Source organism: Cornus florida, unplaced genomic scaffold (genome assembly GCF_030987335.1).
Source record: "Cornus florida cultivar Cherokee Brave unplaced genomic scaffold, ASM3098733v1 CherokeeBrave_3.0.0_Hap2_Chr07, whole genome shotgun sequence".
Classification (NCBI taxonomy): Eukaryota; Viridiplantae; Streptophyta; class Magnoliopsida; order Cornales; family Cornaceae; genus Cornus; species Cornus florida.
The window spans coordinates 33,487,863-33,559,951 of record NW_026775577.1 but is presented as its reverse complement, the minus strand read 5'-3'; the positions used below and the strand labels follow the sequence as shown (position 1 = coordinate 33,559,951).

Here is a 72,089-nt window from a genome sequence, read left to right as displayed (position 1 = left end):
AACTTCACTAGAATCTGTGGTAAGTGAGATGATCTTCTTGCAGTTGTTCCTTGAGGCCATTGATTTGTGGAAGAATGAAGAGTTACAATCACCCAATTTGAGCCAGGTCATTCTAGACTTTTGTCTAAGCATGTCCTACTGTATTTTCCCTAGCCTTAGGGTCTCATGAACAAGTGATTTTTCTAGCTGTCTTAATTGGATATCTGCTAGGTTGTGGTCTAGGTCCAATTGGCAAGTTTCTAGCTCTACAGTCACTGCATGCAGCTTTGAGTCTACCTTAGTGAACTCTTTTTTACAGTTAGTTCTGAGTGAGTGTTTGAGGAGTTTGAGCTTTAGGACTACTTGGAACATTGAAGTTCCTTTGATGAAGGTGCACCAAACATCATGAACTGTTGGCAAGAAGTTAGGGTGTGTGGTCCATGCATTAAAGAATCTAAATGGAATACACCTTTTAGGAGAATTGAGATCTATGTTGACAAGGATAGGGCTATGATCCGAGATGCTAGGTGCTAAGAATGTGCAATCTGAGAGTGGAAAAACTGATGTCCAAGTGGGGTTAACTAAAGCTCTATCCAATTTCTTTGCAATGCAAGCATACCCTGAACTCTTAGTGCACCAAGAGTAGAGAATGCCACTAAATTTCAGGTCTTCAAGCTTAGCTTGATGAAGACATTCCTTGAAATCAGAGATAGCTGGACATAATCTCATTGAGCCACCAACGGTTTCAGCAACATTATGAATCACATTGAAATCCCCCATAAGTAACCATGGAGAGAGTGAGAAAAAGTCTGCCTGCAGTAAGAGATCTTCCCAAAGGTCTTGCCTTTCAAGTACATTGTTAGCAGCATATATAAAAGAAGAAAAGAAATTGATATTTAGGCCTATGATAGAAATCCTACTATGGATGGCCTGCCTGGTATAAGCTAAAACTGATAAGTTAATGGTAGATGGATTCCAAAAAACCCAAATTCTACCCAAATCTGAATAACTATAGTTGTGGACTAAAGACCAAGAAGGAGCCAAAGCCTTATGGATTGAAGCAACATTGGGGAGAGACACCTTTGTTTCAACCAAAGAGACAAGATCAAGTTTTTTTTTAGAAATTAGTCTCTTAATCTCTGCTTGCTTAGAGGGTTGATTTAATCCTCTAATGTTCCATGTGATAAATGAGATCATTTAAAAGGAGGATTGAAAGAACCTCTAGGATGTGCTTGGTCTGATGGAGCACCAACGTACATCAAATCTTTGCTGCTATGATTCTTCCTTGTTGCCTGCTTTTTCAAACTTCTGATTATTCTTCTGTAATTGTGCACTATGGTTGGATAATCAGAGGTGTCAGGATCACTTAAAGATGATTGAATATGGCTGGAGCTTGCTGCCTGAATGATGCTTTTGCCACGGTATGTTCCTTGTTTTTTGTTTTTTTTGGGGGGGGGGGGGGGGGGAAGGTGGTAGGGCTGGGCATGGTAACTGGTTTGTTGGATTGAGGAGAGGAAGGGCTGGTATTGGAGAAGTTGAGTTTCTTGATGCAAAAGGGGGAGTGTATAGGTGTATGAGAGTATGTGGGAGAGCTTTGTTTATCAGCATGAGGAGATGATGAAGGGATTGATACTGAAGGTTTGGATGTGGAGGAGGAAGGGGTAGTGGGTTGTGAATTCTCTTCAGGGTCTAGGTTTGATAATAGAGAGAACTGGTTTGTGTTGACAACAGGAGCTGAGTTTGACGTAGAAGCCAGTGAAACCTTCTTCTTCTTCTTCCTAACTATAATCCAATCAGTAGTGGGGGCATTTGTAGTGACAGGTGTAGGGGCAGATTTCCTCTGGGGGGTGATAATACTCCTTCTCTTGTGTGGTGGATTTATGAAGCTGAGAGGGCAGCTTAATTCTGTGTGGTTTAAGTGGTTGCATTTGGTGTAGAATTTGGGTAGCCACTGATATTCCACCCTAATTTGCACAAAGCTTCTGTCTTCCATTCTCAGCTGAACTTCATGTTGGAGAGGTTTTGTCAGGTCTAGATTGATACAGATTCTTGCAAACCTAAGCTTTGTCCTATTTTCTGTAGCTTGGTCAGCATATAGAGGTTCACCCACTGAGCTTGCTATGTGACTTAATCCTTTGGCTGTCTAGTAGTTCAATGGAATGTTGTAGAATTTAGTCCATGTAGGAATGTAGGTTAGATGAGTGGCTTGTGAGGTAGATTGTTGGTCCCATTTCATGAGTGAAAATGGGTGACCTACAATTGATCAAGGGCCAAGTGAGAGAACCTTTTCAGCCTTGGCAACTGAGCTGAATCTGAAGATGAAACGATTATTTTCTCTAACGATGGTATCTGTGAGCCCCTTCGATTTCCAAAGCTTTGATGCTGCTTCTTGTATTACTTTGAAATGGATCATTTTGTGAATAGAAAATCCAACAAGGTGAGTAGATGCCCAAAACTGTTTACCTTCTTCAACAACCTCCTTGGGGGGGGGGGGGGGTCAATGAATGAGGATGAAGAGGGTGGTAAGAATTCGAAAATCATTTTACCAGAGTTTTGTTTGACCACCTCACTCCATGCTTTAGTCTGATGGTTATTTAGTGGTTGGTTGAGGTTAACTGTTGAGTTGTCATGCATGTGTTGCACAAGGCTTGAGAGAGGGGTAGGTAGGGCCTGGGTGGTCTGTGGTGAGTTTGGTTAGAAGCACAGTAGAGGTAAGGTTGAGCCATCTGTAATGTCAAAATTGGAAAAGTAAACACCCCGATTACCATTATGGGAGGGCTGAGATGAGGGGTCTAAAGTAGCCTGCAGAGGTAACTTGACTGGGGAATTCGGAGTTGAATTTGAATTCAATGGGTTTGAATTTGAATTCAAACCAGTTCCCTCTTTGATTGGGGGAGGCACACAGGTGGTGGTGGTGGTGGTGATTGTGGGAGGTGGTGGCGGATCATTGTGTGGAGGTGTAGCCTGTTGCTTATTCTTCTCCTTGATCTCTGCAAGCTCATTCCTAAGCTCTGAAACGATGACTTTGAGCTTGTTGTACATCTCCATTGCCTTATCAAGATTTTCATCTTTCCACTTAAGTTGCTCTTAAAGTCTGTCAATTTGATTTGCTGGGGAAGAGTATAGGACATGATTGAAGTTCCTTAGTAGATGGGAGTTAATAAGAGACTCAATGCGAGGTGGAGAAAGGTTTGGGGCTGGGTGTTTGTTAGGGGGAATTCTTATAGGGTTGATTGTGGATGGAGGGAAATGTAAATGTGGCTGTCCTGAGATAGAGGATGGGATTGGTGGATGATAGATTTATGTAAGCAGTGTGGAAGATGATGGTTTCTTAAGGATGATTTTCTGGTTTGAGGGGTAGTTTTTTTATGGTGAGAATGGGTTGAGGTATGTTTTGATGGTGTTTTGAGATGGTGGAAATGGCCTGATCTGAGGCAGGGAGAGGGAAGAGGAATATTGTTTGGAAAGGTTACAATCTGCGGTTGGATGGTGGAGGATTGTTTCAGAGGAATGAATGGTGGTTTGAGATGATTAGCAGTGGCATTGGCCTTCAATGGAGGTTTGGGTTTGTAGAGAGGTTTCTTCATGGTTTTTTATATTGATATACTTGACATTTATTATGTTATGGAGGCACGACTGATCCCAAGTGTGAACTAGGACAGCAGAGTAGCAAAGTTTGTTTGTTGTTGGACCAATTAATATATTTTGGCATCATCATACCTAGGTAGATATGAGACCATCCTTTGTAGCCACATAGTTATTGTTGTATAAGCGATATAAAATTGTTTTATAAATGACGTAAACTTGTTGCATAAGTAAATTTGAGTTGTTGTATAAATGATCTAAATGACACACGAGGGGATCTAAGTTTTAGGTGTATGGTTCGAAATGTCAACTATGAGAATCTTGATCAATAAGATTTGTTGTCATCGAGATCAAATAGTGTGTTAGGTTCATTAGTTGTTTTTTTTTTTTTTGGAAAAAAAAAAAAAAAATGGTTCAGGAACCATGGAAAGATAGGAGCCAACTCAGTAAGAGAGTGATAAAAAAAATTTGTTGTTTCAAAATTCTAGGATGTTGGTAGAAATATTACAAATATGCTCAAGGGTACTTGGGAAAATGTCAAAACAATACAAATATTAAAAAAGACTCTAGAGTTGTAATAAGAATTTAACGGAAAAAATCAATAGGCCTGTTATCTAGCGGTATTAGGTTATTACTTTTTAAGAGATTTAAATCTCGGTAGAGGAATGTGTGTCCGTACCAATTAAAAAAAAAAAAAATTCAATAGAAATAATTTCATCCCAGTTGCAAAAAAATTTCCATGACTTCAAATAATTTCATTGTAATAATACAAAATATATAATCATTCAACGTCCTTGTCATACAGTTTTGGGTTGGCAGTCATGATCAAACATGTTTTGACATGACCGAACCCTAACTATATAGTAATTTCACATCAATAATGTCAATTAGTCGTTATAATTACTTTAGCTTTGCAGCACCAATAATAAATGGGGATCGTTTAAAATTCAAGTTGTCAAATCCAAATGTTAGACTATATGTTCTCTCAAAATTTAATATTTTGATCTTTTGTTTTTTACATTTTATTTTAATTCGGAATAAAACAAATATTTTGTTGTAAAGTAATTTCAATAGTAATTAAAAATATGTTTGGTAATGTCAATTTGTTGTAAAATTTTTTGAAACAAAAATATGAAAATATGTTTGATAAAAAAATGTTGCAATTTAAAAAAAAAATATAACAGTTTGATTAAATATGTCATTTAAGTTTTTTTTTTAAATATATTTTTTACTGTTGATCATTACGGTACCCATTGTTACAATGCTAAAACATGTAAAAATATCAAATTGGTGTTTTGATTGCCTATTCACGAAACATTTTAATACTGTGCAAAACAACACATATTTTACCAAACATCTTTTTTCTACTGTCACTGCTACAGTACCCCATAAAAACAAAAATACTAAAAGACAAAATGGTGCGGATCCTTCCTTAGTCTATTTGTTTATTTAATTATGAATTTTGTTATTTTATTACCTTTGTACATGTGTATTTATGAGTGATGTTAAATATTATTATTGTCTTTATTAATCAATCAGGTAAGATAATAAGTTTATTAAAGTAATTTATATGATTACTTATTTATTTATTCTCTATTAAATAATCAAAAACAATAAGTTATTAATACTATCTTTCAAATTTTTTCTTCTCTTAGTAATTAATATTTTATTTCTGACCAATATTTTAACTATTTCTCCTCGTCTGAGTAGGTTTAGATATTTGGTATGTTCGGTGCACCGGACACATCAAAATTCCCGTGCACAATTCACCAAAGTGTCCACACCAATGACCTGGTGCACTGGTACACTCAATATATTCTTCTCCTTGTCCCTCTAAACCCTTCTCTTCCTCTCAATTGTTATGAAGCAAGCACAACTTATACATTCCGTTTGTTTTTTTTTTTTCCCCTTGTAATTAATATTTTCTTTCTAGCCAATGACTGAAAAGGGTTAAACTATTTCTCCTCGTTGAGCAGGTTCAGGTATTTGATGTGTCCGGTGCACTAACACATCAAAATCGTCCATACACAACACGCCAACTTGTCCACACCAATGACCTAGTGCACTGGTATACTCAATATATTCTTCTCCTTGTCCCTCTAAACTCTTCCTCTCAATTCTTATGAAGCAAGCACAAGTTACACATTCCTTTTCTATTTTCCTTCCTACTTTTCCTTTCCATTTCCCTGAATCCAAACGGCCCTGTCCACTCCGTTATTGACCTACCTCACGTGTTACTTGCGAGACTGACCAGTCAAGATAGCAAAAGAGGAGCACACAAAGAAAGAAACGAACAAAAGCGGGAAACTTCGAACTAGGAAAAAAATCAGTGGTCCGCAAAATCCTACCACGACTCCTTTCTCTGTGCTTCGGTAGCCCACACACATCTATATTTTTATATCTATATATCTATATATATATACACAAATCTCACATTCACATTTACTTTCTCTTTGAAACATTCAGAAAAGGCGGTTTCGAAATTGCTTGTTTGCGCCGCCATGGAAGAAGTTAGGGCAAGCTCTGCTTGGGTCGCCAGTCGCTCTGCTCATGTATTCGTCGACTCCTCAGGTCCTCCTGTCTAATTCTTCATTTTTCTCCAATCAATAAATGTGTATTTGTGTGAGTTTTGAAGTTACATTGATTTGAGCAATGTTGTGCAGATTATTCTCATTTCTTTGGGCTTTGAGAACAAAAAATATTATATTTGCACTTAAAATGGTGTATGTGTGTAGGAATTGAGAAAGTTGTGGAAACCATTAAAGACTCAATTCCGAAAGTCGAATGGGATTTCGAAGGGATTCACTATTTCGATAATGGTCCGCTCACTGTTCAGTACTTGTTTGTCTTGGATGCACTCAATTTTTGTTTTTGGCCTGGTAAGCTTCACTCAATTTTTGTTTTTGGTCTGGTAAGCTTCTATACTTGTGTTGTTGTCGTCGTCGTTGTTGTTTGACAGTAGTTTTGGATGACAAGCTAACACTTTTAACTACTTTGCTAATATCACATTGGTAATGATAGCAACGAGTCAAATTTTATGGCATGAAGACATTCTTGTATGTGGGTGTTTTCATGAGAACATAGTCAATAGTGCATTAGAGATGAGTTACATTATGCTATGTGGTGTTTTCATGAGAACCTAGTCAATAGTGCGGTAGAGATATTTTAATGCATAACAAAATGCATACGTTGCCTTCAATAGCATTGACCCATCCATTTAGTGGATGAAGATTGAGTACTAGGCACAGACATTTGTGAAATCGAATCAGAGTTGGAGTTTTTGTTGTTTGAATTGGTGGATACACCTCTTCTTTATTGTTGAGTGATTGCACTTTCCTCTATGCGACATTCTTGTATGTGGGTGTTTTCATAGGAACCTAGTCAATAGTGTGGTAGCTATGTTTAAGTCAATGCCACAGTTACAAAAGTTTTTATGCATAAAGGATTGCATACCTCGCCTTCAATACCATTGACCCATCCATATAGTGGATGAAGATTGAGTACTGGGAACAGACATATAAGGTTGTCCATATGCCATCCCATCAAATTCAGATGCTGAATTAGAGTTGGACTTTATGATTGGACTAACTTGTGTTTTGATTCACTTCCTTGTCGTGGAGGTGCCCAAATTAGTCTATGTTTGATTTATTGAGGAATTTTTCTATGATCAGTTTGCTTGCCAATATGGTTAAATGCTGGTTAGAAAAGGAACTCCAGGCATAAAAAGGAGCTGACAAGACTTCTCAGTTTGCTTGCTTGTAGTCTTGTCTCAATCTTTCTATACATACTCTTCAAGCTGACAAAACCTTAGTTGATATTGTTGCTATTAATTCCCTGAACCAAGGAACCATATGTAGACTCTTCTTCACTATGGTGCACACAAGGACTTGTTTTAGGGCACAATTGTTGCCTTGATAATACCCTTGATTACCATGCCAAGTATGTGTTTTTTTTTTTTGTTTTTTTTTTATAAAAAAAAACAACATTTGTGCTAAATTATGCTTTGTTCCATTCACTTTTGGTTTTGTTTTTTGTTCTGATAGAGAAAAAATTCTGTTAGTATCTATTATATTGGATGAAATTTTATTCATTATTTTGGTTTTTCGGTCAAGATCAAGCTGTTAGTTGCATTTTGTTCCGCTAAATACATTTCAAGTTTGCTATTTCGTCCACCACATTTTGAGCTTTTGGCCATTTAATTTTTTTGGGGATAAAGTATAGCAAATGATTTTTTTTTTCCTTTGAAGAGAATGAAATAAAATTTGGGCATATACATATGTATGTACATCTTAATTTCCAATATTGATTATTGTAAATGAAACATTGAATTGTATTGGTGACACTGTGTCCATTTGATAAAAAATTGGAATGGTGGCCCGTGATCCAAATGTAATTGAAAACAATGTTCATTACTTGTTGATAGTCAAATTGAGAAGTCTGTGGTCTTAACCTGTTTTTTTATGAGCAATCCTACATAAACTAACGAAATAGGGCCAACTTCTCAAGCCGACTCAACTGCTATAGTTGGACGCATTTATATGACCATTGGATGCATTCATGTGGGCCCCCATATAAATGCATCCAATGGTGTTGAGTTGTTTTGCTATATTTGAATGTCATTTGTACAAAGTGGCTGATCCTTCGCCTTACATTTATAGTTTTTGGAAGCAATATCTTTATATTTGGTAGAAAGACTTATTCTCCAATTGGACTTTTAATAAGATTATATCCTAGAAAAGCTAATTTTATGAGTCAAGATTGTTAATCTGAAAATGGAGAAATTCTTATGAATGTTACTTAGGTATGTGGTTTTCCATGCAAGAAGAGTTAACAGGCAATGACCCTCATTTGGACGCTGTAAAAGAAACTTTCATGTGAAATTGGTGAGTGAATATCTAATGGCCTTTGCCACATAATCTAGGAGCATTTTGTTATTTCAAAGCACGAGGTGTTTTTATTTATTTATTTTACTAATGATGGTCCAAATAATGTTCATTGTGTTTTTCAATAGAGGCTAGTAGTGGATCTTGCTTTAACAAATAGGTCATTGTTTCAATTAAGTGGGATATATGTTTGAAGTCCAAGACTTATAAAGTGAGTCATTTGCAGCAGTCTGATGTTTATGTTATGATTACTTTGAAATAAACACTGCAGAGCGAAATTATGAAAAATGAATCCCAAATTGCAAGGTGTAGAGGATATAATCGTGGAGTAAAGTGTGAACTTATCTTCCTTGAGGTTTAAATGAGAGCATTGAAGTTTTTTCCTTCAAAAATATGAGAATTGTTGGAAAGAAAGATATTATTTGGGGGATACGTGGAAAATACATACGTGAGACATGTCAATGCACAAACAAGATTTTGAGTTGCGATCTCGGCCTTAGACGTGAAGGTGGTTGCAATGTAATGGTGGGTTAGTAGTGGTATCAACTGTCTTGATAATGAAGTTTGTTTCTGATAGTAAGGACCGGAACCTGAGGCTTTCACAAGAAGTTGCGCAAGGCCCGTGATCTAGACCTAGAGGGGGTGAATAGGTCTTGTAGTTTTGACTACCGATTTTAACTACTTTTGGAATTAAAAACTATATTACCAGATTTTAAGTTCATAGCAGAAAAAAAAAAAAAAAAAAAATCAATCAATCCATAGTAGCAACTAGCAATCAATAAATACTTATCAAAAAGAAAAAAATTGTAGCAATTAATAAATAAAGAAGTACAGCAATGGACACAAAGACTTTTACGTGGAAACCCCAATTGAAAAACCACGAGACTTAAGTTCAGGCAAACCAAATCCACTATGAGAAAGGAAGTTTACAACTTTGGTTAAAAGTTTCCCAAAACCCTACCTAGTTACCTCCTAGACACAGATGACGCCAAACTTTCCCCTGAATGCTCTAAACTGTCCATCCACTTGTCAACAACATCAGTTCCTCACGAATCTGTTTCTTCATCAATGAATTGGTCTCGGCCACTAGTCATGTAGCATATAATTTAATATTAATAATAGCACAAAAATACCACTGCAACCTAGAGACATGGAGGAAGAAGTCATCAGAGGAAAAAAGTTCCACATTTATCAAATAAAGTTTCTCCATATTTCAAAATAGAAGTAAATGCTAATATTGAAAGTGACTTCTGTTGGATTTAGGGTATGTAAAGAAGTACTGATAAAAAATGTCCTAATCCAAAATCAATTACAACATATAAGTAAAATTTCATCTTTTAGTTATCTCAGCTTCCACGCTCATGAAAATGAGACGCTCGGTGGTGCTCTGCTTGAAATCATTGAGAGGCTGCTACATCTCGTCAAGAATGTGTTCTAGTCTGTACTCTGGATAAATTGGAAGGCTGCTTTGGATGTGAAAAAGAAACAGCACTGTCATCCCTACGCTGGGTTCATAATGGGTGGGCTTTGGGTTGTTGGGTTTTTGGTAATTTTTGTATCTAACATATTGATTCCCTAAAATCCCTTAGTTAATGTATATGGATGCAGCTGGATTAATGCTCTTAACATGCTGGTCTTTCCTGATTTGAGACGGTTGATTTTTAGTTCATGAGAAGTCAAGAAGTAATTTTCTGAATGGTTTTGTTGGAAACAAGTTTTGGAACAACACTATATGTCTATACTTCTGTCGAAATTGATGGATACACTTCTGCTTTTATTGTTTGAATTGATTGCCATAAACAGCTTGCTTTCTGTAGGTGGTTGTTTGTGCATGTCAAAGTTACTAGTTTCAATTTCTCCATAAATTTGTCATTCATGCTTGAGTTGATTTCCCTGCAGTTTGTGATATCATTTGACCAACTTTTGATTTGCTGGAGTGTAAATCAAAATTAAACCTCTTGATGCATATTATGTATTTCATGTTCATCGGCATGCTGATTTTCCATGATTAATGATTTTTGTTCTCTATTGCTTATTCATAATAGACAAGGATTTGAGTTATGATCATTTGGCCTCTGGATTAAAGGCTGCTCTTCAAAATGATAAATCTGTGTTTGATGCTGATCGTCTGCAGAAGTACACTGGTATTATGGCTTCTTCTTGAACCTTCTGCCTGTTAATGTATCTTGCATCATATACTGTATAAAGAGCTCTCTCTCAATATATGTATAGGCTGGAAAAATGGAAGTTCGTTACAGAGATTGGGTTGAAAATTGAGTTCTCAGTTTTTTTAACCATCCTAGAGCCTATGGTACCGCAGTAAAGATAGCTGCACAATTTGCTTTGTATCTGGCCTGCCCCGTACTCTGATTATTATCTGAGAATATACCAAAGTCAACCCCAGGCAATCCAGGCATGAGAATGAAATATAATAAGTAACAACCCTCAAACTATTAAATCATCCAATCGATCATTTTCAATATTAACACTTATTGCCACATACTACCTCCGTCCCATATTAAATGTTCACTTCGGGAATTGTGACTCACAACAGTTCCGAAGTGGACATATAATATGGGACAAAGAGTGTAATATAATTTAGTACATCAAAACCTTCAAAAGTCAATTCTACACTGTCAATCCCAACAAAAGTTTTCATACATTAACATGATGTTTACAAGTGTAACACAAAAACCTTCCATAGACAGATAAAAATCTCAATCATGTAATTCATGTAAAATAAGTGTCTTGACTATTCCAAGTCCCTTCAGTTCTTTAATCTGAAAGGTAGTAGGGGGTGATATTGGCAGCACAGTAGATAATTTATTATACTCGATTTTTTAAATATTTTTTTATGTCATTCAACGTAGTTTTTTATTTTTTATTTTTCAATAAGCATGTTAGAAAAGGAGTTTCAAAGCAATATCAAAACAAATATAATTTTTCATTAGATTCAATAACAACATATCATTCAATTAAAAAAAATAAATTCACTTCCAGCAAAATACATAATGTAACCAACAATCTTTTTTTCCCCTTAGTTATGCATATAACACTACGTGCTTTGAGTCATTCTCCCAGGGATCTTCACCCAAACTAATTAACTCCTTGAGGTTGTTGAGCCTTCCACTCAACAAGCATACTGCTGTTCAAGCATTCCTCTATAATAATCCAATTTTACATGCAAATTATGATTCCAAATCTAAATGTTTTTAAACAATATTTGTATAAACAATATCAAAAGATTTATCAATCATTATTTATTTTTTGGATGGAACAAAACTTCTCAATCACTAAACAAGCCCCAGCAAAATCATTTTTTTCTAATCACACCAAATTAATTATTATATCTAAAATGTCTAAATAAGGTCTATATATACAATCAATTATATATTCAATAAAATATAGAAATACTCATTTTTGCTATCATATCTAAATTTATAATTTAATTTAATCTAAAACTAAATTAATGCAAGTGCTGGCTATTATAGTTTGAATAATTTTTGAGTGAAAAGTTTTCAAGAAATAATTTAATAATCATTGTTGCCAGGTCCTCAATTACGTGAATTATTGAAATGGCCAAGACCACTTCCTTTGGAGGATGAACGGGTCCGCTTAATGCATGAGGTTCAGTTTCTTCAGATTCTCATATTACATCTTTCTGTGTCCATAAATTTTCTTATAATCTTAAAGTTGTACTGGTTGTTAATTGTTGGAACTCTAGATTATTTCTAATAAATTGAATTTCCTAGCTCATTTCAACTACATTGTTTTCCTGTATAATTAATGTCATGGTATAGATTGGGCATGAACTGGAAAGAAGCTTTGAGGGAAAAGCATCCACTCTTGTGGAGTCTTCTGGGAAATCAGCAGGAAAGCTTGTAGCTCTTGTTACCCGTCACTTTCCAGGTATTTTATTTGTTAATATGTCAATGCTTCGAAATGGTTCTATATTTAGTCACAACAATGAGGTAGATACTTGTTGTGAACACTAAATATTTCAAATGATGTATAGGCTTTCGCGATCACTCAGTGTACAAGGGTCACCAGGTATTCTTGTATAAAAGAGCTCAGATATTTGCGGCAGATTTGTGGGGTGCATTCAAGGGCGAAGGATATGGCGAGTTCAATGACGTAGGTTCAATTACCATATTTGCGGATTATATTGTTCCAGCTGTGCTTCGGCAACTTGGTGTTCTAAGATACAGTTCCGCCCTAGCCAGCATTATTGAGGCTAATAGTGAAATTGGTCCAGGCAGTGAGGAGGAAGTAGAACTACGAGCTTGCTCTGTATATGCTGTAGAGAAAATGAGGGAGTTGATCGGTACAAAATCTGGAAAGCAGGTCTGTCTTGCCTATCCCTTGTATAATAATCTCTTTTGTCCATTTATTTTTGATTCAATTGCTAGTCAAATTTGGTTTTGTTGTTGTAGTTTCAACTTGATGGTGGTAATATATTGATATATAATTTATAAAAAATAGATAGACATACTTTTCTGTGAGAGCCTTGTTTTTGTGAAGTCTGCTGTATTTAGTATGAGAACTCTTCTGTAAATTCCTTCATGTTGGAGAGAGGATGCAGCTTCATTATTTTGTAGTTCTCTTATTAATCTTTTGTCTACATTTGCTTGAAAAACAAGATTTCTTTCTATTCGCTGATAATATTAAATACCTTAGCTGATTATGGTACACAAACGTTTTGCTTCTCATGAAAGACCAATATTCTGTAGCAAATCAATGAAGTGCTTCCCATTATCATATTTTGTTTCTCTTGCTTTTTTTGTTCATTTTTTCTGTTCTGTGTTTGGTTGGAAGAAGGTAAAAGAAAAGAGAGTAATTTTCTTGGTAACCTAGATTTTAAGAGATCTCTCTTTTACTCCATCTCAATTGACAGCCAAAAGGAGAGCTTTACTGCACAATTGATGTTGAACCCTCACCTCTGATTTCTTGCTAATTTTGGTTTACTCTTTCAGTGTTTTTTCTGCTTTCAATTTAAATTTTGGACTTGAAAACCTTACTTGAAACCAAGGTATTAGACAACATAGATGGCTGCTTTAATGATAACAGGCACGGTATCATGTGACGGACGTGATATAATGGATGCAACTACTGGACCCATATATATTTCCCCAGCTCCTAAATTATACTTTTTTGAGAATATCATAGAATAAGATTTCTCCTATGATATTCTCCAACAAATCTCTTATCTCTCCTATGATATTCTCCAACAATACTGATATGCATGATTTCTTCATAGAATCTCATAATTTATATTTTAAATGCTCTTTAATGAATTTCGAAACATGATTTAATTTAGGTAATAAATTTTACATTAACATTAAAAAAACTGACTTTATCTTTACTATTTTCATAACAAAGAATGTACTTAAACAAGTAAGTTCTTGTTGTCGCTGTAACATGTTATTTTGGCCAAATAAAGTTATGATAGTTGATATGGGCAGTTAATGGCCACACTTTTTATAGAATTATCGGTTTCCTTCACATGAAATGTAACTTCTCTTCCTGGTGGTCAGGTAGAGCTGGAGCTTAGATGTGTCAAACTTTCTATTTGACAGATTGAGATGGCATTTTTTGCCCTTACAATTAAATCTCATTATATGTGATTTTGTTTTTTCTTTAAAAAGGAACTTATCTGAGTCCGTACCTTGGCATATAATAATCTCCATGTATGTACTACGAACCTCCTTCTCAAGTAATTATTCGTTTCAGTCTTCTTCTTTTACTCGGCATGTGTTTGTTTTTGTTATGGTAGTTCTCCAATTTTGTAGCCTGTGTTTATCTTCTCCTTGTTTTCTTCTGCGTATTGAATTTCGTATCTTTTACTCTCCAAAAATATAAAGGCAATTTTTAATATTTGGTACTTCTTTTTCTAACTCTGAAGCTTTTTGTTCAGGTGTTGAGTGTGGAATTGGACCTTTGGTTATGGTCTTTTGGTATCAAATGCCCCTCTCTTCAACATCATCGGACACTCTCTATTTATTATTGAGTGGATCTAAAGCTTGGTAGCCTTCTTGGTGATTTCTCATTTCTGTCATTTATACTTTTGTCAGAAAATGCGAGAAAAGTTTTGACTGTTGGAGTGCTGAGGTAATTTCGTTAGGAAAACCTCTGTTCAATGTTTGAAAGAACACCTGCATGTCAATGAATTTTGTTGCCATATAGATATTTTTAAGGATCCTTGGTAACTGAGATATCATCTTGTCTTGGTAGGTGGATAAACATGGATTTAAGTGCTTTAATTTTGTGGCAGCAGGTGTTATTGTTTATGTGCTTATCAAAGAGTATTCAAAGAGAAGGCATTTTGGAAACTATTTTTTCTTAATCTTTGCACCTAGTTTATGTGCTTGATCTATTGCTTGGAGTTCCATTACGTGGTATTGCTTGAAGTATCACAATTACATCAGGAATGATTCGACTCTAAATTGAAATTCTGGGCGTTTTGGTTGATTCCCATCCAATTGATTGTCAGGGTCAAATATTGTCAGGCTCAACTCACCCGACACCCCTCTCTCCCCCTCCCCTTTTTTCCTTTTCTTTTTGTTGTTGTTGGTGTTCTTTTTCCTCTGTATGAATGGAACTCCAAAAGCATTTAAAGCCTTTTAAGATTAAATTATATTATAGCCATTAACTTTCTTTCTTTTTTAATACCAATGGATAAACAACCGTCTTTCACTAAGCAGTTGGACCTTTAAGGTGAGTTTTTCAGCAAATGATTGGACCATTGACGGCCTCAAGCCGGCCTGATTGAGCTATTGGACCGTGGGCCTTTTTACACAATCCTATGACCAGGATATGAGCGTAGACACAGTTAGCTGTTCAAAAATTCTGGAGATTATGAATCTTAATGTAAACTTCTTTTCAATCAATATTAGTGAGAATTATGTCGAAAGAAATCTCAAGTAATTATTTGATTACATCCTCACCAAAAAAAAAAAAAATTTGCTGATTTCTTACTGGTTGACATCGAATAACATTTCAAAGTATATTAAACATATTGGAAACTGGAGACCTAGAAATGAAACTTAATTTAAGCGAACTCAAGTAAAAAGATGTTGGATGACAATACAAGAGTTGGATACAATGATTTGAGGTGCAATGCTTTATTAGTAAGGATAGATGTGAAAATTCAACTTAAAGTAAAATAGTAATAATAGCAATAGACCCTGGGAGACATTGACCTTGATTGTTTGACCATGATGTAGTTACTAGAGTAGACTTCTGTTTGCTGAATCTCTCAGCTTGCCCATCAAATTAAGTTTGTTGGCTTTCAGACATGATTTCCAACTCTTTTTTCCGGAAAAATATGTTATAATTGATTTGTTATTTTCCATATATTAAGGATTACAAGTTGCACCCCTTTGGTCATCCCACGATGACATATTTGTAGTGTGGCAGTGGAAGATAGCAATTAATTTCATACATTCTTGAGGTTTAGTTGTGGTTCTTAAACTTTCTGTTATCCAGTTGTTAAAGTGGATTTGGATTTTCAAGATGAGTTTTAAAATATCTACATAATTATGTCTAATATATTTTCTTGGCAGTTGCTTCAATTGAAACAGCAGGCTGATATCTGTGAACATAAGTTAATAGCGAATAATATAATTGTTTAAATCTTGTTTGGTCTTCCAGCTTTAATTTTTGAATATAGTATGTACTCTTTCTTCGGCAGTAAAAAATTTCTTACTGTCACCATTCTATTTCCTTCTGTCATGTAGCACACCAATTGACTCAATATTTGTGCAGCGGATTAAAGTGTGTGAAAATCATGTACTTTTTCTTTTGTATGTTACTACAGATTTATGGTAGTTTGCTAGAAAAATTATCTCAGGTATAACTGTGGCTAGGTTATACACTTTCATAAGTTTTAAATACTTGCCATCATTAATATATTCTGTTTCTATTACTTAGCCAGAATGAAGAGCCACTTATAAATCCTCCATCTATAACTTCAATTTATGTCTACATGCCCAGAAGGTAGGTATGTAATGATATTCACTGTATATGCTGCTTTTAATTTGCCCCACACTTAAAAATTATATTGTGGCACCAGGATTCTTCGTGATCGGCAAATCTCCATCATAAGTGCATTTTAGGACATCTGGCTTCCTGATAAGCTTGGGTCCAACTGGCACTTTGTTGGATTTTGGACGAATATCCTGCACACCAACAAACACTCACTTCAAAATAATATACAGAATGCATTTTCCTAGAATTCAGTAAATTATTGAAGGAATCTTCCAAGAACCTGTGACATATGCTTGTTGTACATGCCTTCCAGTTCTGGACAGGCATGACTATATAACTGATGCGCATTCAGCATTCTCAAGATGCTGTTATATTGCCAAGGCTATTATGCTTGTACCAGTGCAGTGTAACTATTTGATTTGCTGATTTGCTATTTGTAGTACTCATTTGGTTCTCCTAGTTCCGCTGATATTATTTTAGCTTTTGGAACACAATCTTGTTGCATCTATCAGTTTGTGTTTTAGGAACTCATAACTGGGGCTTGGAACTAGGAAGCATGGTTTAAGTATTGGTAATGGCCAAGTTACAGCTGGTAAGTGATATTGATATACCGTCAGTAGTTGAGCTTACATATATTTAATGCCTGAGGAGTAAGAAACTGTAGATTTTTTAAAAAAAAATTCCCTTTCTTTGCATGACAAAACTATTGGAAATTTATTTTCTAAGTATTTTGTCTGTTAAGAAGAGAATTAGAAGGAAGATGAGGAATGAGGAGAAATGATGGGTAGATGAACAATGGATAAGTCCAAGGTAGAAAAACATGTCCATGTTTTTCAGACAAAAAGTTTACAAAAAGAGATGATGTGATCTAAGTACTAACGTTAAAAACATTTTAAATGTAACCATTGATACATATAAAATATGTTTGTTTGTGTGTATATATTTGGAATAGAAAAACATTACTCGTCTTTCTTGCTTCTAGATTGATTCTGGTCTTACTGTTGTACTGGTTGAGTGGCTGTAGTAATCATGAAAATTTAAAATCATGCAAAGAGCACTTCCATTCATGGGCATGTGTGTCAAGAACTTAATTCTATAAGACATTTGTAAGCCTCCTAGATCAAAAGTAAACTTCACTATTACAGATCTGGATATGGTTATAAACTTTGTTCAAACTGACTGTAACTTTGTGCGATCTAAATCTTTAAGTGTACTTATTATTTCTATTTCTTATCTAGATCTTAATATGTGTAGAAGTTATGCGTTCATCTTTTTAGTTCCATGCCCATTAGATAAAACATTATGTATTTAGATCTTGACATCTAAAGCTAATCATCACTTGATTGACTAGAATCACTATTCTTCTCTAGTAGTTATGGCATTTCACAATAGACATGCGAACTTCTACATTTTCATGTTCAGTTAATTGTTGGACTTCTGTTTTGTTTTAGGCTGCTTTAAATAGCTAAATGTATATTCAGTTAGCTTTTTCTTTCCTGATTCATTTCCCTAACATGTAAAGATAACCATGTATGATGTAAGATACCTGAGTTTTGTACCCCAATACATAGTAGACAGATGATTTTGACATATAGTTACCTTCTTCATCCTTGTGATTGCACTTAGGATGGGTGTTAAACTGCAGACTACTGTTAGCCACTTGTTTGAGCTTTAAGAGTTTTTTTTATTAATGATTTAAGCATTGTGGTACATCCAACTGAAGTTTTTAGTGGCTTACTGCTCCGTAAAAAAAAATTTGTTTAATAATTGCAGATTTAGGAAGAGTAATGCTTTTCAATAAATGCACATTTACAAGTTACAATATGAAGTTTGTGAGACAGTTAGGAACGTTAGTCATTGCAATAATCTGGATGGTTACTTTTGAAAACACATTTGATGTCTTAAAAACTCTTGCAATCTAAAATCTGAATAGGTGATTGGAACAGAGCTATCTGTTGAATGTGGACTGATCTAATCGTGGTTCTTGTAATAGTTCATATTATATGTTTCTTTCAAGTTTGCGGAAAAGCAAGTGGTGTTTACTACCTGATCAAATATAGTAGTCGGGATTGCAAGGGTGGCGCAGGCATTGGGGGAATCAACTATTCCAGAAATCCTTCCTTCACATGGGCAGCATGATAGTAGAAGATAAATCTGATAGGCACCATCATACCTCGTAGGTCAGTAACATAACAAAATCCAAACATACCATAGTCATGTTTTGGGATGCTTCTTTGGATGTATGCTTGTAATTAAATGAGCACTTAGAGGAATTATCAAAGCAATTTTTAGAGAGAGATGTTAAACCTGTTCTTTGGAGTACCCAAATTTGGATAGGTAGTCAATTGCATTGAGCACTGCACGCTTGTAAGCGACACTGGCATCAAGGTAGTGCTGCCTTCCACTCTCATCAACGCTAATGCCCTCAAATACTAACCACTCTGAGAATCTTGGCTCGACGGGGCCAATCTCAAATATTGGGTTTACGTGAAGGGGAGTGGGTCCCATTGGTGTGAGATACTCTTTCATTCCACCTCTAATAATTTCACACCTGATAACATGAAGAATCATTTGGATAAATAGTTGCATATATCTTGTGTTAACCAACCCATCAGGATAGTGAATATGTAAGATTACGGGAAGATGTTAGTGCAAAATGATGACAGAAGCGTGCAAGAAGCCAGGGTGTTCAGTGAGAAATTTTCTATGAGACCATGACGTGAAAACAACTGGAAGGGTATGCCTCTTGGCTCACATTGAATGGAAAGGAAAAGCAGTAGCACCTGATGTCCTTTTCCTGGTATCCAGAATATATTCCATCGGTTTATGTTTGTAACTCAAATGGCATCTTTGGGTCTAAAAAATATTTTCATGGTGACAATAATATATGTTAGATCCCTGTTGTTGTGCCCCTAGGTGTTTTCGGGGCTAACCTGCTAAAGTGAGGTGAGTGTTGGTCACTTGTTATCTTAGATGACCTGGATAGTCCAGAAGTGCCCGTCTTAGGCACCACATGAAATAGGTATGAGCTTTAGATGTGTTATAGATATGCAAGCTTCCAAACACTTGTCGAACGGCATGCTTGTCATATTAAGAAAGGAGCCTTCTTCAGAAGTTTTCGGTGATATAATCTAAGATTCTAAATTACTTGTTCTGCTATATGAGTTCTATAAGGATGCCAGTGTTGGAGTTACTATATATCTTAGGAACTTCATTTTTGCGTTAGAATGCATATGAAAAAAAATTGCTCTTGGGCAACTCGGCCATGGTCCCTGGTCCTGAAATTTATATTAAATAGAGTGGACACCTCATTATGTTCCTACAGCTGATTTTCCTTTCATGGGCGATTTGTCAGATTGTTGGATTGGTATCTGAAAGGGTGCCTCTTTCATAATAACGGTTTTACTGACTTGTTTTCACAAAACTGACAAACAATGGTGTTTGCCTATCTCCCTGTGGCTCTGAGCAGCGGTTCTCATTCATTTCTTGGTCTGTTCCTGAACTATTGTTGTAGGCCGTTTCTCTTAGTTGATGATGCATTTTAACTTTGTGTGTGTGTGTGTGTGTGGGGGGGGGGGGGGGGGTTGGTGGGGGGGGGATGGATTTTGGGGTATATTATTGCATTCATAGTTATATATAACTTCAGGTCCCTTTATGGCTCTATCGGTTTGTGGGTCTTCATTTTGCCCAAGGATATTTAGGAAGAAAAATTACACTTAGGAAACTTATCTAGGGTCCTGTATCTAAACCTTATAGATATAGTGTTTTCTCCTTGTGCAATTGCTTGATATTGTACTAGAATTAGCTCATTGCTAATGACTCTGTTGAAGGATATATATATTAAGTGGTATCGAAGCGAGTTTGAGATGTGTGGTTATTGTTGGTGACATCATTGTCGTTGTTATTGTTAGTGCTGATTGTGATCTTCGTGTGTAGTGATCACTATAGTTCGTTCTCTTGTGTTGGCAATCCCCTCTGTAGATCACCATTGTTGTCGCTCTTTGTGGTGGCCTACGTGTAATGGTGGTGGTGGTGTGTATGCCATTGTGAAGTGGTTGTGATTGGTTGCAGTTGGCGTTGTCACTGGAGAATACTTGCAATGGCTAGGGTTGTCGAAATATAACAGAAAAGAGAAAGGGAAAAAGATGGTATCAGAGCCAAAGGTCTCGTGTTCAAACCTCACCGTCACCCTAATTAAAAATTGAAAAACAAGTGTTGGTCCAAAAAAGGTAACACATGATGGGGCGTGTTGAAGGATATAAATATTAAAGTTGCACCCTCTCTAACAACTTAAGCTTTTGGACTAGATGGTAGTTAACATAACAGAACTATAATTTGAATTGTATTACTTGTTAGTATGTGGCAAAGATCTTAAAGTATAAAATGCTAAGAGATGGATAGGAAATGTACTTGAGCTCTAGAAAACCACTCATCTCGATTGCTCCACAGAATGAGACTTCACCATCGCCTTGAGAAAAGTGCATGTCCCCAGTACTAAAATTTGCTCCATCCACAAATACTGGAAGGTATATTTTTGATCCTCTGCTGAGATTTTTGATGTCACAGTTTCCTCCGTTTTCTCTTCCTGGAATTGTTCTTGCAGCCTCTTTAGCAATCTTTTCCCATTCAGGATTTTCTTTTTGAATCTACACATAATTATGGCTTGTTAGAATAAAGCTTTGCCACCAATAAGGAGTTAGTCGAGTTGCAATTTAGCTCTAGTGATTTGTTAGTGGAATTATTATGCAAATAGTGATCAAAATATCTGCAAAATCCTACTAGGATGTCTTTGCCTCAAGAGTCAAGACTAGTCTTGAGTATGTGGAGTTAATAAAACTATAGATTCCATATCAAAATGTAAGAATGAAACTGTATCAGGAAAATAATCTTGTTGGGCATGTAGGAATTGTTAAATAATGGCTTCCATGCTCTTTTTAGTATTCCGAGGAAGCCATACCTTTCCAAGATGACAACCTTTAGTTGATGGTAGGTTTGCCAATGGCCGTGAATGCAAAACCTCGCATAATTTCAGAGATTGAAGACCAGTTTCTTCAAGTTCTCTTTCCCTTTTATTCCATATATCAAGAAGTTCCATAGATGGAGCAGTTCCAATTATTCCCGGGTGAGTCAAACCTGGAAATCGCACGCCTGATACAAATAAAAGTGCGTGAATGGCATAAGGAAACAGGCAGATAAAATGCCTTGTGCATTTTCAAAATACCCGGAGTATAGTAAGGTGTATTCCGTTCTTTTTCTCTTTTGATCACTTGAAGTGCTATTTATATTTACAAGGGAATAACAAGTAAAAGAGAGAAATAGATGGAAAATTTACCTGGTATGTGAGGAGAGTAAGCAAATATTCCTTCAAAATACCATATAGCTTTGGTTGCACAAGGAAAATGGTCAGTTAAAAAGCCACCGCCATTTTCTCTGTCAAATGTTGCTGTATAACCCCATTCATCTCCAGGAAGAGGACCTAAGTTGCAGATTTCAACTGCAAGAAGATCGCCTGGCTTGGCTGGAACACCATCTGCATCCAGAACTCTGATCGGCCCACTGAGGTAATGGACCTGAGCCAGTTTTCAAAGGCCGAAAATCAGTAGGTACCCTATATATTTTTAATCATTGTTATTGATGATCTAAAACAGATACTATCTCCTGATCAGGTTAACAGTCCGAGTCAAGAATTTGTAGTGTTCCACCAGTGCTCTACAAAATCATTCTCGTGAGGTACGCATGTTGAGTTTCATAAGGGTTAATTATATACTAAGTAGAGTGGTCTATTTAATCTATGGATTTGAATTTACTCTTATTAGACATACTTTACAAGATGGAATTCATACTTACAGTTGAGAGGTCTATGAATTTTACATCGTTTGCAGAATCATCATCTCTTATATTACCTCCTGTCCAATCTACCATCTCTACTCTAAAGACCTCGCCGGTCTTAACCTCTGCAACTGATGGTATTTCCGGGTGCCAACGGTTGTGAAGAGGTAGTTTTTGTTCCCATGGCTTCTTCTTCAGGTCAATTGGCGCTACTAGTCTAGGAGTTGGAGGAGCCATTGATAAACCAGTAGATTGGGGGAAAGAATGGGCATAAATTTTGAAAATTTATTAGGTTAACCTAATGACATCCATTGGATGAAAATGGAGGTTGACTTAAACCAAATTAGTAGCTGACAAAAGTGGGTGACTTTTTCTCTAATGGTCCCCAAGAACCCATCAGGATTGTAGTAGAGGACAAATACTAAAATTCATCTTCTTACAGCAAACATGACTAAGCCAACATTTATCATTTGGCTGTATCCAACCAAACTGATACTTCAGTAAATAACAGAAGAGAAAGTTAAACTAATCTCTTAAAAACTAAAGATAGAGTGGTAATAGTGATTAGCAGAGATGTAAAGAAATAAAGAGAAAATGATGAAATAAACCGGTGAAGACATAATTTTCTTTCCTAAGAACTAGTTGATGTTTATCATAGTTTATTAGCTTGGACGTATAGTGATCTTTTGCTGAAGCTACAAAAACCACAGCCTTATACACCTTATCATGTTGGTGGAAAAATCAATTTGCTACCATGAGAAACTAATCTTATTCTACGTGATTGGGTGCATTCGGAGTATGTAAACCATCTGTGAATCCGAAGTGGCTAGCAAAACTTATTCTACATGATTATGAGTGTCATAAGTGTAGTGTTGCATTGCCTGCAGTTTACACGTGTTTAAGTTGAAATTGTGTGCAACAAAGTAAATACCAATGAGAATAACTCACAATAGATGGATCAGCATATTTGACGTCCTCGGCAGAGTAGTCTTTCGTAATCCCTCCTCCACTGAAGTCCACCATCTCAACCCTAAAAACCTCTCCTTCTTTAACCTCTGCCACCGGAGGTATGTCCGGGTGCCACCGGTTATGAAGCGGAAGTTCCTGCTCCCATGGCTTCTTCCTTAGGTCTATCGGCACGACGAGTCTCGGACCACGAAAAGCCATGGTTGAATCAAGTCTATCTAGCTAAAGCCAGTGGAAGGTAGATAATAATAGGGGAGATTTTAGTTTTGCAGATTTTCAGATGGAAAGTTTAACAACCATTGTTGGCACCACAAAGTCATATTTTCCATTATTTTTTTTTCCCTTTTAGTGGAAGGACCACCCAGAGCTGATAGAAACACTTGACAAAGTTTCTTGAATGTTAATTACAACAATAGATAGTAATTTGAGGTGGCAATATTACATTGCCTTGGAATGTTTTTAGACCCCACAAAGCTAATATTTGAAGACACAAGGTTAGCCACTAGAGGATAATGCCAACACCTATAGGTGGCAACTTTGTCCTATTATTATCAAGTGGTGTAATTTGGATTGATCCTGTAAATGTCTTGTATACTTCGAGTATATGAATAGAAAGATGCCATTTGATTTTCAATAATGGAAAATTTAAGCAAAGTATATCAGTAAAAGATTTTTAAAATTAGTAGAATTGGACCTGGATCCCCCCTCCTAGAGGATGGGACCCGGTGTTTGTACCATGCATCAAAATCGTACCGTTTTGATGTACAAAACTTACCCGAATCCCCTCTAGATGGGATCCGGTATTTGTATTGTGCATCAAAATCGTGCCGTTTCGATGCACAATATGGAACCCTAAAACGGGAACTATGCCGGACACCGGCGCCAAGATGTGAACAAGGACAAGCATGGACGCCCTTAGTACAAGAGAAGATCCACTTCCCTCAGGGCAAGATCACAATGATTATACTTGTATTAAGCATATGGTTTTGGAATGAAAATGGGCTTTGAGCAGATCCAAATTGCATTGTGAGGAAGACCCCACAAATCGGCATCTTTGGATATTGCCTGTAATTCATGATGTTTTTTTTTATAGGTGTTTTGTTTGTATATGTAGAGAAAATGTTGGTATGTTTGGGTCTACTCAACTAAGATGGATGGTCCTGGAAACTGTTCATAAGGGGTGTTTGGATGCTTTGTATTTGGAATTCGATGTAATGAGTCATTTCATTTTTTTTTTTTTTTTTGGCACAGAAGAAAACACTAGGAAACAACAGGACAATAGATGTAATGAGTCATGACTTTGTTGGAAAAAAAACGAGGGACGGCATCGTCCGTACAATTTGGGATGAGATTCGTATCACTTATAAAGATATGGCTTTAGATGCTTGGTTTGTTTTGATCATGTTGAATTTGTCCATCTCAAGTTTTTGGATTCATCTTTGTCCTCCTGGAAATGGAAAAGGTTGTTCATCTTAGTTTGGCTGAACCATTAAGAAAGTTTAAAATAAATCTTTGAACTACATGGGGTTGCAAATTAAATCTTCAAACTATATAAAAAATTACAAATAAGTTATCACATTTACTGGTGTCTCTGTTAATTCACGTGCAGGCATATTTTCAAATAATGTTCAAATTACTCTTTTGAATGATTATTATACCCCATTTGCAGTTAGTGCAGAAAGTTATTTTTTACTTTTTTTTTTGTAGTTCGGAATTTTGTTTTTGTTTTTTATTTTTTTATTTTTTTATTTTTATGTACGAAAAGAAAATAAAAGGATAGGACATTATGGCATTACTCTTTTTAAATTCATACCGTCTTATCTCATTTTTCTAGATTGGGACGGAGGTTATGTACAATGTTGTAAAAAAACACGAAGGTTCAATTTTAATCAAATTTAAAATATTATATATTTTTTTTAAAAAATTAAGTACATCTATTCTATTCTATTCCTGAATTTCTAAACTTAGTATTAGAAATATAAAATATCTTGAAAAATAATGTACATAAAAATTTTGCCCTCGTGAAGTTTTCTAAAAATAGTTATTAATAATTCAAAAGACAAAAAAAAATTATAAAAATAAAGGAATGGTTTTGAAAGTCGCCCTGACAACGGTGTCTCTCCATAACAAGGGTGTCTTGCCACTCACTTTTCGGTAATTAGTTGAAAATCAATTATAAAAGTTATGAACTGTGTGTTGTAAAATTACAACCAATGTTGTAATTGGTTGAAAAAGCAAGTATCATTGGCACTCATCATAGAAACTACAAAAAAATTGTTAAAATAAATATTTACAGGAATATATATAGAGAGAGAGACAATAAAAAATAATTCAGAAAAAAATTAAAATCTACTTGATTTGTCACTTAAAAATCAATAAAAAAAATTATATTTGGTTTAATTTTTTAAAAATTAAGTTATAAAAAAAATTGTTAAATTTTGTATATGGTGAGCCTTCCAAAACTGTTTTTTCGACTAACAAACCATGCATTAGAATAATTGTTGATAGTTACATATGTTAAGTAATCTGGATTGGTACAAAGATTCGACTCTCTTTTCAAACTTGTTCTTATCTAGTCTAGCACATACCAATATACTCTCCTTCCAACGGAAGAAAAGGTAGACATGGACTGATGGATGGGGCGAGTGGGACTGTTCAGTACAGAAAAGTATACACACATACAAAGATATATATATACATATACATATAAAGACAGTATAATATAGAGTATGGTGGATTGAAAATCAGCGAGGACTCACAGTACAACAGCCGTACCCACCAAAAGAGGCTGTGGATAGACAGATATTGGGAGAATAGAAATCATAGAAGTGTGTGTGTGTGTGTGTGTGTGTGTGTTTGTTGGTGTGTGGCTTTGGGGGCCATTGAAAGTTGTCGGTATGTGTCCAAAAAGTCAAATAGTACCCTCTTGGGGCTTGCAAGTGGGGGGAGGGTGACCTCTTTGCGGATGAGGACGCCACCTCTGCCCAGACAATGACCTTTCCAATTCCTCTCCTTCCTCAATTTCCTCTCATCTCCTCAATTTCCTCTCCTCTTTGCAAGCAAAAATGTAGTATTTGGTTGTAGTAGTTGCGTCTTCCACTGTAACACTCTTTTCTTTATCTTAATTTTATCTACTAAGAGCAAATCTAGACCATATATGTTATTTTGCTTGCTACCATTATAAAACTCTTTCGAGCATCTCCATCCTCTCCCAAATGCCCACTCAAATTCAAAATACAAAAAGATTTATTTTTAATACACTCTAATAGCGTGTTATATACCTTATCAAAATATGATATTCTCAAAACTTTTATCATATATAATAAGTCATTATAAGTTGAGAACTTCAGATGTTAAATTTTTTTTTTTTTTTTTAAATTTTTGTGCATACGTGGGTTGGAAAGTCACATGGGAGAGCAAGAATTATGCATTGATTAAAATAAGAAAAGTAATGATCAAAGTATTAGCACAATTGAAACAAAATTGCTAAAATATATCATTTTGGATGAAATGCATCATTGAAACAAAATTGCTAAAATATATCATTTTGGATGAAATGCATCATTGGAACATAATTGCTAAAATATGGTATTTTGGCGTTGTAACTTCTCTTAAAATATAACTTTATCACGGAGAAATAGCATTTTGCACTGGAGATGCTCTAAGTGGGTAAGAATTATGGTTGAGTATGAGAAGAACAATATTTTTCCATTGTTTCCTCTAAACAACGGGTAGGTATAAGAGCAATGTTAAGAACAATCGCAAATGTTGCAGCATCACAATCTCAATCTCAATTCTTTGGTTTATAGAACTCGAGCTAATCTTACATAGTCACAACTGCATTTAGCACTTTCTTTATATACAAATAATATACGATTTGAGCATGTTATGCCATGTTACATAATTAGAGTCTTAGAAATGAAATTAGAAGAAAGAAAACTCCAAAGAATCGACACCATCGATCCCCTATGGCTGTGTCTATCAGCATTTCTTAGAATAACTTTAGTTTAAAGTTTGAACATAATTTTCACTATTTCTAACGTATTCCTATGTTTAATAGCTTTAAACAAAATCATGATGATAGTTTGTATTTGTTAGTGATATTAATTCTCTCTAACTGACTCAATGGTCGACTACTGTTGAGAGTTAAATATCACTTTGATCACACACAGTGGAAGTATCATCATCATATCTGATTGGAAAAAATAAACCTAACCTACATTGACTTAACGATAGAGGCAACTAAGTGTTGACCAGTCGCCAGATCTCTTCTACTTTCGAATGATGATATTTTCATTGGATAAGAATGATAATGTTTCATTATCAAGGAAAATATAAGATGCTGTGGTTTAACAGGATAAGATAACCTTGCACGATTTGAGAAAGTTAAAAGGTTAAATCATATCCCGGCAAATCTGGCAACAAACGGATCTCCTTTGATCTCGCACAAACGGATCTCCTCTGATATTGCAAATGAACTGAGGTACGACAAAAAAACTATTATTAAATCCCTGCCTTTCTTTTAGACCTTCGGTGACTGACTTGATCGTCGAAGAGCTCTTGGCAGGTACCACACCGGTGTCGTCAAGATTCATCGATCCTCTACTAGCTTCTATACAGGAAAACGATATCGTATTAGACCGCGTGGATTTCACCTTCAACAGTTGGCGCCGTCTGTGGTAAACGACGATTCCTTTAAATCAATTACTCGGTTGGGTATATGCACTTGTGTTCCGGTATGGTAACTGGAACAGAAATATCGTTGCAGGGATCCAGTCAAAGAGAAGGGTCGGGTGAACACCCAGATGTCCTGAATGGCTGGGAACGGCTTGCAGCGTTAGAACTACAGGTCCAAACTCTGAATCAAGGTATAGACTAGTTGATCCAACAAAATGCAGAGATCCTGCAACATCTTATCCTAGCAAGACCACCACCTCAACAAGAATTGTCCGACCCATATTCTCCCAATCTGAATGATGGGGGACAACACGAGGAGGACCGAGAAAACAATCTTTCTTATAAGTTTGAGACAGAACAAAGCCAAGTCGGAAACTGACACAGAGAACCTCCTTCCCCGCCTTCGCGGAATTCCCAATCTCAAATAGGCACAACCTTCTATATTAAGGAACAGACAGAGAAAGTTACCTATTTTGACCTACAGATCGAGGATCTCAAGGCAAAAATGAAAGATGTAATGCAGGCTATGAAAGGGAAAGGTCCTACCGCCATAGATGACCTGGTGCAGAAGACCAACTTGCCATTCAGCCCCACCGTTATGAAATGCCCCCTGCCTAGCAAGTTCAAGATGCTCTCGTTCGAAAGCTTCGATGGGACCAAAGATCCCCTCGATCACCTGGAGACCTTTCAAACTCTTATGCATTTACACGCCGTGCTAGATGAAATCATGTGCCGAGCTTTTCCCACTACACTTAAGGGATCAATAAGAGTTTGATTCAACAAGCTGAAGCCAGGAACCATCAACACTTTCGAAGAACTGAGTAAGCAATTTGTAAGCCACTTCATTGCAGGTCAGAGGCATAGGAGGCCGGCCACCTACCTGCTTACCATGAAGCAACAGAAGGGAGAGTTGATCCAGGAATACATCACCCGATTCAATGCAGAGATGTTGTAGGTAGAAGAGGTGGACGACAAGGTGGCTTTGACCGCTTTCATAGGAGGACTCCAAGCCTCCAGATTCTTGTTCGCCTTATCTAAAGAACCTCCCACCAGCATGGCAGATCAGAGCGTATAAACACATGAACGTTGAAGACGCCATGAATGCACGGAAGGAAAAGGAAGGAGAGAACAAGAAGAGGTCAGCCTCTCTCACAAGGGATGTAAAAGATACCAACTATAAAAGATCATTCTTCAGCCAAAGCGATAGGACATATCGTGAGGAGGACTCAGATAAGTATACCGACTAACAATTGTCTCACAGCTGGAATTAACCTTATCAAGTCATTCATAATAAAAGACTGGGGGCATCTCAATTCATCATTTCACGTGTTATTTTATTTCCCAATAAAGTCACCATCACCAATGAGATGGATGACCCTCAATTTCTATGCAATAAAATATTACGTTTTCAGTTACCTACCTATGTGGTAATATTAAGCTCATAATAATCTATTTATCTCACTAAAAGGATCCGGACTTAATGAATCCCGTAATCAATATTCCCATACTATAAGGGATAGTAAATAAATGTCCTGTACTAAAAGGATCTGAGCTTAATGAATCATGTACTATAAGGGATATTAAATAAATGTCCTATACTAAAAGGATCCGGGCTTAATGAATCCCGTAATCAATATCCCCGTACTATAAGGGATAATTAATAAATGTCATGTACTAAAAGGACCCGGGCTGAATGAATCCCGTAGTCAATATCCCTGTACTATAAGGGATATTAAATAAATATCCTGTACTAAAAGTATCCGGGCTTAATGAATCCTGTAATCAATATCCCCGTATCATAAGGAATAGTAAATAAATGTCCTGTACTAAAATGATCTAGGCTTAATGAATCCCGTATTGTAAGGGATATTAAAAAAATGTGATGTACGAAAAAGATCCGGGCTTAATGAATGCTATAATCAATATCCCGGTACTATAAGGGATAGTAAATAAATATCATGTACTAAAAGGACTCGAGCTGAATGAATCCCGTACTCAATATCCCCGTACTATAAGGGATAGTAAATAAATGTCCTGTACTAAAAGGATCCGGGCTTAATGAATCCCGTAATCAATATTTCCATACTATAAGGGATAGTAAATAAATATCATGTACTAAAGGGACGAGCTGAGTGAAGCTCGTAAAAATTAATTCCTTTATTAAAGCGACGACGAGCTGAGTGAAGTTCATAAAATTTGTTCCCTTGCCAAAGGGATGGGCTGATTGAAACCCATAAAATTTACAACTAGTATATTGGATTTTCAAAAGAAAAATATAATTTTACATCACTAAGAGTCATTGACCATAGGTTTGAATCCGTGCCCTTCCAAAACAGAACCTTGATTTGGTATCTGTTTAACCATTGGGAATAGTACCCACGGGAAGAGTGCCCAAGGGAAGATTAACATTACCCGAGGGAACATTATCCAAGGGAAGAGTACCCAAGGGTACCAAAAAAAAAAGTTAATGTTCCAGTGAACAGTATCCACGGGCACTAGGGGCCAAAAAAAAAAAAAAAGTTACTGTTCCAGTGAACAATACCCGCGAGCAGTGCCGAGGGCCAAAAAAAAAAGAAGAAAAAAAAAAAGAAGTTACTGTTCCAGAGAACAGTACTCCGCGGTCACTATTCCCGAGGGGACAGTGCCGGGGGCAAAAAAAAAAAAAAAAATTTACATTCCCAAAGCTAGACAGGCAAGTTTGGAAATGGGGGGCAACTGATAGGGAAAAATAAACCTAACCTACCTTGACCTAACGATAGAGGCAATTAAGTGTTGACTAGCCGCCAGATCTCTTCTACTTTCGAACGATGATATTTTCATTGGATAAGAATGATAATGTTTCATTATCAAGGAAAAAATAAGATGATGTGGTTCAATATGATAAGATAACCTTGGCACTATTTGAGAAAGTCAAAAGGTTAAATCATATCCCGGCAAATTTGGCAACAAACGGATCTCCTCTGATATCGCAAATGAACTAAGGGAGAGCGGCTATAAGAATGAGATCCTACCAGTCAATAAAAATACGATAAAAAACTATTATTAAATCCCTGCCTTTCTTTTTGACCTCCAGTGACTGACTTGATCGTCGGAGAGCTCTTAGCAGGCACCACACCGGTGCCGTCAAGATTTATCGATCTTCTACTCTCTTCTTTGCATAAAAATAGTGTCGTATCAGACCACGTGAATTTCACCCTCAACGATATCAATCAACGAGCATATATGGAGATAGTGTATATATATATATATATATATATGGAAATAACAATCATACACATCCACATATAACCCAATATTTTACATAGCTCACCCAACTCTAGTGATACGTTTACAGAAGGACATATTTCACTATTATAAATTAAACGAGAATATACAACTAAATGTCAAAATTTCACTCATTCTTACTCATCATCTCTTTGGAGGCTACATCTATACACTCGGAAATTACATATACTTTCTCATTTCCTCACAACACTAACATACCCACCTTTATCTTTGCCTCTCAACCCACCTTTATTTATAGAGTCTTTAAACTCAATTTTTTGTTGGACAAAAATTCCTCAACTTACATGCAAATAGTTACCATATTAGTATTTGACTCTAAACTAGCAGCTTAATATGCCGCAACTGTTGAAAACTAGTTTTGAAAATAAGTGTTTCAATTATGAATGAAACTTGTCTGCAACTAGTTAGGTGTTCATCACGTTAAAACTGCAACGTGAATATGAATTTGAAGTGCTGTTATTGGTGGATGAATATCATTGTACCCTGGGAGACAATCATCGTGGAGTCCGTCAGCACTATGTGGGACGTAAATTATCTTAAGGACATAATATCCAATACTAGTCTCGGTCTAGATTTTTATTTATTTATTATTATTACTTTATTGTTTTATTTTGCATATTTAATTAAATATTGAGTTCTATATTTGATTAATTATTTTTTAACATATTATTAATTATCTCATATCATATTAGTATAAGATTTGTTATATCTTAAATGTTATGAAGCATATATTTTCTAACAGCAACTTCCTTCCCAAAACTTGAGCTTTACTCCTCGAGTCTTCAGGCTTTTAAAACTGAAAAGGAAACTGTCTTCCGCACATATCAGGTAAGTGCAATCGGTTTCATTAAAGCAGAACCAATTAGGCTTTTTCCAGAATGAGATTCTTCATCAGAATTTGAGCCATAGCTCTAATAGTATTATCTTGAAAACATTTTGGGTTTTGTTTAAGTTTTGATTTCCTAGTTGTGTTTGGTTGTAATGGGGCGCGCGGTTCTAACAAAGAAGAAAATTTACGCAAAATAATATGTCAATCAATCGGTAATTTAAGAAAGATAAATAGTTAACAAAAAATTTAAAAATGAAAAAAAAATTGGAGTTTAATTCAAAAAGGAAAATTTGACTTTTTTTAAAGGAAATTAAACAAATTTAAAGAGTAAAAAAGAAAAAAAATGCAAAATTTAAGAGATAATTTTAGAAAATAAAAATTTTAGGGGGGGGGGGCATTATATGAATTTTTTCACATATAAGTGTAAAAATATATATATTTAGTATATATATTACAGTAAGCGGAGCCTGGCACATGCCCTCGAGCATACATTGGCTTCGCCCCTGGTCGCAATGTCTGTTTACTGGTGTAAAAGATTTAAGTCAAATGTCCTTGTTGTAGTGTTCATATTCTTTTATGTGTTTGAGATAAGAAAATAAAAAAATAGATGAAAATTCATTTAATTGACAATTTTAAAAAATGATTATGTTAAAATTAAGTAAAAAAGTCATTTTTATATAAAATCTGTTTTGATAGTGTAGCATTTAGCTCATGACACTTGTGATTTCAACATTTGATGCCTCAATTTTGTAAATATGTAACAACCATTTTGATATTATTTCGACATATATTAATAGCCCCGTTTCCGTATTATAGTATTAAGGAGATGTGCAATTAATAGATTGTTGTATTTTAAAATCATCAAGTTAAGAAATTTTGAGATGTTGAGGTTGGGACTAGCTCCTAAATTCATATTTTGAAATTGAAATTAAAAAAAAAAAAAAAATTTAAGACGTTGGACTAAATTTTTTCGAATTTCAATTATAAAACTACAATATAAAAATAAAATAAAAGAAAGACTATTAAGATGAAATGGAGGAAGTACTAACATGACATTAAATATTTAACTCTTTTTTTTTCTTTGATATTCAATTTAGGTTGGCTCTTTAGTACAACTTGTGCAACATGAATTATGAAAGAATTTAGGTGGACATGAGCTATCTTGATCATGAATTTTTATACGAACATTTTTTTTTTTTTTTTGGTACAAGTCACGTTTAAAACACATTCAGTCGGCAATAGTTTTATGACACTGTGTTTAAAGAAAATTTTCATTCCCATAAATTTTGCATGCTGCTATAAAAATAAAATATTCAATGCCAACCGAAAGAATAAAAAAAATTAAAATTTTGAGTCTCACGAATTTAGCGTGACACTGACCCATCACCATTGTGTTGGTTGCTGCAGCTTTAATTATGTTAGAAAAATCATGTAAAATGTGATGCATATTAGAATTCATTGTGATATCTTTATTTTTTATTTTTCAGATGTGCAAAGGGTTTAATTTGTAGCATTTGTTTTCATTTCACTAATAAATCAATATCTTACTTCCAAAGGCATATCAGGGTTGGTAGGGATACAGAAAGTAAGTCATTGAAATTTCGTTTTGGTACGGCATTTCTAACTTGAATGGTTCATGAATTGTGGAGTCAATACACATGCTCTTAAAAAAAAAAAAATATCCTACTAGGTTATCAAAATTCTAGCATTCGGGTCTTTTTAATTAGTTGACTTTTGACATACTTTTTATTTTAAATTATATTTTTTTGGTAATTTTCATCATGCCTCATTTAAGTTACACAATTCTTTTTTCAACAGGTGTCGCACTCACTTTCTGAGCACACTCCCACTTTCATGTTTCGTTCAAATTCTCAATATTTATGATTTAATTCTACCGCTCTCACACTTTTGCTTTCGAATTCGCTTACCTCTTATTACTTTTATTTTTTTATTTTTTTATGTTATAATATTTTATTACCGCATGAATTAATGTATATAAATTTTTTCAAAAATAAAACTGCAAAAATGTGTGTGTGTGTGTTTTTTTTTTTTTTTTCTCTCTCCATCAACATTACTAAACTTAACAATCAAACAGAAAAATAATGCACTCTTTTGCAAATAATTATAAATCCATTAACATTCACTTTCTAGAGTTGGATGCATTTGGATTTGTTTTTCTTGTTTGTTTGTTTAATTACTAAAGGTGTGTAAGGATAGTATTAGTTATGAGAGAAAAGAAAAAAAAAGAAAGAATAGCAATAATTTCTATTTATGTTTGGATAGATAGAAAAGAAAGTATAGTATCATTGTTTAGATATGATAGAGGGTAGAAAAGAAGAGAAAGGACAACAACTAAATTACTATAATGTCTATTAAAATAGATGAGATATGAGTGGAATAATAATTTCTTCCTTTTAATTATTAAGGGTAGTTTTAAAATTATGAAAATACTACTTAAACACTATCATTTATTTCCCTATCTTCTCATTTTTAGAGAGATTGAAAATGAAAGATAAGGAGTGATAGCTATCTCTCCCTATCCTTTTTTTAACCTACCCCAACACAATTTACAATATCCTTTCTTTTCTTTTCTCTCAGTATCCATCCAAATCTCTCAATCCAAACATACCCATAAGACTCTCAAGAGAGTTATATTCACGAGTGATTTTCATTAATCATTGAACTTATTTTTTTAAAATAAAAAATAAAAAATAAAAAATTGAAAAAAATATTGAGTCAAACGTTTAAAAAAAAAAAAAAAAAAAAATACAAAGATGATATAACGAATATAAACTTTTTATTGCATTTTAAAAAAATAAATAAAAGCATGAAACTTTGTACCAACACCATTTACAAATTTTATACCTTATATTGTTAAATTGAAAAAGGAAGGAATTACTAAAGAAAACTTACAACTTTTGTGGGGGCAAATGAGCTCATATATCTATTTATAGGCAGTTGGCTTTATAACAAAGTCGAAATTTATACAAGTGTTGGGAGAGAATATTAGAATGAGATCTAGAATATTTATATAAGGTCACCATAGAATTTGAGAGTATTTTAGACTATGCTTCACAAGCTTATACAATTAGTTTAGGTGTGGGTATTGTAAAACTAAAAATAAATAATTGTAAGTTTTAACAAAAATATAGACTTGCTTAGTTTGTAATTACGGAAATAATTTTTTGTTATCGAAAAACTAAAAACAAAAAATTGTACAAAAACAAATAAAAAATCCTGTTTTGTTCAAATTTCTAAAACTCAATTATAAAAAATATATATTTTAAGAGAACAATCTTTTATAGTTATTTAAAAACTAATCCCTTATTTTTTAGAATTATTTTTAAAGTCATAAACCAAGCGTTTAGCCATTTTTTACATATTGCCTTTGGATATTGCATGCACTTAGTGCATACAAATGACTATTACCCCGTAAAAATTAAAGAATAATTACACTTACCTTGCCTAAATAATAGGAATCTTTCTAATGGTATCGATGTAACAATGAGTGTTGACTTTGACCATAAAGATGTTAAATGACCATTATATTTCATGCACTTTTATAAATTTTTTAAAATAAAATATTTATTTTTTTATGAACAAAATACGGACGGAGTAGCCTTTTACGCTTTTTAAGGGCTTTCTCAAATTTAAATAAAGGACAATATTTGGCTCCTTCCCTCAAAAGACCTGGTTAATGTGACCCAATATAATTTAAACACATAATTAAAATTTTTAAATTTTTAAAAATAATCATTACCCATTTTCTTACCGATTAAACCGAATCCCAAAGTTTTTTTTCTTTCCAAAATAATGACGATTGTTTCTATGCCAAGCCTCCATTTGAAACAGAGTTAGCTTTTCTCGTAATTATATTTTTGGTCACCGTTAAATGTATCTTTTGGATCTCTCCCGATTTCTAAAAACCTTCAATTGATAATTGATAGGTGTAACAGTTGATTTTTTTTTTTTTTTTTTTTTTTTTTTTTTTTTTTTTTTTCATTGGTGGAAAATATGAAGAAAAAAAAAAAATAAAAGTTGTGAATACTACAAATTCCGATTGGTGCAGTTTTATGTCACTTAGGAGTTTCTGTTGGTTTGTATATTTTTTACCTATTGAATAAAAAGTTGAGTATTTAATTGATGGAGGTAGAGGTTGGGTATGAAGATTTGTGGGAGAGAGAGAGAGGGGGGTAAGGGAGAGAGAGATTCTTGCTAAAAGAGGGATTCGAAAATTTTTAGAAAAGTAAATTAAAAAATTGGGTTTGGATTTAATCCATAAGAAGTTGGATAATGACTATTATTAAAAAAATTTAAAATTTTGGAGGATAAAATTTATCTTTTTATGGAACGATCCAAATATTGTCTTTAAATAAATACTAAACATGACATATGTAGACAAGAGTGTAGGACTTATTTAGACCTAAATCAGAGGAGAGGTCGGTGTTTTATTTAGGCAATTTACACTGCAGGTAAGTGTAATTGTCCCATAAAAGAATTACACACATTGGCAATGAAAAAAATAAAAAATAAAAAACAATTACATAAACGTATAAAAAAAAATGCATGATTTCTCGCCACATAAATTTGTTATCCATATCTTGAAACATTTAAACAAACCCATGCACTTGAATTTTTTTTTTTTTTTTTAAAGTACGTAGAGTGATTTTTTTTTTTTTTTGTGGCCAAACAATATATAAAAGGAAAAGGTCCATAATACCCCAAAAAAGAAAAAATGAAAAAAAAAAAAATGAAAGTGGAAGGCTATCAATATATGGAAGCTAAAAGCAATCCAACGGTTGAGGGACACCCATCCGCGGAAACCCGGAGACGCTCACGCCCAAGACTTTGGAATCTAACCCAACCACACTCCCACTCAACCACCACCACTATCCCATAACCACACTTACTTAACCCTAGTTAACTCCACTTTTAATCCCTCCCTCTCTCTACAATTTATATATATATGGATATATATATATATAGATATAGACCTCCTCATAACTCCATTCTAGAGCCTATTGTTTCTCTCCTCTTTTTCTTGCAGCCAAAGCCATCTCCATTCTCATTTTCTATTTTCATTCAAAATCTGATGTTCATCTTCTGCTGATATATATATATATATATAGATATATAGAGAGAAAAAGATGAGTTGCAATGGATGTCGAGTTCTTCGGAAGGGATGCAGCGAGACCTGTATTCTCCGTCCGTGTTTGCAGTGGATTGAGACTCCCGAAGCTCAAGGTCACGCCACCGTCTTCGTCGCCAAGTTCTTCGGCCGCGCCGGCCTCATGTCCTTCATTTCCGCCGTGCCTGAACACCGACGGCCTGGTAATTCTCTTTCTCTCTCAAACAATTTCGATTTGGATTTTCGTTTTTGTGTGATCTGATTGTGTTTTTGTGTGTTACAGCTCTGTTTCAGTCGCTTCTGTTTGAAGCGTGCGGCCGGACGGTGAATCCGGTGAACGGCGCCGTCGGACTCCTCTGGACCGGCAACTGGCACGTGTGCCAGGCGGCGGTGGAGACCGTCCTCCGCGGTGGTGTTCTGCGGCCGATTCCAGAGCTCCTCGGCGGCGGCGGCGGAGGTGGAGGTTCGTTTCCGTCCGAATCCGGCGACAACGCGTATTCCGACGCGTTTAAGCTTCAAGATCTGACTCCGACCTCGCGATCGAAGGCGCCGAAACGGAGACGCTCCGACGACGTCTCGAATTTGCAGTTCTCCGATCTCGATCTCAGTCTGACGGCTGGTTTTCCGGCCAAACTGTTGACGGAGAAGACTCGACCGGGGACGCCGTCGATGAATTCGGAAGAATCTGTGACGACAACGGCGTGTTTGGATAGTGGTTTAGCAGATCAAGGTGGAGAACCAAAGCTTCTGAGCTTCTTCTAGTTTCTTTTTTGGTGTAGTTTCGTTAATTAGTTTCCCCGGAATATTGAAATCCGGTGAGTTCTTGTATTTCACGGGCACAAGATTTTCCTGTTTACCAAACAGGGGAAAATGAAAGTTTGCCGGTGAGACCCTCGTTTTTGTGTCTTGTAATGGTTAATGTGTATGGGAAGTGAATAAATCTTTTATTCCTTTTATTTATTTTTTTAATCCAATAAAAGAAAAGAAAAGATAAGAAAATGGAAATCATAGGAATGTTGAGGCTTAACAATTCCCTAACCTAAACATTACCCAATTGTTAGACATTTTGGACCAAGTCACCTACCTCCAATTGAATAATTTTTGTTTTTGGTCAATTTCATTTATAATTACAAGTGGTTCATACCACAATGTAGTCCATTGCAAACTTTTGACATTATCTACTATTTGTTTAGATAATTTATGTGTGTTTGGAAACATGAGTGGGGGTATCATCAGTATGCATATTATAAATTGGAGACAAAATCAAATCAATATTTCAGAGTAAGTCCAACTAAACTCATTTACATTTCAAAGAAGTTGGTTAGCTTAGAGTTGTTTCGGAACTCTATCGGGTCTAAAGCTCGAATTCTCTTGTAAATAAGATGGATTCTCTCAATTGCAAACAATCAGGGCTTATTTATATCAACTAAAAAAGAAAACACTTACCTATGGATAGATTTATTTTTCAACCTTGTTCTGCATTAAATTTGATGACTTTTTCGAAGGAGTTACAATGCTCTCCTTTTTTAACAAATGACTTTTTTTATAAAAAAAATTATTTATTTTAAACATCATTTAATCTTCACATAATCAACGCTAACAAAGTCAATTAATAAACTAAATTGTGGTTTAATTGATTGTAATTATGTACTAATATAATAATGTTTGACTGAGTTGACTCGGTTGAGGAACCTATTAGGAGTACAATTGATGCAGGCATTCAATGAACCTCAAACAACTAGCCAATGGGAGGGCTTTGTTTTCTAGAGTCAAACTTTGACCTCCGCACACATTGTGACAACTAATCGACGAAGCAGTACGTGGCAAACAGGGTACGCAAGTACCAGAGAGAGCGTGTGTATCACGCAACTAGCAGACGAGTGGGATTAGTCCACCACATGGATAAAACATGCAGCGTAAGATTTCCCTAAATTTTCTCTCAATAGTTATCCACACCACAACCTAAATAAATAAAATATTACTATTTTTAATGTTTTTGGAACAGTTGTGTTTCTTCCTCGAATTAATGCACTTGTTTTCCTTTTATTTGAACCTTTCGGCGGAGGAGAGAGAAATGTTTATATATGTGTGTGTGTGTGTGTGTGTGTGTGTGTGTGTGTGTGTAGAGAGAGAAAGAGAGAGGCGGCTTTTGGAGGTGGAGACTAGTGATGGAGAAGGAATCAATGGGGGAGATTTTGTAATAAATATAAAATGTAGTGGGTCCTACGGAGTTTGCAGTTTCTACGTCTCTTTCAGCCAATTGCAGCTAAGGGTACGGGTTCATGTCAGCGTCGGTTTTGGCTGTCTTTGAATTAATTATACTATATTCAGTCCTTGCACTTGCTCCTCTCTAGTCCTTCCTATCCTTGTGGGGCGTGGTGGGCTCCGCATCATATATCTACCTATATACGTGTATGGTGTCCACACATCTCTAGGTATACGTGTGTGCGTGTGTATGTATAGGTATGTATGATGGACTATGTATGTATGATGGACTATGTATGTATGGGACTTGGATTTAAGTTAAATATTCTTATCCTAAGTTGAATTCGGTATAGAATGAAAAATTGAAAACTGCATCGTTTTGAGATAAAAAAATTTAAAGTTTAAAAAGTGCACCATTTTCAATTAAGAAAAATTCACCATGCTCAAACGACTTTAGCGTCCTTATCTCTTACTCATCTTTTCAAAAAAACTATCCTCCCTCTCTCTCCTCTTTATTTTTGTTTTAAACAAATCATCTTTTAACCCGACGGACGTTGTCTCTCAACTTTTCTATATATATAGGGATTTTGGTTGTATTTTTTTAACTCCATCAATATTTATGCTTATATATATATATTCTTTTCTAACTAGTAGATTGTCAATAAAAGTCACATGTTTTGCAATCATATTTTCGTCCATCTTAATTCCATGGCAAATAACATTCATTTTTGGCACGAAATATTCCTCTAATAGTGGGAATGAGCCATAGGAGAGAGAGAGGATCTTTTTTTTTAGAAAAGATGAGAGAGAGATAATAACGTTAAATGTTATTAGAGTATGGTAACTTTTTCTTAATTTAAAATATTGTAATTTTTAAACTTTGATAAATTTTCTTTATCTCAAAACGGTGCAGTTTTCAAATTTTCTTTAAATTAGTTGACGTAGTTTAACACCAGCAGATATATTTTAAATGTCACCGTGTAAATCTGTATCTAATTCAACTTAAAGATAAGAATATTTAATTTATATGATCTAAGTCCATATGGTAGACGTGTTAGTTCGAATCCCAATCTCAAACTCATTGAATGTTGATAGACTATTCGAGCCACTCATGTGGTGAGAGAAAGGTGACTCCAAATTGAATCAAAATTTGGATGAAATTCGTTTGGTTGTAAGTTTTAATGGATTGTAATCTAATAAAGCGAAATATTTTTATTTTTATTTATTTTAAATTTTAAATTAAAAGATCCAAAAAGTAGACAAATGAATGAGTGTGATTTGTCAAGTTTAAGAAATAAAAAGCAAAAGATAATAAATAATAAAAATATTAAATTAAAATGCAACAATACTAAGATTCTGTTTATTTGGATGTAAAATATTAAAATTTTTTTTTTTTGGTATTTCGTTATCGTAAAATATTTACGAAGAAAAAAATTATTAAAATCTAATAAAAATAATTTACACATCAATTTTTGACTATTTATTTTACACGCCCTCCACTTAAAGGACTCGACCTAAATCTTTGCCAAAGGATAAAAAATAAAAAATAAAAACATATAATTTGACTTTTTTTTTTTTCGTCAAAACAAACGAAGCTAAATAAAAATTAAAATATGTTACAATTTGATTTAATATGTTGCACAAGTGTTAGAATGTTGATTCTTCATTAATTATATTGTTGATATAGTGCGCTGAATTATCAATTTAAATTGTATTGATAATACTGTATTTCAATGTGTACGCCTACACGTATGTGTAGAAGTATATATGTTGTATGTATATATATATATGTGTGTGTGTGTGTGATGAGTAAACGAATGAGATAAAGAGGAGAGAGAAAGAGAGGGGGTTACTGCAATGCTGCGTCTCGCCGCATTTTCAATGGCCCACGGAACCTTCTGCCCTACCTTTTGGCACCACTAACACCTCATCTTCCACCCACTTGTTGCTGGTGGTTCCCACAGGTAGCATCAACAATTCTCTATGCTTCTCCATTTAAATTGTGAGAATTTTGGATATTCCATGGTTGAATATCACACGTGTCACCATTTCCCTGAAGTTTCAAGAACAAGTTCATGTGATCATGGATCATGTAGGCATGTTCCCCTAGCATGCTATGACCAACTTGTTTTCTATAATCCAAATATATATATATATATATATTCCCCGTCTAATGAGAAAGAATTTTACTTTTTATTTTTTGAGAGTACTGAGTTTGAATTGTTTTATAACTATTTTTATAAAATTTTCGGGATAATTACTTGGTGTATGTAAAACAGAAAAACAAGAAGTGATTGGGAGTTTGAATTTTTTTTAAGTCATTCTCCTAAAATGATCACAATAATTATTCGGTACTTGTGGAACAGAAAAACATATTCAATGGTGACACTTTAAGCGAATCATTGCAATAAGTACATGTGTTTGAAGTATATAACTAATCGATGGTAAGGACTTTACTTAGCTAGATTATGGTGGTCTCGTAATTAAAAAAATGCTATTAGTCCCTAATTCCCTATACCATATGGTACACATTGTCCATGCTTGAACCATATATGGTTCTATATATATATATATAAAATGCTTCGAGATGGAAATTTCTTGTGTCTATTACTAGTTCTTCCTCCCGAGACCGATCATTCAGATAGATGGGGGTAAACTAATGGGCTCGGATATTAATGAACTCTACCGAAGAGTTATCTATCGGAACAATACTCTTACCGATCTATTAACAACCAGTAGATCTACGTCAGGAGAATTAGTAATGTGTCAGGAGAAATTGGTACAAGAAGCCGTGTCTCTTTATTCCTCCGTTCATACGTATTTCATACATTCCATTAAATATATGGGGTTGGGTAAAATTTCATGTGATTCAGTAAACAGAATAGAAATTCCATCATTGCTAGATCATCTATATGATTCGATGAAGAATGAGTCAATAATGAATGGGATTTTTCGATAAATGGGAAATAAAAAATGATTCGGGATGGAAATGAGGGAATGTCAACAATACATGTACAGAGAGGCTCTATTCATTTTCACTTATTGCATGCATGTGTTAATTGGAGTAACCTAAAAATAAAAGTAATAATAATAATAAAAAAGTTTTGTTTTAAAAAATTTAGGCCATGTTCGGTACAGTGGAAAAGAAATGATAATATTAGTTAAGAGGGAAAATAAAAGAAAGGAAATGAAAGGAAAAGAGAGGGTAGTTTTAATTGTTTGTTGTGTTTAGTTGATTAATAAAAAAAAAAAAAAGAAAATGATAGTAATTATGTTTTGAGAAATAAATGAAAAGAAACTATTATAATGAATTTACATTCATACCCTTTTTCATAGAGTCTTTATTTTCAAAAAAATAAGAACAAATTTGGTATTAATAAAGTTTCATTAAAAATATGTATTTCGTTCTTTTTCCTTCTATTTTTGGGAGAAAAAACAAAAGGTACTATTCATATCTTATTCTATTCCTCTAAATCTTTCATTTTTTCTTTCTTTTTCGTTCAACATTTCCCCCCAAACATACTTTTTTAATTCCTTCTTACAATTCTTTCCTTTTCCTTTCATTTCTATTCTACCAAACTAGCCCTTAAGAATGGTTTAGAAAAGACGTAACCTACTTTTGACACTTAATTTTGGAACATCCGAAAAAAAAAAAAAAGGAAAAAATAATACTATTTTATTGTGGGACAAAGGAGTTTGGAGTTGTTAGCTATGGTTTATTTTTTTAACTAATAATAGTAGTCATCAATTGAGAGAACTCAACTTTTCTTCCGTTAAAAAAAAAAAAAAAAAAAAAAAAAAAAAAAAAAAAAAAAAACTCAACTTTTCTTTCTTATTTTTATGATGTGGAACACATAAATCCAAGTGTAAGGTGGTTAAAACCTTTTTTTATTTATTAATATACACAAATAAAATAATAATAATTAAAAAAACACACAAATATATAAAAAAAGGTTATACAAACAATGGCACATGCATGGGACAAAAGTGGAATAAATTATTGAGGGTCATACTTATATATATTCTAATGAAGAAGACAAGAAGGAAGTGTGACGCGGACTTCACTGACCCGTTCCCTTTCATTGAATTTAGGCCCCATGAAGAAGAATTCCAAGCTTCTTGGTGCAGATGCAGAACTATTCCATTTAAGATATTATTATATACATATATGGCAATAAACAAAGCTAGTTGTGATCCGTCGTCCATGGTAGATCTAGATTATATTATATATGTGTGTGTCTCGCTGAAAATAATACAATATCAATAACAAAAATTTAAGTTATTTATATAGGATGATTTATTTATTTTCTATTTATTATAATTTGAAAAGAAATTCATACATCCATTTATGTCTATAAAAATTTGAATTTTTACATTTTATTTTAGAAGGAAGAATTTTTTAAAATATAATTTGAACAACGCAAAAGTCCTATATTCATTAAAAATAACACCACTAATCTTTGATTAGGTGGTGAGGTTGTAAATTTTAATTTGCTGTTGGGCTTAAAAAGCAGTTTTAATTTATCAGCATTATATCCTTATAATGTAAAAGTAAAAGTACTATTATTTTAAAAATAATAATAATAATAATAATAAAATTATTAAACCGTAAAATTTTGGAACGCCTTTGTTGTGATTGATAAAGGTGTAGCACTCAGCCAAAAGCTGATGTCATTTTACCATATATATATATATATATATATATATGTAGATATATATTTTTAGTTTAAAACCTTATTATTGGGCCCCACTATGTTTGTTTTATTTGAAATTTTTACCTTGTGTAAATATGTGATTCTCTTCCTGAGAAAGTTGAAGAAAGTGGGGTCTAATAGCTTTTAATTTTGTTAAATGTTTATTGCAAGTTGGCAAACAAGTTGGCAAACAAGTTTAGCTTAAAGTGGATAGGTATGACGTTGTTATCCTATATTTTTGCTAGGCTTGTTTGGCTTTTGGGGTTATTGGAATATTGTTGGAGTGCTTGTTTTAACAAAAAGTTATTTGTGTGTGCACAATATAGTTTTGAAATCTTGAATTGGTGCGTGCAGTGAGGGAATATGGTGTGAATTGGGGTGGTAATTCGTATTCGGTTATAATCGTGTCGTATTAATATAAAGATATTTTAAATAAATGTAAAGAAATTTTTAATATTAACTCGATTTGTTTATTAAACACGTTAATGATTTATTTATCAAAATAATATATTTAATATTCAATTAAATAATAAATGATATAAAAAATTTGTCACAATTAACCTGAATATTTAAAATAAGAAGAAAAAATAAGGCGTAGTCAAGGTTTAAATTGAAGTACTCAAAAACACTAAGTATTGAAGGAGAAATTTAAGCTTGAAGTTTAGAAGCAAAAAGAAAAAGAAAAAGAAACTTCGAGAGGGTGAGAGAGAAGGTTACGGGAGGGAGAGAGAGAATTGAGAAAATGAGACCAAAATGTGGTCTTTAACTTACTTAAACGTACAAGGTGGGTCCCACCACTTTTCTTTTTATTTTTCCTTTTTCTTTTGTCTTTAACTTTACACCACAAATAAACATAGATGCACATTTAATTCACAACCATTTAAAACACATTAAATAAAATAAACATGATACAAATGGACCCAACAAAAATACCCGTTTGTAACAATTCCTGTAGCGGGTCCCACACAGGACCGTTCAGCCCGAAAAACGGAAAAATACAAAAATGACAAATCTTGCATTTCAAAGAGTTCTGAACTCAATGAAATGTCCCAACCAACTCCTAGACACAATCGGCACGCAAAATGACAAAAGACAAAAATGCCCTTGCAAAGACAGAAATTCTGGAAAAATGAAAGATGGCGAAAATCGAAAACATCACAATCTACCCTCCTTAAAGAGATTTCGTCCTCGAAATCTACCTTCCTTAAAGAAGGAGGCTCACAGTCACACACATCCTCGAGAAACCTCACAAAACCCCGAGACTATGAACCCACCAACATTATTGCCTTGGATACCGGATGTGACCAGGCAATCACACGCCACTGTCGCCAAAACCCGATGCGGGTACCCATATCTCACCTCATCACAACACAAAACCAACTATATTTTGTGCCTGGCTTAAAACGGACTTCAGTCTACTCTACACAGTCACGAAAGGTTCCAAAACCCGAGAAATGAATGGTCACCAGACCACCGGACATGACCACGTCCAACCCAACTCATCCTCCAAAGGACACACTAAACCCCAAATAAGAAATCCCGTCCATCTCTCAATCAATCTCAACTCTAATCTACACGTCCTTGATAGACCAAACACTTGCTATCTAGTACGTAGCTATACTACTACATAACCATACCAACAATTACTAATCACACTATATGATAATTATTACACTTAACAACTTCAAGATGATTAACAATGAGTCTCTCAATGAATGCATAAACATTTATCACCAAATCAGTAAAACGCACTATCCTGTACCCAGGACACTAATCCTCAAAACAAAATCTTCAATAATCAATGATCGTACCACAAACCTTTTATCAAACACTTGATCCTACCTCACACCTTGTTACTCGTGACAACCACCTGAATCCACACTTTCACACCGACACAATCCGCAATTCTGTGATCTCACTGTTTCTGACAAACTAAAACAATTATGGACCTTTGACCCGGCATCATGCTAAAGATAGACTGACTCAGGAGAAATAGTTGGCCAGGCCATTATCATCATCGATCCAATCTCAACACAGATATCGTTCCTGTTCTCAGGTCTAACCTCAAACACAAACCCACATAGTTCTCAAAGCAACCACGAGATCTACTCTATAATCAATCCATTGCTCGACATAACCTCAACAACTAAGCAATTACATACCAGCTCTAAGAATCTCAATCATACCTTAATCTCACAACCATAACAAACGAAAACAACATCACACCAAATGTCTCAATCATCAACCAACATCAAAGCTTTTTAATCTTCTCATAACACCCATACCAGGTAAACAACTCCACAACATTATTCGATTCAATTTTGACCTCGTCAAAACCCACAATACACCTATCTCATGCCTGAAACCTCAAAACTAAAGTCAATCACTCCCATTATTTCTCAGTGAAATTACATACCCTCTCTCTAACTACTTAGCACTCCAACAATACCAACATTTGTCCTCAAGACATTGCTTAATTCAGACATCGACAAAAGTATCCGGATACACAACTCACATTATATTACCTAGTCATCCTCAAATTGCGATTCACAACACACCACTAGCCCTCACCAATAGCACCTTACACCGGAAACAAGATCCTTATTCGGCAACCCGTGCCTCATATTCCACTCGTCAAAACCATTATCAGAATAAGCATCACAAAACCTAAGGACTCCACCTCCCTCCGAGGAGTGAGTCGATTCATTCAACCAGAATCTCTACCGATGAACCCCAATAGCATAATAAACCACTCATAAGTCTGTCCATCCACGGACATGCACAACTCCTAAATGGAGAACAAGACTTACAACAAACGACATCCTCGCCAAGACTAGGACAACGAAAAGGGTAACAAACTCCACTTTCACAAAAGTCTAACGACTCACACCTGAGTGTACCCGACCACCTGTCACACATTATTTATCAATCGTCCAACCATGTACACCCAATCTCACCTGAGATGAAAAGAACTCCTTATACACAATGGGAATAATCAACTGGAAACACATATGGAACTACGAACACAAACCTGGCGACCTCGCTACTAACGGACCGTCACAATTATCAACAGATAAGGGTACGAACGCCCACAACGTACTACCACTAGGAACAATCACTGTACGTTGGATACTGCGTCCCATCCTATTCAATAATCTCCCAATGAGAAACTTTTATACCCTAAAACGACACTTTATCCCCTATTCCATCTCTACCTCCCCAGGCGACATTACCTCGATCACAGTGCACACAAAACCCGTGACCTCAGTCATAACAACCCACTGATTCTTCAAAAGAAAAAGATGCCTACATGGCAACATCGTCCTCACTGACTCTAATGACCACACCGTCCACAATCGCCTCAACTAACACACAATCTATTACCTACCTGACAACACACAACCAACTTATAGTTTCCAAATCGCATTTAGATTATACCTTAAACCGTCCTACTCATCAACACTAAACATCGCACCATGACACCATAACACCTCCACTGTCACTCATTCCAACAACCGTTCAAACTTATTATCCCATCCGACCATCAAGTCACTACTAAAGGATTTTTCCTCGAACATCCTTATGATAACATCATCGTAACAAAAGAACAAACATAACTTTCACTACTCCCCATAACAACCACTATTTACCACTTATATAGAACATCCATACAACAATGCTATGCTAGCAAATCCTTAAAACAAAAATGAGCATAAAAATCCAAAATACTCAACATCCAACTGTCTCCTTAAAACCATCAACGATGCAATCAATCACCACTTTCTTCCCGAATACTGGGGTCACCCTTAAACTGACTTACTCTCCAATACAGGAACCCCAAGTACTAATACCCCCATGATCATCCTTCCCAAAATAACTATATAAACTCCAATCCCTTGGAAACAACAAGCCTCTACTACCAACCGCTCATTCAAAAGTGATGCTAACTTGATATGAAAACACACACCACTTATTATACCCGACACCATAGTCAACAACCCGTTACAAGAAAATAAAAATCCTACACGGCCACGCTATTGGAACAATCCCTAAGAGGGACAACAGACACTACGCCAAATGGTCAACCACACAAACTACACTCTACGGCAATCACCAAAACAATGGTCTCTCATTGATATCAAACTATTCACTCAAGTCATACCTACAACTGAACTATCGACTAAACAAAAAGGTATACAACTCTTATACCCCTAACACTATCATTTCTCAACCAATCGCTACGATTATCATCCAACACAATGGAATGGCCACATTGGTTTCATTTGAGTTGTGTGCCCGCAGCTCGCCCAGTGTGGTATCCTTCTGGTGCCACCTGTACACGCTCACGCACACCCGCCCACAGGGCCACAAAACAAAGAAATCAAATAGAACAAGCCACCAAGCCCAAGAGGCCACTCCTCATCCTGGCTCAACACAATCTGTGACCAACACTCTATGGTCACTAAACAACACCACACTAAACTTCTGCCTTCCTCACTGGAAATCAAAACAAAAGGTGCAACCTACTCATCCCGTCGCCAACTCAAGGTCAACCTCAACTCATACTCTCAAAACGGCAATCTAAGAGACAAACTCTCAACCTTAGACATTAGTGAACTTCTAAATAAAAATTCAAATACAAATTTTGCTCAACCCGTACAACATTTGAACCTCACAAGTCATATATTACATACCACCTCACGTCATATGACATCAAATCAACTTTGCTTACATGAAATGATCCCATGACTCACACACCATACCCTATTAATCCATTATCTCAAGAGTCCACTCTCTACACCGAGGAAACACAACACAAACTCTCACCCGTGCAAGAAAATAAGAACATTTGTCCCGGAAGACGCCTAAGATCAAATCCTTCCACCATGACTAGTTTCTAAGGAAAAGACTTCTAATGAAACAACGCGTTCAGATCAAATCGGACTTAAAAGATCATGCTATTCACATCCCTTATGCTCACAACGTTGACACATTTCCCAGTCATAAGGGTTAACTCGCAAAACTAAAACAACATAAAAACACATTTGCTAAACAATTACATACTGAAAACATAACACCTACTCATGGATCATTTAAGTTAGTGCTACACACATATAACATATAAGCATGTGATCACGTAAGTAAATAAACAAGTAAGTAAGTAAGTAAGTAAGCATGTTTCATAAACATTTAAACACTTTAACACGTAACACATAACAATGCAATTCAACTTCCCCATGCAAACCTAAGTAGGTCTCTACCCGTCGTCCTAATAGTATTCGAACCATGGCTCTGATACCAATTTTGTAACGACCCGAACCCGTGATTCTGGACGGTTAACCGGATCCTTAACCGAACCCGAGGTCCACTAAGTCATACTCGCCACTTCCTATGTCCAAAAACTGTCTTAAAGCTCATTCCGAGGTTTAAAACAACATAAATCACAGTCCCACAATGACGGTCAAACAATACAGGCCAAATGGGGATGAGCAGCCGGCTATTGGGCCTTTATTGGCCGGCTGACAAAGCAGGATCAGCCGGCTAACCTACAGGGTCGGTTGGCTAAAACGATAGGGTGAAATGTTGGCTCTCGGGACTTTCACTGTAGCCTACGTTGGTCGGCTGAAGGAGGGGGTTCAATCGGCTGAACATAGGGTTTCGGTATGCTGATGGTGAGAGTCAGCCGGCCGAAACATGGCTCATAGACCCTGAAACTCACTGGAATGGCCTTTGACTGTGTGTTATGCATACTAAACTCACAATGAACCTGTTATGGACTGAAATCCCGAATTCATGGCAAAGTATACAACACTCTACAGATAAAAATACTACTAATTTCTCAAAGACAGAACATCAACCTCCTATTCAACTTAAGCATTTTCTTAGTCTCAATTTACATCCAAAAATAATCAAATATCTTAGTTATGTTACATGGCCATGATTACAAAAATAAATACTCTTTTCCATAATTTAAGACTTTATAAAGATTAGCTAAAACACAAAAGGTATCAAAATAGATCTTTAGTCCTCCTCATGCTTAAGATGGATCGGCATCTACTATTTCCTTTCCTGACCTTGAAAAATGTTTAATAAAATGGGGTGAGCAAATTGCTCAGTAGGTGGTGCCTAAGACTTACCTCTTGCAGCCCTGTGAATCCAAACAATGAATTGGACAATAGGAATTGGGGTTATGCAAAGCTGGAAAGAAATATAATACCAATTTCAAGTTCAAAACAAGTAAATGATATGCCGTGAATGCAGTGCTATGCATGTCACTCCCCATTTTCAGAAACATCCATCATTTCACAAATTGTCAATATAACCCGCCCTTTGGTGACTTCGCAGCGACACGAGGGAATGATTGGCTATTGTCCCTGACCTTTGGTACCTCCGCAGCGTCATTTGGGGCCCAGATAGCTCAACCACGTTAGAGCAATCTCCCTAATTCCCTCTAAGCTATATTAACACGCCGGCCCTTTGGTGACTCCGCAGTGACCGGGTTTTCTTAAAACCATTTTCTCAAATTTCTCCCCAAAATCCCCTTTTCAATTTCATTTCAAAATGCGTTCCCTTTTATTTCATGCCCAATGCTTGTGTGCATGTCACATGTCTTTTTAATACTATGGAAATGGAGAGAATTATTATCACACAATTAACATGCTTCCACATAAAATTTCTAACAAATTATTAAGCATCTTAGGCATAGAAAATTAACACACATTAAGCATGCTTTCCAAGTAAATCATCAAATACACATAATTACATGCTTCATATACTCAATTAAATCATCTAAGGAACAATCAATTTAATTTAATCACGCTTGACAACAATTAAGGTAGAAAAACTCACAAAGGAACAAGAATTTGAGTATTAGAGACCCCTACCTCAATTTAAGCCAAAAGTCCTAATTTTCACCTCAAACCCTGGGATTAGAGATTCCCCAAATGGTGGCCAAATGAAGATTGGCTCAGATCAACTTGTAGATCTTGTCGTGGGTTTCAATTTGTTGTAAACGGCACTCAAAAACACCAAGTATTGAAAGAGAAATCTAAGCTTGAAGTTTAGAAGCAAAAAGAAAAAGAAAAAGAAAAAGAAACTTTGAGAGGGTGAAAGAGAAGGTTACGGGAGTGAGAGAGAGTTTTGAGAAAATGAGACCAAAATGTAGTTTCTAACTTACTTAAATGTACAAGGTGGGTCCTACCATTTTCTTTTTTATTTTTTCTTTTTCTTTTGTCTTTAACTTTACACCACAAATAAACATAGATGCACATTTAATTCACAACCATTTAAAACACATTAGATAAAATAAACATAATGCAAATAGACCCAACAAAAATACCCATATGCAACAATTCCGGTAGCGGGTCCCACACGGGACCTTCCGGCCTGAAAAACGGAAAAATGGAAAAATGACAAATCTTGCATTTTAAAGAGTCTTGAACTCAATGAAATGTCCCAACCAACTCCCAAACACAACCGGCACACCCCATGGTGTTCGGCACGCAAAACGACAAAAAATGAAAATGCCCTTGCAACGACAAAAATTCCTGAAAAATGAAAGATGGCGAAAATCGGAAACATTACATTGTGCCTGATTGACGTGATGAGTTGTGAATGCAGAAGGCACTCGAGTATTGTTTTATTTAGGTTATTTCACCTAATACCTTTTACGGTTGTTATGGGACAGAAGTAGGTAACTCAATTGCTAGTCATTCAATACGCCAGATCTTTCGTTCTAGAATGCACCACGCCTAATCAGAGAGGCCAAAGCCATCCAATACGTCCGGTCCGTCCTTCTAATATGTGATTGCACACTTTCTTTAGATGTGTGCTGAGTCCAGTTGTATTAAACTCACTTTTATCTACCCAAAAGGAAGAAGAAGAAAGAAATAGAGAAATAAATTTATTAGATGTCTTAATATTGTATTTTTAAATTTATTAATCCAAACAAACAACACATCCCCAAGTTTTTCCCCATGAGAATTGAACTATCAATCTCTCACTTTTGTCCCTATAAGAGTAGTTTTTTTCCCCTATATTTGGTGTTTTTGTTAATTTTTGAATTAACAAAACTTTTCAAGTTAACCTCAAACTCATGACTGAGCCGTCAAATGAGTTATGAAATGTCAAAATTAATGTATTTTTAGAAATATCTAAAAAAAAAATATTGGTGTTCCACGTGAATACGACTCCTTTACAAAGGTACTGTTATACTTCCCATTCACTCTCTCTCTCTCTCTCTATATATATATATTTCCGGCACACTGAGATTCGAACAATCAATGTATATCCCAATTTAATTTATCTTTTTCAAAATTGGCGAATACTCAATCAAGATATAAAAAATGACATATATACACATACATTGGTCTATAGCTAGATTTAAAATTTAAAATCCTTAAATATTTCCTACAACAACTTGAAAAAAATATTAATCTAAAATGCCAAAAAAAAAAATCAAATTTGTTTCAATATGTTTCCTTTCTTTTATCAGACTTTTGCTATATGAACAATTTGGCCCAGGCCCAATAGACACGTGATGGAGTAACTTGTAAGACCCATACTGACCTTCTTAATCTACAAAATGGTCCTGTCATAATGTAGTAAAGGAATAGAAATCAGGTGGGCCTAGCAATGGGTCAGCCTTAGCTTTGGCCGAAGTTGGGTGATCTTATAAGGGACTGAGCCCTTTGTTTTGAGTTCCCATCCATTTAATTACAGGCTCGAATCCAATAAAAGCCCAGTTTGGGATGCCACGAGGCCCACAACACAACCCGACCCGACCCATCTAGCAAAGGTATCATAATAACTGTTCCTACCATCTTAGTTTTTCCAAGGTGAGATCAATAAAATTTACCTTAGGTTGAAACAACTAATTATATCAAAATAATATTATTAGTAAAATAATTCATAATATAGCTATATTTTCAAACGTATGCTATTTATATGTACACACGAATGACTTCGTAATTCAAAGATTGGGTTGCTCCCCGTTGTCCTTAGGCGACTTTGGAGACATTCTTGTCCTAAAAAAAAATAACACGGTTATGTTTTGCACATTTTTATATAATAGGTTTTTAAAAATTTTTTTTTTACCCCATGGGCTATTAATTGTTCGGCTGAGAATTTTGTTCGAAACATTTTTCAAAAGAAGCCACAATTTCTCAAATAACAGAGAAAAAGCGAAAATCATAGAATTGAAATCTTTGAGATAAATTTCTCTGTCGTTTGAGTGTGTTTTCTTGAACTTTTATATAAAAAAAAATTAAAAAAAAATTATTTGAGGTAAATACCAAAATGTGGGGGTAGACCGACATTTGGTTTAAACAACTCAAAAATATCTGTTCGGGTTGAATAGCTTTAAGAACCAAGTTACATAATGTGTGTGTGTGTGTGTATATATATATATATTTGAATCATATTATTGAATGCATTCATTCTGTTTTTATTTGATTTAACTATACTTTCATATTCTGGACTTTACTCCATAACATGGTGAGTCCATTAGAGTCGTTTGGACAATATATATAGCTTTAACCACTTGAATAAAAATTGTGGTGATCTGGAAACCATTGTCCTTTTGTTCTTGTATTGTTCTCAGTCCACGAACCATGCTTTGCATTCGTGTTCAATATATATTACTTAATATCAATTGACAAGATGGGTTTTGAAATGAATATGATAATTGATCCACTAATTTCTATTGCTTTTAAAAGTAAATAAAACAAATGAATCAAATAGAACAAATTTGGTTCTATGACTTGTAGGGTCAAGCATGGTACCATAGTTCTTAGTATTAGTTAAAGGTTGCGGTATAATGGGTCACATATCGGACTTAAAAAGGGTCTAGGTCCGATACATTGTGTATGGATGATACGACTAATTATGTGGTCAATTGCATAAAACCGTAGTAGGCTCCTCTTAAATTTTTTTTTTTTGGTTCAAAAAACTCATTCTAACTAACCAAGAGGGTTATTTTTACTAAAATATCCTCATCAAGTCAAATGAGTTCTATGCAATTTGCCATAATTGCATAAATCTCCCTTTGACTTGGCAGGGGTATTTATACCAATAAGTTAAAAAGTAACTCCTAGTCTCCCTTGGTTGGTTAGAGAAATTTTTTTGCATTAGAAAATGTTGACCAACTTTTAACAAATAAGGATTATTTTGTTTTTGGAGATGGACAATTACATTATCTTAGTGGTGGATCATAACCAGATGTTTTTACCCCCTCTAGCAAGGAAAAGTTCTATAATGTGTTAGAACATCGTACTAGGTTTTTCAGTCGTTAAATCATTCATTTGGTAAGTTCTATCACCACATTTAAAGACTGAAATATTTGAGTACGAGAAGTTTTATAATATTTTAGAGGCACCGTAACAATGAAATATATGGTACAAGAAGTTCGACAAGTAAATTGGCATGGCATATAATAAGTGCCACCTGCCAAGAGCATTTATTCCTTTGCTCCAGAAACAAAACATTTATTCTTTTATATTGTAAGAAAAAAATAACAAAACATTCTTTAGCAGCCTAACGCAAGTCCCTATCTTGCTGTTTTCTCTCAAATTTCAATTATAAAAAGAAAAAAATAATCCCCAGATTCCAAGAAGGGAACTGATAGAAGTGAATAAATTAAAAATATGGTGAACCCAGACTGAATGGTACTTAAAAACCTTGTTTTTCTTGTCTTGTCTTTGAACAAATCCCTATATACAATTAAAATTTTTTAATCCAAGATTGTCTACTAGCACTTTTTTATATTTTAAAGTAAAAAGTCTGATAATGTCGAGAATTCGAGTCCTTATAAAACAAAATAGTTACAATGGAGGTGTGAATTTATCACCAAGATAAAAAAAAAATAAAAACTAATTACTTTTCGTGACTTTCATTTAACAACTACTTAAATATAAATACGTTACACGTATCTTCAATATAAATAAATTAAAACATATATACATATGTGCTTATAGCATGTTAATCATGTAATATGAATTCATTTATCTAAACCGTCCACACAAAGAAAAAATGCATCATTCTCTAATGTGATTGGGCGGGTTGCTAATTTTACCCTAATACCCCATAAAATCATGATTGGGTGGGTTGCTAATTTTAGCCTAATACCTAATAAAATCATAGTAACATTCAAGTCAAAGGTCACACAAAAATGAGATGAACTGTTTTCAGAGCACAAAATTCGAGCTGTCTCTATACCTTTGGCTTCCATATGTTTTGGGTAACTACCCCTTTTTTTAATAACATAATTCTAATTATATATAAATCATGTGTTTATCATATATATATATATATATAATATGAAATAATTTCCTTCTCAATATGGGTATCATAAGCACGTGGTAACATTCCTTACTTTCATGGTTAGAGCCCTTGTTTTATATGGTGTTTTAATGAAGGAAAACCAAGGACCATGGATGCTAGAGAATTCCCTTATGAGAAATTCCAAAAAATTAAAAGGTAAAAAAATAAATAAAAAATATAATTGAATATGCCCTATGGTTTTAAACCAGCTAGGTAGTGTGTCCTGTAGTTCTTGTATCTCTAGTCTAGGAATCCTCCTCAAATTTCTCACGAAGTGTGAAATATTAAAACCCCACTGCTTTAACCTACTTCATACTCCTTATATGCTTTCCTTTGGATTCTTCTCATTTTCTTACCTTTGTTGCTTGCTGTTTTCAAAAACTGGTAACTAGCTAGCTCACTCTATTTTTAATGTAATGATATAGACAAAAGTACAAAAAAGGGTCGATAAAAAGTGATTCAGCTTTTTGTGTGCCCTTTTCATGCTTTATTATGATTATTATTATTTTTTATTTTTTATTTTATTTTTGGCAGCTTTTCATGCTTGAAAAGTGAGCGTTTTGAATGTACCATGGTGAAAAATCTTCCCTTTGTTGAAGGTCCTAGAGCCATATAAATCCATGTTTACCATGTAATATGAATGTATTTGAAAACATTTCCAAGGCATAGGATAGTAAAAGATTTAGTTTGTTAAGTTTATAAATTGTTGTGAAAGATGCAAAATGGGGACTGTTTTAACATTTTTTTTCATCAACATATCTATTTAAAAAGTAATGATATATAGGTCTATTTGCTTGGCTAATACTTCGACCTATTACATTTAAAAGTTATAACTTATAAGTAATTTAGTCAAATTATTGTGCATGACTATTCATTTTGAAAATCACATTCATTCCTTAAATTGAGCATTACATTGAGACATTTAGACAAAAATTGAACATATTTTACCCTCCTTGAAATTGAACTTAATTATTTCAACTTAAGTATTTCATATTCTTTTTGAAATTACAAATCAAGGGTCATTTTTCAATCCCGCATGTCTTTTTTTTCAACATCTCTTTGAGCTACCATATTGATATTGGACATTATTACCTTAATGGACCTAAAATTGCATTACACTGTAGGAGTTGTTTATGTCTAACCCATGTGGCAGTTTGAAAAAGTCAAGAGATAAGGGACTAAGAGGCTCACAGGACAAGTTGAAAAGTCAATGCCATCGAGTCACTGAACATGGCATGTACCAAGTCACCTAAACCTTAAAGCTTCGCCATTTAAACCATGGCACCTTCCCAGGCCATTTAAACCTCGAAAGGCTTTGCCATCAAATCATCAACCCTGGCACCTCACCAGACCACTTAAACCTCAAAAGGCTTCGCCATCGAGTTATACCCAACTAGCATCTCACTAGGTCGTACACCTAAAACTCGAAAGGCTTTGCCACCGAGTCAGCAAATTTTGGCATCGCGCTAGGTCATATAAAACATGAAATGACCCCGGTTCCTTAGAACCAGGCATCTCACCGGTAACCTAAACCTCGTAAGGCTTCGCCATTGAGTCAGCAAACTTTGGCATCGCGTTAGGTCATATAAAACATGAAATGACCCCGAGTCCTTAGAACCTGGCATCTCACCGGATTGCTTAAACCGCGAACGACCCACCCTTGGGTCATCTAGCCTTAGAAGCTCGCCAAGATAAACTAGGCCGCCTCAAAGGGCCAAGTAGATTTTAACTTAAGCAGCTCAAGATGGAGGCAGAGCTTTCTCAAAAGCTTAAAGTTCTCTCCCTTGGAATACTTAGAAGGATCTTGGATTGGTGGATGAGAAATCAGAAGATGCTCTGCAAAGAAGCCTAGTTGGTGAGAACGTGGATGTACGCTGTGACAGAGAGTCTTAGCATCACATTTAATACTCTGACGAGGTCATGATTAATTTGGCTACCATCGGTTATAAAATGACATAATGTATTTAATGCAAGGGATAAGAATGCCCAACATATCCCACGGCTCGATGAGAGAAGGTGACCTCTTAGAGCCCTAGTGCATGCCATCATACCTATCCAGGTAAGTGTAACACATGACACATATTGCTGGGTAATATCCAAGACATCCAAGGGCTATAAATTCCACCCTCAGGACAAGCATATATTAAAGGTAGGAGAAGAGAAGATCTCTGTCACAACAGTAGTACACATCCTTACCTTCACAAATATTCTCGTTGATTAGTCAGTTTCTCCTCCTTCCTCCAGTTCATTCTCTGAATCTCTAACAATTGTATTAACAGATATCACCACTTTTATATATTTTACTATGTACCGAAAACGACCCCCTACATACACCATAAGTGTTCTAAGTCTTTTTTATTTATTTTTCTCATCTTGCAAATCATATGTTGTCATCTAGTCACTTATCCCATCTCACCATGAGCACAAGAGCTAGCTATTTGAAATGACATTGAACATCTTTAATTTCATTTTTTCCACCTTTATTAGTTTTGAGGAGGAGGTAGGAAGGCCTAAACTAGTTGTGTAGTTGGGGTACTAAGTTTCATTAATTTCTCTCCTAATATGGAAACTGAGGAACTGTTTTGTCCTGTCCAATTTGAGAATATTTAGACTTTGTTTTAGTGAAGATTCAAAATCAATTTATAGAACACCCAACCTTCCATCTCTTGAAAACATTACAAGACTCATCAACCCTTTGAAATATCCTAGAACACCCCAAAAGGGTTTTATACAAATCTAGTCCACACAAATTTGAAACCTAGCTTGAAGAGTGTATTCACAAATAAAGTTATGCACATTCAATGTTTGCATAAAACACATAGATGGACCTAAATCCAAAATATGTGATGACTTCAAAACCTTGAAAAAAATTTGGTAAAATGTTTTTCTTTTTCCTTCTCAAAAAGAAAAAAAGTGGGTGTCATTTTCTTCTGTGGTGGCATACTTGAATGGTCTATTTTAGGTGAGGAGAGAAGTAGTCCTACATGGGAACAGAGGAGGTTGTATCACGTGTGGGGGTGCATGAAGGTCCAAAAAAGGAATGTAAAATATATACATATGGTCCGAACCTGTTGCACACTGTGTGATCTTCACAAGATATTGTCCATCTAAATTCCTCTCATATAAGTTTCATGCCAGGTTCATATTCCTCCTAGCTAGTGGATTATAAAATATGGTCCTTGATAAGATTATGTATGTATATATATATATACATATGTATTTGGTAATATCTATGTGTCTCTGAGAATTTAAGTTTTGGCTCCAAATTGTATTTGCCTAGAGGCCATTGTGTGTGTCTGAGGTATAAAGTTGGAAGGGATATATCAGAATAATTAGTTCAATGATACCCATACAATTCCTTTCTTATTTGGACAGGAATTTTTTATCATATCTCTTTGTTCATAATTCATTCCCAAGTCTTCTCTAAATCTCAAAATTAAAGTAGCAATGAGCAGCAATAGTCTAAACGGTGTGCGTTATTATCTTCAGAAGAGGGGTTGAGTGTTCGAGTTCAAAAAATTATTAATTTGGTGGTTTAGAACTATAAGGTTCTTACCAATCAACAAAAGTCATGTAACCAAACATGTCAATTTTATTCAACTTTTTGATTAGATGGTTTTTTCCTGATTGTTCATGAGCCTATCAGAGATAATATTGTTGATGTGCATAAATTTACTTAAATTTTCGGGAAAAAAAAATCTTAAATTAAACTGGAAAAAACTTTATTTTAGTATCTAATCATGAAAGAAGATATTCCAGAAAACTTCAATCCTCATTGGCTTTGAAAGTGCCCCCCTCCTTTGTCTTAACAACGTATGTGAACATTTTGGCTGCCATGAGCCCTTTTGGGGGGACCCTCGCACAAACCACACACGTGACACATCCAAAAACTCTCTCTCTCTCTCTCTCTCACACACACACACACACACACATCACACACAAACAAGTAGAGGAATCCCAAACAAAGTATCAAACCTTTGTGAGTCATCAAAATGTATGTCCAAAATTTGATGCCACCTTATACACATATACACACACACACACACACACACAATAAGGAAGTTTTAAATAATAATACACTTAGCATGCACAGAATAGACTACATGAAATGATTATATGTATGATGGTACATATCATGGCCCGTGAATGAGCCAAACCTAACTGCCTCTAATCTCTACCATAACATGACAAAATCCCAACTCCCACATATAGACAACTGTCTGGCCGTCCACCTCGCATGCACCAAAAATCCAACACAAGGCCACCCCCTCCCCCCTCCCTCTCTTTCTCTCTCTACCCCTTTCTCTCTCTAACCTGAGAAGCAAAGCAGCCAGGCTTTCCATGAAAAAAATTCCTCAGCAGTTGCTTCTATAGCCTCATTGCAGCCTTCAAATCATACCAATTCTGTAAAGCCTGAAAGTTGCTAAGAGGGGTCTGTTGAACTTTGCCCAATTTTGACTTCACCTAAGTTTAATTTCTTGGGAAGAGAGTAATATTTTTTCACTTCCATGATAAGTCGTTTTTTCTTTTCCATTGAAGAACAGTATATAAATCCCCAAACACAAAAAAGCTGAGAAGTCTATTTTCCTTCCATTCATTTGCAGGGAAATTTTCCCCACCAACTGTGTATTGGAATTCCCAATGGCCAGGTACCCACTCCTAGTCTGGTCTTTTTCTCCCTTTCTGTCTCTCTGATCTTTTGAAATCCCATTTTTCACATTCCTCTCTTATGCTGTTCCCTAATATCTAAAATTCCATTTTCTCTCTCTATCTCCCTCCCTCTCTTTCTCTCTCTAACTTCATGATGCAATTCACTGAGAACCCACCACCACCCTTGCACCAAATTGCTCCATTCTCAAGCCTAACAATGAATCAAACTAGGCCATGGCCTGGTTTTCCCACATCCAAGTCCCTAGGAAGCAGCCTTGGTGATGCCAATTGCATGGAGCAGTTGCTGGTTCACTGCGCGAACGCGATCGAGAGCAATGATGCCACTCTAGCCCAGCAAATCTTGTGGGTGCTCAACAACATCGCGCCACCGGATGGTGACTCAAACCAACGTCTCACCTGTGGGTTTCTCCGAGCTCTCATTGCTCGCGCGGCGAGGAATGGGACTTGCAAGGTGCTTATGACCGCCATGGCCAATGCTCACTCCAATCTCTCCATAAGTACCCACAAGTTCTCCATCATCGAGCTAGCTAGCTTCGTTGACCTAACTCCGTGGCACCGGTTTGGATTCACTGCAGCAAATGCATTGATACTAGAAGCTGTTGAGAAGTACTCCATCATTCACATAGTTGATTTGAGCTCCACACATTGCATGCAAATCCCTACCCTACTTGATGCCATAGCTAGTCGCTTCGAGGTGCTTCCACTAGTCAAGCTCACCGTGGCAGGTGCCACGGAAGATGTCCCGCCAATGCTCGATCTTTCCTACGAAGAATTGGGTACGAAGTTAGTTAACTTTGCCAGATCTCGGAACATAATGATGGAATTTAGGGTAATTCCGTCGAGTTCCTCAAACGGGTTCTCTTCTCTAATCCAACAGCTGAGGACGCAGCGTTTAGTCAATGCAAACAACGGCGATGAAGCTCTAGTCATCAATTGTCACATGATGCTTCACTACATTCCAGAAGAAACCCTATCATTGGTTTCCAACACAAATCCAAATCCATTCTCTTTCGAAACATTCTCTACCTCCTCCCTTAGAACAATGTTTCTCAAGGCGCTCCGAGGTCTAGAGCCAACCATTGTTGTTCTAGTAGACGAAGATGCGGATTTCACATCAAACAACTTGGTTTGTAGATTAAGATCTGCTTTCAATTATCTATGGATACCCTATGATACTGTGGACACGTTTCTTCCGCGGGGGAGTAAGCAAAGGCAGTGGTATGAAGCTGATATTTGTTGGAAGATTGAGAATGTGATGGCATATGAGGGTGCACAGAGGGTTGAGAGGCTCGAGCCCAAGAACCGGTGGGCACAACGGATGAGAGATGTGGGCTTTCGAGGGATTACATTTGGTGAAGACGCGGTTTCGGAAGTGAAGAGCATGCTTGATGAGCATGCAGCTGGATGGGGATTGAAGAGGGAAGAGGAAGATCTCGTGCTTACATGGAAAGGACATAATGTGGTGTTTGCTACAGCTTGGGTGCCTAGCTAATTGATGATCATGTCTAGTTCTTGTTACTGGTTATATTAAACTCTAGTTATGCATCTTTGTAATTTTTATTAGCTCATTCTTCTTCTTCTATTAGTACTTTTTAAAGTAGAGTGTAAGATTAGTATTGAAGGTTTCTTGTTGCTAGTTAATTAGCATTAGTTTAGTTTATTTTCACATAAGCATGAACAACTTTTTTTGAGCAATAAAGATCAAAACAAGGAATCTCTGTGTGTTGTGCGCGCGCGCGCAAATACTTATATAAAAAATTACAAATAATTTAATCACTGATCCCTTTTTCTGTTTTGTCCTTCCATTGGACAGATGTGTTAGGTTAGATTAAGTATGGAATTACAATAGATGGAATGTGTTGATTACAGAATTAGTTAACTTGTAAGTAAGAAATATTTATCCCAAAAAGTGAAGAAAAATTACAAAACCATGTGTTTATGTTGTGTCTGGTAAGATGAAGGAATTTCGTTTACTTTTATTTTTTAAAAAGTGAACAATTAAACAATGTGAAACACAAATAATTAATAAAAAAAATGTACAAGATCGAAGAAAACTATGTCAATATGTTTATGAGGAGTGCTAATCGCAGTCGCACAAGCAATTGTCCATTCACAGTCGCAGTTAGGATTGATTAGTTTTGAATACATTAATTACTTTGACTTTCTATTTTTATAGGACTCTACTAACATTACTTTTTAGACAAAAATACCCTTTTAAATTATGTCTTTCTTCTTATCTCATTTTTTAATCGATTTATATGGGGATGTGTGTGTATATATATATATAATAACAATAATAATAATAATAATAACTAATGTGATGTGAATGGATGCTGAAAAAGGAAAAAAAAGTTAGATAGGATTATCCATTCACAAGAAATGGATTATGAGATTTAAAAATATATATATACAAAATTAATACGTATATATTTCTCTTTTGGTGAATGAATTATTTCATTTTCTTTTATTTCTTTTTTTTTTATTTAAAAAAATTCATTTATACAAAGATAGTTGTAAAAATAAAAAATAAAAACAAAAAGAAACACATATATATATATATACAGGAAAAAACAAAAAAAGGAAGAAATATATAATAGATTTTTTTTTCTTCTTTCTTTTATTTTTTTTCCGAATCCATCAATCTCTTGTGAATGAATTATTCTACCTATATTTTTTTTCCTTTTTCAGAATCCATTCACTTAACTAACCACACATTCTCAATTAAAAGAGGAGAGAAAAAGAGGAGAATAAAGATTAGATAATTTAAAAGGGTATTTTTGTCTAAAAAGTAATGTTAGTAGAGTCGCATGAAAATAAAAACTCAAACTAATTAATGCATTTAAAACTAACCAATCTTAACTCCGAATGTGAATGAACAATTAGCATTCCTCTTTTTCTGGTTGATCGATTTGTAATTAGGTCAGCATGAGTAGAGCATTACTCCAAATAAATAAAATAATAATAAAAAAATTTAAAATAACACGTGTGGTCCTAATTCTTATGAAAAAATCCATTTCGTTGTTATATATATATATATATATATATATATGCTGTGGAGAGCATTAGGAGTATCTATGCTGTGGAGAGCATTAGGAGTATCTTTCAATATTAATTGAAGGCTTGAAATGACTAATGATTGTTTATGTGTGTGTGTGTATATATATATGCTGTGGAGAGCATTAGGAGTATCTTTCAATATTAACTGAAGGCTTGAAATGACTAATGATTGTTTATGAAAGCCATGTATATATTGTGACGAATATGTATGTATATATATAATTTCAAAAGCTTTTATTAATTTTGATTTTCAATATATGTACTGGTGCTGAGATGGTTGAATGTAGAGCACACAACAAAAAGAATTCTGCAACAAAGCTTGGATTGATACCATTTACAATGACCTGTGAGGAGGCTCACATGCTCCATCCCTTTCGAATCTGAAACATTAGACTGATTGTCCATAAACACATGTGATTTTTTATTTTTTTGGTTAATAATGTAGAGTACGTATCGTTCCCACCTCATTTGGAATGATGAGTCTATTCCCTTCGAACATTCTCAATCATTCCAACGTGTAAGTTCAGAGCAAAAACTCAACTTCCTCGGGAGTCTAACATCCTCGGGAGTTTAGACTAGTATCTAAAGACCTTGTACCAACTCAATTACCCTTTAGAGGTTAAGCATATATATCCTGAATTGCTAAATGGTACTGTGTGTATATACGTGAGTGTGTGTATATACGTGTAGGGTGATACCTAGTAAGTTGTGTCTGGTACATAAAGGAATTTGATGAGTCTATTTCTCCCGCAAAAAGGGTACACTAAATGACATTACCTTCTTGTACCTATAACCTGCACGGTTTCGTGGGTGATCGAAATGCCATAATTATACAATCTTCAACAGCCAACAATCTAGGCTTGTTTGGTCCTTTTGTTCCATGCCAAGCTCACATGTACTGTACATACTTTATAATACTTCCATTCTGAATTAAATGTCCCCTTTGATCTGCCTTTGATATTTGTCTTTGATATTTGTGATCAAAGGCGACATCTAATTTGGGACGAAAGGAGTATATACTACTCCGTCCCAAATTTAGTGTCGCATTCATTACAAGGATTTATAATTTCACTCTCTAATATATCATTAGGTTCGCAGGTTCGAAATGGAAAAAGAAATATTCCTCCGTCCCGGTGGTAAAAGCTTTGTGCACTAATATATATACACACACACTCCATTAAATGACTTAGAACACTTGATTAACTTTTGGGTTAATTTTTTCAAAAAAACAATGATTAAAATGGGGGTATACCCGGGAAAAAAGAAAAAGAAAAATTATTCATCAATATAGAGTATAAACTCCTTATATAATAAGGGGAGTTTGTCTTATATCGAATTTGATTGAAAAAGTGAATGACATATATGAATTGGATCCCGTCTTTACAGTGGTGGGTTGGGTTTTATTACACCTAACTAGTTCAACTCAGTGACAATAAACAGTAACATTTACAATTTTATGACCAGAGAAACATGCACCAAAATGGATCCAACTTAGTAGGTCATGGGCTGTGCATGGGTGAGCTTGGACCAGTGCCCCTAGACTTTCTGAACTTTTAATAGGCCCAAGCTCAAGCCCGTTAACTCGGCTATGCAAAAGTATAGGGAAATTACTAGGAAGTTTTGGCAATGGACAACCAAGTAAACCACCAAGACAGACTTCATCTGTATGGTGTTTTTTTATTTTTTGTTTTTTTGTTTTTTATTTTTTTATTTATTATTAGTATTATTATTTTTTCCCTCAGGTAGATGGTGTCGGTATTCATATATATGTATTATATTCTGTCTCCTTCTCTCTTCTTTCCTTATATATATGTATAATATATACATATATATTATATTCGTTTTTCTTTCTTTCCTGATTGATTTACTCGATTTATTCCTTTTGTTTCCCTTCTTTCATCCTGATTTATTGCTTTTGTTAACTTTATTTACTATATATTGTGTATCAATACTATGTAAACATATTAAGTAATATAATCAATAACAGAAATGTAGCCTCAGTGGCTCTTGATCATGGATATAGGCTTTAGTGCCGAACCATGTATATACTGTGTTATTTATCTTTTTCTCTTTCATCTTCATATTTTACATCTTATATTTCTGCATCATAAAATTAACATGGTATCAGAGCAACGATCCTAGATTGTTTGCACCGTCACATGCTGACACTCCTGCGAAGTAGATGTGACTCACGCATCACTGCCCACGGATCTCACTCACGCTACATGTACCCACGAGCTCCTCCGTCACCGATGATGGTCAACCTTCAGAAGAGGTGACTGACTCACCATCGTTTCAGTTCCAATCGCTGTTGGCGACACCTCTTATGCTGGCAACCTCTTTCTTCTACCACACCGACTATTTTCTCCTTCCTTGGTTAGTTTCCACCACCTGAAAAATTTTGGGACAGTGTTTGCCTTATTTTACTAGGTTTGTTTCTAGTGGGGTTTCTTTTTGAGTTTGTGGTTTGTTGGAAAAAAAAATAATAATAAAAGGTTAATTTCACAAACACCCCCTCAGGTTTGGCCAAATATCACCCTTAGGTTTGGCCAAATATCACTCTCAAATATCCTTCGAAAATAACTATCCCTCGTATTACAAACTTTTGTTCCGTTTTTCGCTCACATCCCAAATGATAGTTGAACAATTATGACATGATATAAAATGACTTAAATACCCTTTGATTTTGTTAAAACAACTATTTAACATAAATAATTATATTAAAAGACTAAAATATCCCTCAAATTATTGTAAATTTACACATTATATATATATATATATATATATATATATATATAGTCAAAGCCTAAACTACGGGGTCGACTATTGAACTGGGGAAGAGAGGTTCAAGCATCAGATTGAGAGCTTTGTGTTGGAATTGTAAAAATACCAGATTGATACTAGGAAAGGGTTTGGAGTAAGATATCCATGGGGTTGAAGAAATCGAACCAATTTCAACGAAGAAAGTGAGACGGAGTTGGCTCAGTTGAGTTATGGCTCGGTGGTGGCCGGGTTTTGAGTTTAACGAGCTCAACCCGGAGAACTCACTGGCTGGGTTTCTAGACCATGTGCCACTGAGTTTGAGAAGATGGGCTTGTTATCCTATGCTGCTAGGTCGAGTTCGTAGAAATTTCAAGCACGTGATGTTGGTGGAGGTGAAAGAAATGTTAGTACTCAGTGACCCACTCGGCCTAGTCAGGAATTGGAGTCCCGAGTCAGTGTGTTTGTCAACAGTGTCCGAGACTACTTATAATATAGATGGAAAAAAGAACTCGATGAAGACTTGGTCCCACAATCAAGAACTGGTTAACCCGACAATCATAGTGGGCGGAACTTGGGGAGTACGACGGTTATCGAACGCAATGCTAACGGAGATTGTTCGAGTCACGACTTAACACAAACGAAAGAACTCGGTTTCAGACTTGAGAGTCTTTAATAAACTTGTGGGTAATGGGTTGATATTGAAGAATGTAAATTTGATTTTGTCAATCCCGGACACGAGTCACCATCTGTTATCATAACTGTGATAGTGAATTCCACTCACTGGGTTGAACTTGAGCTCAGGTTTTCTTTTTGACTTGATCAAATTACTATATATTTATATATATGTGTGTGTATGTATTACACACACACACACACACACATATATATATCATACATACATATAAATATATAAATATATATGATATATCTATAAATTTGTAGTGTATTTAGGGTTATTGTAACATTTTTATTTAATTTTTTAGGTTAGTGAGCACTTTTGACAAAGTCAAAGGGTATTTAGGGGCAAAATTGTCTTTTTACATATTTTTAACAGGAAACTGTGACGGAAAAGTGAAAATGGACTTAAATGATAGTTATTTTCGAAAGATATTTGAGAGTGATATTTGGCCAAACCTAAGGGGGTGTTAGTGAAATTAATCCAAAAAGAAAAAGTGGAAAAGATGAGTGATGGTTGTTTGATAGTAAAAAAAAAAAAAGAAAAAAAAAAGAGGGGCTTAGTTCCGGCAGTTTACTGGCTTAGTTCTGACCTTTTACCTGGTTTTTTTCGGATCTTTTTCATTTCTTAGATGGATTACTCAAATGTCTCCCAGTGTTGCTTCGACCCATTTCTCAGCTTTGTTCTGACCCATTTTATCGGCTTTATTTCGACCCATTTTATTGGCTTTATTTCGACCCATTGTATCGGCTTTGTTCCGACCTTTTTACCGGCTTTGTTCTGGATCTTTTTCATTTCTCATATGGATTACCCGTAAAGGCGGATAGAGGGGTGGGCAAAGGTAGGCTGTAGCCCACCCAATATATATATATATATATATATATATATATTTAATTTAATTTTTTATTTTATACTAATATTAGCCCACCAAAAAAAAAAAAAAAAAAAAAAAAAAAAAAAAAAAAAAAAAACACAATAATAGTATTAGCCCACCTTAGCCTCCCAAGCATGAAACGTGTTAAAATAGCGATGCGTAGCAGGATTGGAGATTAATTTCTTACTGACTGCATCACCATAAACCTTGAACGGGAGCTTGTTTGGAAAATTGACTTGGAGTCTATTATTGACGAATTCGAGTTTTAAAAATACGTCGAACACAACTTAGATAGATATTTTGTGATCTTTGAATTCAAATATTTATCTATATTATGTTATAATTAATTAATTAATTATTTATTATTTATTTTTTTTTTTTTGCTTAAGAAATTTTGTGTAATGTTTCCAATTTTTACCATTTTTTATTTTCTGGAATTTTCTTGATTTTTTAAGGGTATTTTCGTCTTACCTCGTTTTGCATGCCGGATACCGTGAGATGTACCGGATGTGTTCAGAGTGTTGGTTGGAGCATTTCCTTGAGTTTAGGACTCTTGGAAATGCAATGGTTGATATTTTGGCATTTTTTTTTTCATTTTTCGGGTCTAAGGTTTCATGTGGGACCAGCTACCGGGGTTGTGTCATTGGTTCATTGCATTTCATGCATTGTTATTTTGTTGTACATATTTAATTAGTTGTATGGTTAATGTGTGGTGGTTAGGTATAGAGTTATATGCACAATTATGATACTCTACTGTCCAAAATTAAACTTGAAATTTCCTAAGAGAGGAAGCCACAAATAAAATGCTCTTAAATTAATTATGAAAATCGTGTGGTTGAAATTCAACAAAGCCTTCACAATCCACTATATATTCCATGAGAAATTATTAAGTATTTCCCTTACCTAAAAAAAATTGCTGTTATTTAGATTACCAATTATGTTACTCCGTATTTTTCACCCACACCCTGGAGCCTCCCTTCTCTGATCTGGATTGATTAAGCAAAAGAAGTTCTGACATATTAAAATGAAATGAAATGCCTTGTCTAACATCAAAACCTAAAAAATTTAAAGAAACCGAAGGGACATTTTTCATAAGAAATTCATTGGAAGTACAAATTTCACTTTTCTCTCCCACAGTTTTTTGTTTTGTTTTGTTTTTTTTTTTTTTTTTTTTTTTTTCTCACTTATAATGTATATCGGACTTACAACACACGTCTCTAAAGCTTTCCGACGATTCCCACTGCAAAACTACTCTGTTGCTTCTCTATTTTTTTTTTTTTGGTTTTTGTGCTTTTGTATTGTAGGAGAGATTGGTAATGTTGAAGTGAACATGGTTCAAATTTGATTGGTGCCTCTCTATTTTCTCTTCCTCAGCCCCCAACACCAACACACATTGTCACACATATACACACACACACACATAAAAACTGGTACATTTGCTGCATCAGGTGCAATAGGTGGTGCCGTCGCGACTTCTTTCGGTCCTGCCACTGTAGCTCCATAGATCCCTAAGCTGATCAGGAAATGATATATAATAGGGAGTATTAGTAATAAATAAATATAAAAATTATAACATATTTTTTTATTTTTAAAGAAATGCAAAACGGAGTGGTCTATACTAGGTGATTTTAGAAAGGCTAAACATAATCGGGAATCAGTTCATATAGATAGACAAGGCATTGTCTTAAGAGATATGGAAATTTTTTCTTTTTTTTTTGCCAAGCTTCTTAACAGTTCATGTGACTATGGAAGATGCAAATATAAACCAGTGATATGGTTGCACATAAGTGGTTCTTTATGACACCCCGAGTGCACGCCGAGCATCCTTTTAAGCATCATGTGTGCATGCTGAGCATCTTGTGCACGCTGACAACCCACTGAGCATCCTCATGGCTGTCTAACCAAAGCCCAGTTCTTTTATGATTAGCAAGGGAGGGAGCAAATTCGAATAGCAAGACGGGAGAAAGATACCATGTCGTCAATGTCCTTAACCAATTATTCCCCTTGGGCAATTTCGGAAGAGTAAAAAGGCAAAACGGGTATTACAACACTAATTTATGTCAAATGAATTGTCTTTGGATTTCTGCTTGCTTTAGTTTTTCAGTACCAAATATCAATAGAGCTTAATAGTCATTTTCCAGAGTAGGAGAGGTTTAACCCAAATGGATCCTGTTTGCCCTTAATTTTTTTTGGTCTAGCTATGAAGGTCTCACGGTCTCTGTTGTTTTTACAGAAATTCCGGTTAATTATTCTCAAACCCTAAACCACCGTGACACACATACTTTTCATAAGTATACTGGTCAAGGGATTTTATATATATATATATATATATATATATATATATATGTTGAGGTTGAATTTCGCCGCGGTCTAGTACGACTAGGAGACATAAATTAGGCTCTGTGAGTATCCATCACGCACTTTTTACGCGAACAAAATACATATCAAATAAACAAAGCTTTCTGTTCTCACATATATTTAATGTTATTAAAGGAATTATTTATTGCGGGACCCTCCATTATGTTAAACCTTGTAAATGGCCTAAGGGTCATCACAGACTCTTATATTTTTTTTTTCCTTTCCCCATCGTCAATTTACTTTCTCCCTCTCTGTTTTGCATTTTCTTTTTTCTTTTTTTTTTTTTACAAAACAAGCTTGATCTTGCCATAATCTTTGGGAATTTGATTTTGCCACTTAAGGCAAAGTTGATGAGCGTGTCAAGATCTTCGTTTTGATCTGAGAAAAGCTCAATTTGGCCAACCTTGGGTTTTCAAATTTTGGGTGTAAATTGGGGCTTTTCATCTTTGTTGAGATAAGGGTGTTCTAACCCACAATTTCTTTAATCCTTGTAAATTTTTCCTCTTAAATTTGCATATAAGCATATTTAATTTGATTATTTGACCTATGGTGTTTAGGATTTTATATGATAATGTGAATTATGTGAATAGTTGGCTCAATTACATGTTCCTTGAGTTGATGTGATGAAAATATATTCAATTTTTGCCTTGATTTGTTCAATATGTTTAAATTATTTATTTAAGCATGAGGTATGTGTATATTGTTGAGAATTAGTGATTTATATGAGATTTCATTGTTAATATTGAAATTGTGTAGCATGGATTATTCATGTATTCCATTGGGAAAGGAAAAAGGGAAAAATGTTTTTCAAAAGCAAAAGAAATTGTTTTGGGGAACAAAGTTTTCAAAAAGTGTTTGTGAAAATCCGGATGCCTAGGAGTTGTTTAGTGGTCCGCGACGTTAGTGTGGTCTAGAGGGGACTAGGGAGAGACCCTAGCGTGGTTGAGCTACCTAGGCCGGATACGATGCCTTGGAGTTGCCTTGTGGTCGTGGATAGTTAGCCAATTCTCCCCTCGTGACGCCTTGGAGTCGCCTTGAGTCGGATTGCACTAACGGTTTAGAAAGGTGAAACGGTATTGTTTTGGAAATGGGGAGTGACATTTCATGGCATGGCATATCATTGGCATAAATTGCACACTTGGTAGTCGGATGACTTGTGTATGTATTTATTGATATTATTACTGTTTTACTTGTTCTCCATGATGTATGATCCCGTTTACTTGTACTCTATTCTTTGCGTAGATTCACGGGGTCATAAGAGGTGTGTCTTAGACACCTCCTACTGAGGGGCTGGCTCATCCCATCATATTATTACATTTTTTAGGTCACGGGAAGGAAGTGGCGAATGACGCTCCTCCACAAGTTTAAATAGGTTAGTGAACTGTTTTGACATCATTTGTATTTGTAATCTCATTTTTTTTTTTTTGTATAAGCCTTGGGATGGCATGCATATTATGTATCGACCTTGGAATTGACTATAGTACCTTTAGACGACCTCGGGTTTGGGTAAGGACCCAGTTAGCGATTCGGACCCTCGCGTCCAACTCGTTACATTTTGTTATTAAATTTATGTTTAATATTAGCCCACCCCAACGAGAAATCCTAGATCTGCCCTTGATTACCCGGATGTCTCCCAATGTTGCTCCGACCCATTTTTTAGCTTTATTCCGACCCATTTCCCCTGCGTTGTTCCGGCCTTTTGGATGGTTTTCGCTCCATCACCGTTTTCAAGATTTCATCTCCAAACTCAAGTTGGCTTTGAGAAACCCATCTTCAGTTTGCGGCAGAATATTGAAATATATATTATATATATGTATTATATTCTGTTTCCTTCTCCCTTTTTTCCTTATATATATGTATAATATATTATATATTATACATATATATTATATTCATTTTCCTTTCTTGTATCAGGTCAACGACGTTGATCCTTTCTGAACTTCTCCTTGATTTACTCCTTGATTTATTCCTCTTGTTTCCCTTCTTTCCTCCTTGATTTATTGCTTTTGTCAACTTTATTTCCGATATATTGTGTATCAATACTATGTAAACATATTAAGAAATACAATTAATAAGAGAAATGTAGCCTCAATGGCTCTTGATCCATGGATATAGGCCTTAGTGCCGAACCATGTATATACTGTGTTATTTATCTTTCTCTCTTCCATCTTCTTATTTTACATCTTATATTTTCGCATTCTAAACTTAACAGTCGAGTCTCTAAAAGAACTCCATAATTCTTTATCAGACATATATAATCCCCATTCCACATGTACTTGACAATTATTGATAAAATTTCTGCTAGTGGTCTAAGAGAATTTGAAC

The 72,089-nt window shown here is 35.1% G+C and overlaps 4 protein-coding genes and 1 pseudogene across 5 annotated transcripts; 4 read left to right on the top strand and 1 right to left on the bottom strand.

Annotated features, from left to right (window-relative positions):
• Positions 1 to 5,681: 5,681 nt before the first annotated feature.
• Positions 5,682 to 14,776, top strand: LOC132266983 (uncharacterized). The gene is made up of 8 exons (XM_059768016.1): positions 5,682 to 5,936; positions 6,031 to 6,135; positions 6,300 to 6,443; positions 10,493 to 10,591; positions 11,998 to 12,074; positions 12,248 to 12,356; positions 12,463 to 12,791; positions 14,362 to 14,776. Exons 2-8 carry the CDS (start codon positions 6,066 to 6,068, stop codon positions 14,452 to 14,454), a joined length of 921 nt encoding a protein of 306 aa, XP_059623999.1. The 5' UTR covers positions 5,682 to 5,936; positions 6,031 to 6,065; the 3' UTR covers positions 14,455 to 14,776.
• Positions 14,777 to 16,221: 1,445 nt separating this feature from the next.
• On the bottom strand, positions 16,222 to 23,620 carry LOC132266982 (uncharacterized). Of its 2 annotated transcripts, none has more exons than XM_059768014.1 (7): positions 23,211 to 23,620; positions 21,766 to 22,003; positions 21,391 to 21,581; positions 20,844 to 21,079; positions 18,741 to 18,984; positions 18,480 to 18,587; positions 16,222 to 16,624 (listed from the first exon to the last, which is right to left on the bottom strand). In XM_059768014.1, exons 1-7 carry the CDS (start codon positions 23,427 to 23,429, stop codon positions 16,502 to 16,504), a joined length of 1,359 nt encoding a protein of 452 aa, XP_059623997.1. In that variant the 5' UTR covers positions 23,430 to 23,620; the 3' UTR covers positions 16,222 to 16,501. The 2 variants fall into 2 exon arrangements, with proteins under 2 accessions (XP_059623997.1, XP_059623998.1); XM_059768015.1 differs by lacking the exon at positions 23,211 to 23,620 and adding an exon at positions 22,281 to 22,558.
• A 13,382-nt stretch (positions 23,621 to 37,002) lies between these two features.
• Positions 37,003 to 38,107, top strand: LOC132266980 (LOB domain-containing protein 37-like). Its single transcript, XM_059768013.1, has 2 exons — positions 37,003 to 37,350; positions 37,431 to 38,107. Exons 1-2 carry the CDS (start codon positions 37,167 to 37,169, stop codon positions 37,907 to 37,909), a joined length of 663 nt encoding a protein of 220 aa, XP_059623996.1. The 5' UTR covers positions 37,003 to 37,166; the 3' UTR covers positions 37,910 to 38,107.
• A 21,532-nt stretch (positions 38,108 to 59,639) lies between these two features.
• On the top strand, positions 59,640 to 61,707 carry LOC132266979 (scarecrow-like protein 32). The gene has a single exon (XM_059768012.1). The coding sequence runs from the start codon at positions 60,167 to 60,169 to the stop codon at positions 61,526 to 61,528; it is 1,362 nt and encodes a 453-aa protein (XP_059623995.1). The 5' UTR covers positions 59,640 to 60,166; the 3' UTR covers positions 61,529 to 61,707.
• A 3,545-nt stretch (positions 61,708 to 65,252) lies between these two features.
• Positions 65,253 to 66,614, top strand: LOC132316552 (uncharacterized; annotated as a pseudogene).
• The last annotated feature ends 5,475 nt before the right edge of the window (positions 66,615 to 72,089 follow it).

What these genes read in the sequence shown, in the direction of transcription:
- LOC132266983 (XM_059768016.1), top strand. Translation starts at nt 6,066, where the DNA reads ATGGAAGAAGTTAGGGCAAGCTCTGCTTGGGTCGCCAGTCGCTCTGCT. An exon ending in TGTATTCGTCGACTCCTCAG is followed by an intron (nt 6,136 to 6,299) that starts GTCCTCCTGTCT and finishes GTATGTGTGTAG; the next exon opens with GAATTGAGAAAGTTGTGGAA. An exon ending in CAATTTTTGTTTTTGGCCTG is followed by an intron (nt 6,444 to 10,492) that starts GTAAGCTTCACT and finishes TATTCATAATAG; the next exon opens with ACAAGGATTTGAGTTATGAT.
- LOC132266982 (XM_059768014.1), bottom strand. Translation starts at nt 23,429, where the DNA reads ATGGCTTTTCGTGGTCCGAGACTCGTCGTGCCGATAGACCTAAGGAAG. An exon ending in AGTGGTTTTCTAGAGCTCAA is followed by an intron (nt 18,985 to 20,843) that starts GTACATTTCCTA and finishes TCATGTTATCAG; the next exon opens with GTGTGAAATTATTAGAGGTG. An exon ending in TTGGGTACTCCAAAGAACAG is followed by an intron (nt 18,588 to 18,740) that starts GTTTAACATCTC and finishes GGTGCCTATCAG; the next exon opens with ATTTATCTTCTACTATCATG.
- LOC132266980 (XM_059768013.1), top strand. Translation starts at nt 37,167, where the DNA reads ATGAGTTGCAATGGATGTCGAGTTCTTCGGAAGGGATGCAGCGAGACC. An exon ending in GCCTGAACACCGACGGCCTG is followed by an intron (nt 37,351 to 37,430) that starts GTAATTCTCTTT and finishes TGTGTGTTACAG; the next exon opens with CTCTGTTTCAGTCGCTTCTG.
- LOC132266979 (XM_059768012.1), top strand. Translation starts at nt 60,167, where the DNA reads ATGATGCAATTCACTGAGAACCCACCACCACCCTTGCACCAAATTGCT.